Source organism: Pelecanus crispus, chromosome 5 (genome assembly GCF_030463565.1).
Source record: "Pelecanus crispus isolate bPelCri1 chromosome 5, bPelCri1.pri, whole genome shotgun sequence".
NCBI classification, from domain to species: Eukaryota; Metazoa; Chordata; class Aves; order Pelecaniformes; family Pelecanidae; genus Pelecanus; species Pelecanus crispus.
In genome coordinates, this window is record NC_134647.1 from 17,527,460 (window position 1) to 17,582,850 (window position 55,391).

Consider the following 55,391-nt stretch of genomic DNA (forward strand, 5'->3'; position numbering starts at 1 on the left):
GTGGTTAATAATTTAACATTAGTGACCTCTGATACTCCTGCTTAAAGGATTTCTCCATATCTCTAGGTCTCTCATGCACCACGAAGAGAAAGGGCAGAGAACTGTGGCTAGCTTTAACAAACAGGATCTCAAAACTTGGCTTCACATCAATACTAGGGCCATAGGATTAGCTGCTTATTCTGAGCTTGAAAACCAGGCCAGTAATTTAATATTAATCCCAGAACAGAACTGGGAATGCAACTTTGGTTCGTTTAGCCTGGTTTCCTAAGGAAATAAAGCTTATGCAGTTAAATTTTGTGTGTGCACACAAGCCTTTCCTTCTAGCTTCGCACCCTTCTGCCACTTCAACTGTGTTTCACCAAGATAAAGTTCTGTTCAGCATCTGGACAAAAAACCCCAGTTGTGTAGAGCAGAGGGATGTGCTCTGCCCTGATCTTAAGCATATTATAAGATATTAGAGAGTCCACATCGCTACTGCCCTCACCCCAGCTAGACTGCAGCTCACGTGTTAAATGCTGGCAACACAGAAGCTTTGGAAACACTGTTTGCATCTCATTGTAGGATGTGGGGGTTTTTTCCTCTTTTAAATCTTTGTTCTGGGTGCCAATGAACTGCCCCCCACACCTGGGCTGCATTGCATAAATGATCAAGAGTTGGCTCAGCTTTGCAGCAGCCATGTGAGTGTGGCAGTGGCCTGGCAGCCAAGTGGAGGCCATGTGCTGTGCAGACCATTGCTCTGGACTGGAGCTGTGGAGAGGAATCCAGCCAAGAAGGACAGAAGGCAGAAAAGAGACCCTGCAATCTGTTAGAGGGGTTGTACTATAAACAAGAGCAGGAAGGCTTCAGCGTGCCAGGGAAGAAAAAGCTGTGTAGATAAAAGAGGCTGCTTCAAGAGTGTAGGGTGACCAATTTTCCTTGCACTGGGCAGCCAAAAAGCGGGGAAAAGAAGTGGTCTTCACTGAGCTGGCAGTCAGAGGAGGGGAGCAACCTTCTCATGCTAGAAAAGTTCACAGAAAAGCCTCTGCAGGTCTTCTTTCATCAGAGTTTCAAAGGCAGCTGGATTCAGCAAACTCCAAATTTTGTCTTTGGTGCTACAAAGATGCTCAGGGAAAGAGCCTGATTCAGAGTCAACTCGTGGCAGTAGCTGGGCTGTCAAACAGGCCAGAAGCCACAGTCCTTGATATGCCTTGATGGCAGAGGGAAAGTAGAGGGGATTAACAGCTGTCTAAGGAAAGAAATCCAGGGAGAACTGGTACAGGGGGGATGCAGGGTCAGCATCCCCCCAAACCCAAGCACCCCCTGGCCCTCCAAGGCCAGGGCTCTGGTTCCCCATTAGGAAGCTTAGACCCCACTGAGGGCCCCCAACCAGAGCAGAGGAAGCACAACCCCGCAGCCTACAGAGGACACGTGCTGTAAAAAGTATTCAGGTCAGACCCTAGCAGGCCACAAGAAAGGGTTTCTCCAACCAGAAGAAGCTCTGCTAGTCCAGGGGCCTTCCTCTGACTCTCCTGCCCCAAGACCTTCTCTGAAGAGCTGACCTGCATGTCCCCAGTCCAGCCACTTGACTGGTTTTAGCTGGGAAGGAACTGATAAGGCTCACGAGTATGGGATTAATTTATTTTAGAAGGTGCAACTGCAAGTTCTCCCCAGCTGGTCAAAGACTGGCACATTTGGGCACTGGTCATGGTGTCTCTGAACGCAGTGTGCACTACCAAAACCCTCCAAGAAGCTGTGGCATCTGAAGGCCGTTAGCCTGGGCTGATTTCCATTTGTCTGTTGGATGGTCTTGCTACACACAGCAGCTCTGCACGCAATTCGGCCCCTGCAGAGAGTGCAGGCTGGCCACACATCCAGGATGAAGGCAGCCAGCTTGGTCCATGTAAGGAACCACCAAGGTGTGTTGGCAAGGCAGTGGAGTGGAGCGAATACATTCAAAATGACAGCAGTAGGTCCTCCTAAGAGCAGCTCAAAACCCCTCAGAGGACAATCCATGAGATTCTAGAATAGCTCTGGTGTCTTGGGTCACTGGTATTTTGGGTATTAGCTGCTGCTTATACAAGATGTACAACGCAGGCAGTTCTGTCCTCATTTGGGAGCCAGCAGTCAGGATCAGCCAGCCCAGCCCATGAGAGGATGATGAGAGGATGTTTAGAGCATGATCCAAGTGATGGAAAGATCCTGGTAAGAACAGCACCAAGAACCCCATTTCCTTATGTTTTTTCACCGATGGGAGCATTTCTTTGGAAGTGGGTGAACCATTTCCTCCGCAGCAGAGCTGGGGTGTGCTAACCCTCCCAGTCCTCCCAGGATTTTTGTACTGCATCTCTGCTCCCCAAACCAGTATGTGGCGGGTGAGTCCAAGCCACTGCTGGAAGCATGTTCTGACTGAAAGGACACCTGGAGTGCTACCAGCAAACTGCTCGCAAACGGCCTCTCATTTTGTAGGTCTGTTCTCTGCATGGCTGGGCTGTTCCTTGTGTCTCGCTGAAGTTGTGCCATATGGAGCAAATGCTTCAACGTCTGTCTGTGTGTCTGCCTGACCGTGCAACCCAAGAGCTCTCTGCAAATGATGCTCCGCTCTCGTCATTTTCACGAGTTGGGGACAGTGCCCAACAGGGGCTTTTCTCCACTTTTCCCAAGTTTTTTTTTTTTCCCCAGATCTCCCAAAGCACGAGGAGCCATCACCAGAAACCTGGAACTGGATAGCTGCTGGGAGGGAGAAGGTGGCTGGAAACAGTTGCAGGGTTATGCTCGGCATGGTCTCTCTCTCCCCCCCCATATGTGACACTTGGATCTGGTTTAGCTTTGGGCAGTTAAAAGCGTGACAAGAAGGAGAAGAAAAAGGTCTCTCATCCGTTCCTTTCTCTCTCTGCTGCATAGCCAGCTGGAGTCTACTGGCTTGCAGGGGAAGAAAGAGCAACGGCAGAGGATCTGAACGGAGACCATGGTGCTGAGCATCCTTTCCTAGCAAACATGCTCTGCAGTGAGGGGGCCTGGAATCTGGAAAAAGGTTCAACTTTTATGCTTTTTCTTAAGAGAAGCTGGGACAAAACCCTGGACCTGGACCTCTCCTCAGCCCTGTGGTTTTCTTTAAGAGTGGCGTGTCTGCAAGTGCCTGCGTGCACGTGGCGTGCTCACATCTCTGTGTGTGCGATTCCCAGGTGAGTAACAGCACTCCCAGGGTTGTGCTATGTGTCGAGTCGCACCTCATTCTTGCTGCCTGCCTTGTTTTTCTTGGGCTGATGAGCTCCTGACTAATGGCAGTCACTGCTGCTTAATCAGGAAGCAATTTAAGGATAACCTTTTCTAATTAACCAGCAGAGAGAAGAATGAAAAAAACTGTGAAACAGAGAGCTGGCTTCGGTGTCCCCAGCCAAAGGGTCTGTCAGGTGGGAGAAAATGGCATCTGGGGACAGGGATGGCAGCTCCAGACCTGCCACTGGGCAGGGTAGTGGAAGTCAGAGATGGGAGGGGGTTATGGTGCTCCTTGGGGCCTTTTCTCTGCTTTCTCCCCAGGTATCGCTCTGCATGGACATGTGGATCACGACTGTCCAGAAAGGGCGGCTTGATGTGTATAATCAAGCCCCATGTATAATTAAAACCCTGGGAGACCCTTTTATTTAGAACTTCGATGCAAATATGAGTAACTACCTTATTATGAAGGTGTTCACAGACTCATAGAACAGCCCAGGTTGGAAGGTACCTCAAAAGATGATCTGGTCCAACCTTTTGTGGGAAAGGGAGCCGAGATGAGACTATCTAGCACCCTGTACAATCTCATCTTGAAAACCTTTAGTGATGGGGACCCAACCATATATGTGGGGAGGTTGTTCCAGTGGTTGATTGTTGTCAATGTAAAAAATTTCTTTCTTTGAAGATGAAACCTCTTCCAGTGCAACTTGTTGAACAGCATGGGGCCCAGTATCGATCCCTGAGGGACCCCACTTGTGACAGGCTGCCAGCCTGAGTAAAACCTATTGATCACTGCCTTCTGTGAGTGCCTGGGAGCCAATTTCCTACCCATCTCACAAACCACCCCTCCAGTCTGTACCTGGCTAGTTCATCCATGAGGTAGCTGTGGGAAACAGGGCTGAACGCTTTGCTGAATTCCAGGTAAACAACATCCACTGCTCTCCCCATGTAGACAGAAAATGTTATTCTGTTCTAGAATGTGATCAGGTTAGTGTGGCATGATTTGCCTTTGGTAAATCTGTGCTGGCTTTTCCCAATCACCTGCTTGATTTGCTTTGTGGTAATTTCTAGGATGACTTGCTCTACCACCTTCCCAGGGACTGGAGTAAGACTAATGGACCTGTAGTTTCCTGAGTCCTCTTTTGGGCCCTTCTTGTAGTTAGCTCTGACATATGCCCTCTTCCAGTCTCCAGGGTCACCCTCTCATCTGCACTACTTTTCAAAGATTACAGACAGCAGCCTTGCACCAATGTCAGCCACTGCTCTTAACACACTGGGGCGGATTCCCTCTTCACTGCTGACAACAGTGTTTTCACCCTTTCTCATGCATTACCTCCGTTTTTTATTACCTGCTCACACTCCCTCCTTTAAAAGCCACACACCTTGGCGCGACACTCCCCACACACCAGAGGCAGCCAGTGAGGTGGCCCCGACCCAGCCTGCAGCCACTGGCTGCTGTCTGGGGCAAAGCCTCAGCCCGTGGCCGGCAGCAGGAGCCCGGAGCCGGCACCCCGCATGTGGGCCTGACCCAAACACCTGCGAGAGGATGGCGGGGGCGGCCTCCAGCCCCGCAACTCCTACAGCGAGACCGCACAGCTCCCAACGCCCCTAAGATGGCGCCGTGAGGGGAAGACTACATTTCCCAGCGTGCCGAGCGCCGCACCCGCCGAGGGTTAGCTCCCGGCATGCTGCGCGCTGCCGGCTGTTTGGTGCTGCCGGGCGCAGAGCGGGGTCTGCTGGGAGTTGTAGTCTGCGCGGCTGCGCGCCCGGTGGCGGCGTACCAGGCCTCAGCCAGCCGGTGGGTGTGCGGGCCTGCGGCGGGGGGAAGGCGGCTGGGCCGGGGCTGAGCCCAGGGCGGGCTGTAGTAGAGCCCCCAGGGAGCGGGGAGGGACCGCGGCCTGCGGCGTGGGCCCTGGGCCCCGGTGGCGTAGCGGGTGGTCCTTGGACGGTGGGGGACCCCAGCCTGCGGGGTGGGGGCCACGACCGCAGGGGAGTTTGGGACAGGGGAGGCTGGTGCCTGGGAGAGGAGCGGGGCAAGGAGTGAGCCTCACTTCTTACAGGGTGGTGAGAAAAGTAGGTCTCTCAGTGCTGGATGAGGCAGGCAGCCCCCAGGGCATGAGGCAGGGAGTAGAATCATAGAATCGTTTAGGTTGGAAAAGACCTTTAAGATCATCGAGTCCAACCATTAGCCTAACACTACCAAGTCCACCGCTAAACCAATTAAGGCTAGAGTAATAATTAATGTCATGTTTCCTGGCTTGGTGGCTGGATTATTTTTTAATGAAAGTAAAACTAGGAATCTTTCCAGCTAAGGTTGGAAAGGACCTCAGATCATCAGCCCAACCGTCAACCCAACACCAGCATGCCTACTAAACCATGGCCCAAAGTGCCACACCTACATGTTTTTTTAACACCTCCAGGGATGGTGAATCCACCACCTCTCTGGGCAGCCTGTTCGAATGCTTGAGTAGATGGAGTGAGGCCAGCTCCTGGGAGCTTTTATCAGAAGGTTCTTGACCTGCGAGTGGACCTTTCTCAAGGCAGGAGCTGGCTCTGCCCTTTGGGGTTGAGTGTGTATCTGCTACATGCTGTGAGATGCCCAAGAACTGGAAGGTAATCAGGAAAGATGGGATGTCATCCCATCTTTGCTGTTAGGTACCAGAAAAATGAAGCGCTTCCACACAAGACTGTGCAGAAATGTATTTCTTTGCCTGCGTTTGCCTTTGCAGGGCTGGCTCTGCAGCGCAGGGTGCCCTGTGCTTGGCTGTTTTATCCGTTCTGGTGGGATTTGCAGAGAAGAGTGCTCAGAACTGTAGTGGAATAGGGGTTTTTCCTCCTTTTTGCGTATGTTTTATGTATGTGGGACTGGCATGAAAAGCCCCAGCAGTAGCTGTCAGTGTCTGTTTGCTGATAATGGCTCAGCATTGGTCTGACAGTTCTGCTGTATTACTAGGTTTTTGTGTAGGACCAGTTACAGTAAAATTCAGTCACTAATAATACTGAGTTATCAGTACAATAAGCATTTTGGGGGGAACAGAGTTGAAACTTACTGTCTCTGCTGTTTTTTGTTTGGGGTTTTGTTTGTTTGTTTGTTTTGTAGACTGGCCTCCATTTCTGTAAAGAAGCAGGTGTCTCTGTGATTAATTCTCGATGCGGTTTTGATTCAGATTTATGGTTTGAATTGTTGAAGATGTCATCAGGCCTCACAGAGGAACAAAAGAGAAGAATTGAAGAGAACCGCCAGAAGGCTTTGGCTAGGAGAGCAGAGAGACTAGCAGCCCAGAGAGGTGGGCAGGTGGGGATCACTGGACCTCAGGTGAAAGAACAGAGTCCAGTCCCTTCCAAAAAGGAGGAGAACAATCATGTCAGGTTCGTTAGCCAGCACCAACAGAATCCAAACAGTCCTGTGGAGCAAAAGAGCTATCTTCAGAAAGATCATAATCATTACACTGCAAACCAACAGGTAGCTGGTTCACATGGAGAGCAACAAAAGAATTTTTCAGAGGACTCGGAACAAGCAAGTGGCATTAAGCAGTTCCCTACAACAATCCCAAACTCTCCGAGTTATTCCCATAAACATGACTTTGATGCTGGTGGTCAGGCACATGGACAACAAGCTTTAATTAATCTTGGTACATTCCAGCAGCCCAAATGCTACCCAGCTTTCAAAAACCCTACAGAACCATCTCATCCTAGATTAATTGATAGTGGGCACCCTGACAGTAGTAAAGATTTACAAAATCAGAACAAATCTGCCATAAAATATGTTTTACCACCAAGCAGCACCACCCCAAGTGATTCAGAAATGCTGATAAACACAAGGCAACCAACGGAAAGAGAATGGGGAGGTGGTGCCTCTCAGGCCAGTGGTAGGATGCAGAAGCTGACCAGCTCTGCTAGTGCAGGCTCTACCTTTGAAGCTGCCTCTTGCAAGAAACCAAACAGTGTTACAAAAGGAAAATGTGTGAAATATGGAGAAGACCGATTCCAGGTTGAAATAGGGTATAATGCTGAACTCATTGCTGTGTTTAAGAAGATACCAAGCAAAAGCTATGGTAAGAACTGGTTGCTGTTATCTCTGTTTTATGTTGGATTGAAGTTTCAGTGTCTGCTGGAACTGTGGTTGCTATATGCTCTTAGCAGCGCAGCTATTGCTGGGGTGGAATATGTGGTATTAATGGGGGATTGGAAAAGTAAAGACAGCTGAAATTGGAAGGAAATTCTGGGCATAAATAGCTTAAGCTTGGATTTAGCCAAGGAATCAGAAGCCCCGCTTTATGAACAGCGCTTTAAGAAGTTTAGTGACGGCAGCTGGTCAGAGCCTTTTGAGAGTGAAGGAAGACAAGTTATTCATAAATTGGTAAGGGAAAATGGGTCACTTCATCTGTAGTTCAGAGTTGATGAGCTGATTCTGTTAACTGGGTTACTGAGAGCAGTGGAATCCCCACCTTTTGGCTTGCTTCTGATCTTTTCTCCCTGCCTTTATTTGTTATATGTTACTATTGTTCCTCCCTCAACCCCTGTGTGTTGCTGCTCCCTGTGAACGGCTGCTGCGTTCTTCTTGTCTTAGTACTGATGTGCACTATGGCTTTTTTGGTGTCATGTAGATGTAAACTTGGGCATACTGTTCTTCAGATGTGTGTTGAAAAGTTCGCATCAGTAGACTGAATCCTCTCTTACATCGCATGAACATTTCACAACAGCACTTTTTTCTACCCCAAATGATTCATATTCTGCCCTATTTTAGATCCTGCTGTGAAAAAATGGAATTTCAGCCTGGAAGATTACAGCAGTTTCAGTAAGTAAATGGGTTGTTGAATGATAAAAAAGAATCTAACTCCTGACCCCCTTTTCCTGCCTTCCATAATTATTGTTTAGCTTTGTTATTGACTGGAGTAATAAAACTAGAGCTACTCAAACATAATGCCCATCTTTTAGGCATCTAGTTCATAATGTTTTTCTGACACTTTGTAGTTGATTAGAAATCACATAATTTTTCATGTAATCTAAATGCCAGGCATAGGTTTAACTTTTTCTGCTGTTGCTGAATTTTTCAGCAACCAACAAGCCTGATCATAGGAAAAATATCTGCTGTGAAGGTACCTCATACGAGTCTGTATTGACAACCAAGTGTGTTCCACTCACTGGCTAATGCTTAATTTCTAGGTCTGTTCATGTAGGTTCTTTTTAAACAGCTCTTCTTTTTTTTTTTTTTTTACATTTTTTCCTGTTAATTTTGGGTGTCAGAAATGGAAAAAGGGTAATTCTCTAGGGCTTTGAGTGAGACTGAAAATGGATTTGCCTTTTTTGGCATAACAAGGATGGCTTTATCTTCTTTTCTCTCCTGTCATTTTGCTCTGGAAAGATTGAGAGATGATAAAGGCAAACACTTCAGCTAAGCTTTTCAAAAGCACATTGTATTGAAGCAAGTGATAAATCACTATTGATTTCAGTGGGAACAGAATTAGGCCTGTGTTGAGCACTTTGAAAAACCCACAGTTGAGTGCTGGTATTTTAGTTTCCCATGTGGGTTGCCACACATTTATAATTTAAATGCTGCTGGTTTGCTTGAAGTGTATCAAGTACAGATGAGAGCAGAGTCTCTGCACCAAGGAGCTTGCAAATGAAGAGGATGGTTTTTAGAAATCAGGCTTTTTTTCCTTAAAGCTATCCAATATATGAGTTCTCTGTGGAAAATTCCTGTTGACAAGAGAAGACAATATGTGATCAACATTGGACAATGATAGCAGGGAAAAAAATACCCTGAGAAAAGGGAACTGACTTGAAAGGGCCTTGGTTTGAAGTCTTGTAAGTATAAAAACAATTATTTTAAAACTTCCCACTGTTAATTTTGTTCTTCTGAATAAAGTTGTCCTGTACTACATTTCTTTCTTTGTAGTATAAATAAAACATCCAGTCAAGCCTAGAAACAGGTATTGAAATAAAAGAGTAAAGTATGGTGATTTTTTTTCAGTTTCTCTCAGTATTAGTTGTAGAGATGAGCTCTAACTATGCAATGCTAAAACAGTAGCATCTAAACTCTTTTGCTTGGTGCATTGGGAGGAGAGAGTCTAAACTGGTGGTTTCCTAGACCTCTACTTTTAAAAATTAGTTTCACTTGGTGGTCTTAAACTTTTTCTTTTAAGTGGAAATCTCAAATGCTTGGGTTTATTCTGGAAGTCACTTATTTTAAAGTAAAGGTGGATGAGATCCAAATGGCTTACTAACTGGTTAGGAAGAAAGTGTCTGAATTTGTTTCTTTTTTCCTTTTTTTCCCTTTTTAAATCTTAACCACTGAACTTAAATTTAAGTTGTAGTTGCATATCAGTGAGCTGGACTACTTAAAAAGAAGCGGGGTGGATCATGATGTGCAGTTCAACCCTCAAAGGACTGGATTCACCTGGGCTTACTCTAAGCAGCTAATGGATAGGGGAGGTTGCCTCTTTTTACATATACATGGAGGCAGAATGTGCTTAGTGGTCCCCTCCTCTTGAGTCTAATGGACTCTGGAGATGCTAGTGAATCCTTGTGTACTTATGAGTTGGAGTCTTGGGGACAAAATTTATTGTTTTGGTGCTGTAAAAATACAAGAAAAAATGGTTCTTGTTCCTTAACCGTCACAGTTCAGCTTTAATAATAAACAACATGTGGGTATAGATTGGCAAAGAGACACAGGGGAAAATGGAACGTTTATTAGTGTGGATAGCCGTGGTCTCAGGCTAACAGCTGTAAAATGCTGTGTCCTTTCTTTCCCCATGCCCTGGCATCATGACAGAGGTGGTTACTAGTGATTAGTAAGATGGGAGTGCAGATGGCTGGGGGGAAGCACAAGCCTAACTAAGACACAGTAGAATAAAGGGTGATGGACTTAAATTGTAACAAAGGAGATTTTAGGGGTTTGGACTAGATTCCTTCACGATTTCCTTCCTACAGTATTGTGAATATACAGCATTCCTCCTAGATGAGATTGCATATCAGACATTGACATGAGGCAGGAGGCAGATATTTTTAGATCTTTCTTCTTTGCTGTTTGCAGAAGTACCTTTCCATCTTTTCAGGCACATAGTATTGATTTCCATGCCCCTGTCCATGCAACTTTGTAAGTGAAAACACTGTATGACTGTGCAATTTACAGCTGAATGTGGTTCCGCAGAGTGCCTCCCCTGACCTAGTGAGCCACATTTTGGGACTGCTGACAGAGAGGGCAGAGTGGACAATGCTGGACAGGCCCTTGTGTACCTACTGTCACATGTTCCCTCTCTGCCTGCTGTATTCGCTGTGGAAAATCTCACCAACTGGCTCCCCCAGGCCATCACTCTCTCTCTTCTTTGTCCCTGTGAGTGAAAGCAGGGAATCATCATTCCTTTTAAACTTGAAGATGCTGGTTTGTTTGTCATCCTCTTGTCCCTCCTCTTCCCAAAGCATCCTGTGCATCTTTAGTTTATCTGTGTTCTTTGTTACTAGTTCTTTTCTCTGTATCTCATACTTTTCTCCCTAGTGGAAGCAGCAAATCAACTTCCATCAGTAATTCTGGCACCACTGGAAGGAGAAAATGCAGTTGGCTTGGCATCAGGCTCTCATTTTGTTGGCAGTGGGGTTGATGTGAAATCCCTCTTGAAGATGTGTAAGAACTGGAAGAAACCCTCAGCCCTTGTCAAAGGGAAGTGCATGCTGATCTCTCGCTTGCGGTTTGAGGTTGATATTGGGTATTCTGCAGAACTGATTGGAGTGTTCAAACAGATGGATTCCAGAAATTATGGTGAGTCTCTGGTTATTTCTGCTTTATTCTAATGACATTGTTGGGGCTGCTCTTGGAGTGCTGTGAATGCTTCAGAGGAGAGAAATTGTGAGAGTACCTCCCTCTGAAATAGCATGAGAGGATGTACTTTGGTGAAGATTTTGAGAACTCCTGTAGCTCTGGTGTAGTGCTGTATCCGTGTCCTGCTCTTTACTCTGTGCCAGAACATGTCCTCTTCTGGGCCTGTTAGCCAAGGTGATATTTCAGGACTCAGCATGATTACATTTACTGTTGAGGTGTGATGCACTGATAACTTGCCAGCAGTACGGAGGCCATGCATAAGTTCTTGTCTTTATTATCAAATGCAGTTGGACATTCTCGTATTTCTCCTGCTTTACTGTGGTGTGTAATAGCTGCAACTGCCTGAGCAGATTGAGTTTACCAGCAGCTTTACTGATGTTTTTGAGGCAAGTGGAACTGTAGAGCACTTTTTATGTTGGCATTCAGATTTCAATGGTAAATACCAGTTTTTCCCACTTGTAATGTGGGAAATGAGGCACAGAGTGATGAGATGACCTGTGCATTGTCACAGCAGGTCAGTGACAGCATGAGGAACAAATCCTGGAGCTCTTGTTCTTTGGGCAGGGCCCCACCTGGCTCATTGTGTCTTCAGCTGACTCTGAATTCACTCTAACCTTCCCTGGAAGTTGTAGGCAGGTGCTCCCCAGGGGTAAACCTGCCGGACAGGTCTGACATTCATGTTACATTTTGGGTATTGATGAATTGGGGAATTTCCTCTGTACCATCCCGAGCACATCATCTGTAGGGCACGGAGGTACAATTGAAAGTGATTGTGTTACTGACTGAAGTCAGAGTTTACTGGTTAATAAATAGGAGCCTTCACACACATTCTTCATCCCTTCTTGCAGCGAAGCGAAAGTGGGTGCTGAAATCCTTGAGCAGGTGGGTTCATTACAATGGTTCATTGGCTTGGTCTGGTGATACCACCATTTCTAGATGTGTGGTCATACTTTTAAGTCTTCTTCAAACTGTTTGCTTCATGTGAAAGCAAACAGAGGAGAATTGATTGCTGGACAAGGTAAGAGTTCTTTTAAAGCAGTTCCGAAATGCAGAGGATATGGATGGATAGCCGTGTTCTTACGGACAGAGCATTCAGTCTTTTAAAAAAGAGGCTTATGACAGTGTTTGTTGTAACTATTGCAGATGTGAACACCAGAAAGTGGAATTTCCTGCTGGAGGACTATCCCAAACTGAGTGAGTAGCTGCATTTTCCTGGTTTTTCTGGGGAGGCAAATGAATTCTAAGTTCATTTCTTGGGCTAAGCCTTTTCACTCTGGGGAGATAAGTTGCTAACGAACCGTGAAGCAGGTGTCTTCCTGTTTTGTCAGACATTTACACTGTTTGCCCAGACTCAAAATTTTATAAAGGTGTGTTATTCATGGCAATCCTTTAGGGGCCCATTGGGAGGGTGGCTCTGTTTTGTCATATTCTGCACTGGATTTCTGGACCATTTCTTAGAGCACATGGATGTATTTACTATCACAAAGTTATTTTTATTGCTTATAATGTACAGCAGCTCTACTTGAACTAAGGAGTTGCAGGAGAATGGATTCCTCTGTTCCCACTTGCCAAATTTGAAGAGGTCAGCATGGTAGCTGCCAGGCTTTCCTGTCCTTATAGAAATTCTGTCTTACTGACTCTTTTTAGCTGTGCTCCCCTTGTCCTCAGTGCCAGCCTGCCTTACTCCCTTTTGCATGTATATCAATTTGTAAACTGGCACAGCCACCCCTTGCTTCGAAAACAAGCGTGTATCAGGCTGTTTTACTTCCAGTTCTCTAAGCAGTGTGCACGGTGTTGCACATTTTGTTTCACACCCAGCAAATTTTGTTTTTCAGGACAGAATGCTGGGTTTTCAAGTCAACTGATGATTTCTGTAACAACCAGTTCATCCACAGTTACAGTCTGGGTGGTGACTGTCTAGCTGATTTTGTTCAGCCTCATATGTTACTGCTAGTAATAATGGCTTTGCAGGCAGCACACAACTGTTTAGTCTTTAATTGATGTATGAGGCAGGTTAGAATTCAGGTTGCTTCTGTAGCTGAGTTGATTGTGAGGCAAACAAGAACTGCTTGTTTCTCTGGCAGAAGTGTGCAGATCTGCTTGAAGCAGAAGCATTTTTCTTGAAGCAGAATTTCATACTCTACTAAAATGCTTTGGGCTAGTTGATGGGTGCTTAAAAGAAAGCTTAGTAAAAAAATATTTTTGAGAGCATTGTATTTTCCCTTGCAAGTGGAATCTAAGCACATAGTGTCCCCACAGTGTTCATTTCTTGGTAGAAGTTGACCAGTAGACTCCTGCCTTTATGCATCTGTGTAAAGCTGGTGAAACTGTGACTCACTGAACTGAAATGTAGAGCTGTGGTTTGTTGCATTTTCGTTTTTTTTAAAAAATGGTGACACTTTGCAGAATAATCCAGTCTCAGCAGCATGCTCCTAGCACATCTGCTTCTTGGGGGTTTTTTATGTTTAGTTAAGTTTATAGAGTGCTTTGAGATGAATAGCATTATGCAAGTCCTAAGTATTATTATTTATCATCCCAGTTGGCCTGCTGTGTTTGCCTTGGTACTCGTGTGAGGGTATGTGGCTGTGGGATTTGACTGGGGTAAGTTTCAGAAAGATAATAAGCAAGGTGCTCTACACGCATCCTTATAAAGCGTGACTGAATGTTTCAGAGCTGAAATGCTGTTGCTCAGAGTAGTTTTTCTCTAGCATGGGCTCCTGCTTCCATGGGATACTCAATTATTAAACGTGCTTCAGTATCTGTATGCTTCTATGATGCATGTCTTAATAACATTAGTAACGGTTGTAGGGCTGAAAGCCATGTTGTGGGGCCTTGTAGGAATGCCAAATCATGAAAACGAGTGTGTCTTGGGAGAGACTATTATGAAACTCCAGGATTGGGATGTTGACAGGCCCTGATTTCAATGAGAGCTGATGATCTCTCTGAATTTGCTAAAAGGGCCGTCTGTACGTGCAAAGGGCCTGATCCTGTAGCATGTGCTAGGTGGGCTGAGCAAGCACATCATCTCCCAGTCTGTCACTCTCCCTGCCATGCTGGCTGGCGGTTGTATGCATCACATGAAGTATTCAGAATCCCACAGATTTAAGGAAACAACAACAAAAAAAAATTCTCCGTAAATGTTCTTGCAAGGTGTAATTTGTGAGGGCATTTGAGGCTTCTAGCACGTGCCTTTTTGAGGAAAAGCATTTGCTTTGTGCCTGTTCATTTACCTATGTCAAAATAAAAAAAAAAAAGAATTTTAAAAGGCTGGTTGCCATTTCCAGCAGAGATATCTGTTAGCTGGGAACTGTTTGTAGAGGTTAATGTCTCTTTGCCTAGTTGCTCAGTCATCTTTATATAAAGGTCACTTCAGTAAAAAATGTCTGTTGGATGAATCATGCTGGTGGCAGATATATCTTAATCACTCTCCCAGCTCATGTACAGAACAATAGCAACAGAATTATCAGTGAGCAAATTGTAGCAATTATGCTAACACATAGCTCAGTCTGTGAGTGTAATAACAAGCTTGTGCTGTACTTCGGGTGGAGAGTTCCTGCTATTGAAGAAGTATAAATTAAACTGGAGAGCTTAAAAAGTTTGGTCATTGACCAACCACAAATGGAAATCTTTTCATATGTATATTTCTTGGAATTGCTTTCCCCCTTCATATGGCAGGGGTCCATTCTGCTGCTTTCCTCTTGGAGATAACTGAAATGAAAATACCTAACTGAATTCTAGAGGTGCATTTACTGCTGTTATAGTGAGTTCTTATTTCAGTTTGCATAGCTCTGGTTATTTTTGCAGAGTTGTTTTACGTCTTCCTGACTTCATATACAAACCAACCACTAAATAAAAAAAAGACGCTTCCTGCAATAAAGGATCTGTGCACATGTATTGTGTTCCTAGTGTAGAGGTGTGTCTTGTTTCTCAGTCAGCGATCAAAGATTGATTACTAAACATGTTCTCCTGGTCCCAGCTCACTGCATGTTTTAAACTGGTATTTGTTTTCATAGAAACTTACTTTTGGACTAAAAAGAAATACTTTTATCTTTTTGGGATGGGATAGAGAGGCTGCTGGAGGGGACTGAAATAAAGTTGTCTAGGAGGAGAATTGCCCTGATGCTTTGCTTGTTGTGATGCATGGATCAAAAAGATGAAGGCCCCAATGTCTTTGCATAATGGAGGCTGGAGATCCCTTTAGTTCGACTGGGAAGGTTTTAAGCTGCAGGTAATGTTGAGAGGGTTCATCGGTGAAACAACAGTGGTGCTGAGGGACTCAGGTGGCTGCCTGTGGCCTGATTCTGGCCCGCAAGGTACTTCTGTCCAGGAGAACAGCAGTGGACACCAGCTGAGCAGGGAGTTGCTGTTGGTACCATGTCCTTCAAGGATGTCTGTCGGAGCACTGCTGATGGTGGTGGTGCAAGAGCAGTTTCTCTGAGTCTTGAGGTGCTTCTTGTTTTCTTATCCAGACATGGTAAATGAGGGGTGATAAAGTGGAGACAGCCGAACCTGTGTGAATTTGGGGAACAGGAGAAGAGTTTTCAAAGCTGAAGATGTATGATCTTCTTTAGGTAACTGTGTTTCAGGTCACTCCACTCGGGGATGGTGGAGACCTCAGAGGTGTTTAATGCAGAATGCCAAGGTCAAGATAAAGATGTCCCTGCCTTCTAGGCTCCAGGAGCTCTTTTATTTCCGAGTAGAGTGTACCCTAAGCTGCCCTCACTGTGAATAATCCATCTCCAGCTGTATTAGTAGCAATCATCTCTGAGTGATAGCATCAGACTTTCAGTTTTTTATAACCAAGTCTAAATACAAGGGGAGGAGATGTGATTCATCATATGGTCCTGAAATAGACTTCAGGGAAGAGGCCAGGCCAACACCTGTGTATGATGCAGTCCTTTCTTGAGCTGTTTCAGGATAGGAAATAATATTGTTGATGAGGTAAAGGGTTGTGCCCTGACATCCATAATGTAAGTTGTGTATATGTTGCCTCTTCTGATAATAAACTGCTCTGTTCTTTGCAGTGGAAGTGTTACAGAGCCTTGTGTCAGTAGAAGTGGAGCCACTGCCTGAGGCAGTAATACAAACATTTGCTGCTCAAATACAGAGATCTACATCACAGACAGACATTCCTGATGCTGACCTTTCAGTAGTGGACTCCAAAATTGTGACGAGCCTCATGCCCTTTCAGCGGGAAGGTGTGAAGTATGTCCTTTTTGCATGCTGTTACGAGCTAGTGCTTGCCTAGAATTGTGTACTTTATATTGGTGCCCAGGCTGCATTCTCTTCCATGGAGGGCTCCATGTTTCTCCAGAGTCTTGGGCTGTTACACTCTGGCATTCTGGGCTCTTGGTTGTTTGGTATGGTGTGGTTTGTTTTTTTGGGGGTTAGTTCTGTGGAATTTTTTTTTTTTTTGAGTGACACATCTATTCTGTTTCAGGCTAGAATCAACATGAGTCAGGAGGAAAGTAGCATTTTGCTAGTCTCACAAAATTGTTCGAATGATACATCTCTGATCTCCCTCTTGTGATTCAGTATGTGTCTAATTGTCATATGATTTTTTTTTATTTTGTAAGGTCATCTTCTCCCCCCTCCCCCCACCCCAAGTGCATCTCTTGTTGTTGTTTTTTAAATATTAACTGCACATGGGAAAGTGCCAGGAAAGGGCATCCAGGCCCTGAAAGATTTAAAATGACTAATTGTATGTAGAGAAAAGCCTTTAAATGTCCCTGTCACCATCATATATCGTCATCAGCTGTTGACTTCAAGATGCAATCCAGGAAAGTCTGTACTTACTGGTGTTAAAGTGGCATTGTTATTAATAATATTTTCTTAGCTCAGTCAGTATGAACTTTGGGACAGAATGTGAGTAATATCATGGAAAGAATGTGCTTTAAATAATTGTAAGGTGTTGAGACTACTCCTCATATGACATCAAAGTCTCTAAGGACTGGGCTGAACCACTCTGTTCAGGAGCTTCCAAGCTTTGAGAGATTTGTGAGAGTTGCTCACTTGTGTTAAGACTAAGGGAGAAGATCCAGGTTTACTGAAGAACCCAGATCACTTCCAGGTGATCCACATTATAGGCTTGGTGATGAGTTGTGCTCATCTTGGCTACCATGACAGATAGTAACCTGTTTCTTATTTCCCCTCTCTATTTTCCCCAGTTTTGCAATTTTAAGAAATGGACGTTTACTTCTTGCGGATGACATGGGCTTGGGCAAGACCATCCAGGCGATCTGCATTGCTGCCTATTACCGAAAGGAATGGCCCTTGCTTGTGGTGACTCCATCTTCTGTGAGGTTTACATGGGCAGAGGTACTGTGAGCTTGAGCATGTGCAGGTGGCCAGTAGAGGGCATGTGTGATGGTTATGCTGTGTTGCACTTTGTACAGGTTAAAATTTTAAAAAGATGTATATTAAGGGGAAGAAACTGAATTTGTACTCATTTAGAAACTTGAGGGGGGGAAATTGCTTGGCACTGACTGTATGATATACACCTATTTTCTTTTATTGGGCAGTTTTGTTTTTGTGGTCCAGCTGATCTGTTGGAAAGAGGGAGTTCTAGGGAAAATATCTCCTCTGACCCTCTGTTAACTTTGTTCCTGCAAGTCAGCTGGCTCCAAGGGGGCGTTTTACTCTTCAGTGTCAAAGACAATAGTTGTATTTGAACAATTGTCTGTTGTACTCAAGCCCTTCATAGCAGTATTTGCCAGTCCCTTGGCTGGAATAGAAGCCCAGATGCTGGGATTCTTAGCTCTGTTCAAGAGGCCCCACTATCATCATTAAGTGTCTGTCACAATATGTCTTCTGGCCTGTCCACTGTATGCTGCCGACTCCTCTGAGTCCTTTATTAATGTTGATCAGAAGCCCAAGAAAGCTTGTATGGTTGGGAAGTGTATCTTGAAATAAATCACTGTCGTGGCTTGTACACTGAGGCTGTTGGGTTGCTATAGGCTAATAAAATGTTCACTGTGGGAGAAAAAGGTGAGCTGGAGGTTTTAGGTCAGTAATTTCATGCCTGAGCAGGAGAGAGTGGCAGTTTAGCTTTCCCTGGAATGTTGCATTGATTAGAAGCGTATTGGTTGGGATTTGCTGGTTTTGTGCTGTAACCGGGTTGTTGGAGCATCTTGGCTTGTGTTTTCATACCTGGTTGTGCAACAAAATGTTGGGCGACTAGAAAAGAAAATTGTTTACTGGACAAGGGAGTGATGCTCATCATGTTTGATATTTCAAAGGCCTGTAGACCTCTGGGCCAACACCTAACCTGAATCCGTGGCTTCTGTGGGATACCTACTGGCAACAATGTGGGGCATGGTTTCCTGAAGTACTGGGCACCTGAAGCTGAACTCCTACATCCTGCTTCAAGAGATTTAAGCAATATGAGTTGTGTTTGAGTACTTGTTTTCCTCTTCCTTCCCCTACTTCCAACTCCCCAGGAGGCTATTGTGGGAGATGTTTTGTTAGGACATTTGCTTTAGAATGATCTGTGTTGCTTTGTGGGTATATGAAGGATGCAGGTCTAAGAAAAATGTGTCACAGGAAGTGGAAGAAGGTGGAGTTTATTACAGTCTGTAATCTACTCAGTTCATTCTTGCACAGATGTGTTTTACTGTAATGGTAGAAGCTTTTGTGGTGTCTCTAGAGCTGTATTGCCAGAAATTGTCTTCATCTCACAGTTGTCAGCATTTTATTTTGGCTTTCTGGGCTCAGGCCACTGAATGCCTTTTTATATTCAAGGTGCCATAGGAAGCTAGCGGGAAGATGTGAGGTACTCTTGGGTGAGAAGTACTGCAGCCATGTGCCTTTGGAGCTCAGCATTGAAACTGAAATAATTAGCAGTCCGGACAGTTTCAAAGCACTTTTTGTGGACAAAGGTCACGGTCAAGTGAGAAACATAGGATTACTTTTACAGTGTGAATTAGTCATGTGCCCTTTATAAAAGGAGAGGGCAGTCCAGCTAGGAGCTTCCAGATACTTTCCCGCTGCTGCCACCCTTGTCTAAGTTTTGGCTTAGTGTCAGCCACATATTAGTTGAGATCTAACCTTGCCTGCATGTTGGCCCATTTTGGTTGTGGTGCTTACCATAAGTGGTGAAGGATAGTTAATTGTTAGTTTCTCACATACTGAGAGATGTGAGAAGCTCCCATTTAACTCCTCTGGCTGCTGCATGTGGTTGCTGAACAGAGAGGAATGAGGCTTGGGTAATTTCCACAAGTGAAGGGCCTAGAAGCAGAGATGCCATTTCCTATCACCACTCCTTGGATTACATATTTGTAGGGACCAGATCCTGATTGCTAAAGCCACAGCCAGTTCTCTGCAGAGCAATATCAGCAGAACTCAAATGTTGTGGAGAGTTTGGTGTCATCGGGGACACAATTACAAGGGAAATGGTGAGTGCTCAGTAGCTAACAGATGGGTTTGGGGGAGGATATCTTGCTCTGGTGTGTGGAGCATTTCAAGAGGTTGATTTGAATAACTATCACCACATGTATTTCAGCTGCTGTCATAGAGCAGCTGGTGTGTTGTCAACTTGATCTTTTCATTTTGTTTGTTTGTTTGGGTGTTTTTTGTAGACTTTTTAAGAAGGAGAGGTAGTGAAAGTGTTTTTGTTAATCTGGATGAGTTGTACTTTATCCTCACTGTGGAGTAAACATTGCTATAGTGAGACATGTTTACTGCTTACAAGTCTCTGTTTCACAGCCTGAGGATTCCTGTTGAGTGGGGAAAACTAAATTTCCCTGTAGTGGTCACTGCATTCTCTGGCTCTGAGCATAGCAGGTAATATTGTCAGGAGGTTATGCACATTTCTACCACAGATCAGATTCTTTTTTTTCGGTAAGAAGCAAGAATAGGGCACGTTTGAGCCTTCCTAGCTGTGGAAGGTAGAATTGGCCTTATAGCCTGACTTCTGTTCTTGATCTTCTCGTTACTAGGGTTGTTGCCTTGGGAAGGCTGCTTACCCTTACTGTGCTCCCAGCCAATGTCTAATGGTGGGTGGGGTGGCTACATTTTCTAAGCATTCATGAGGATGCTCTGTGAAGTGCTTTGGGATCCTGACAGATGACATAAGCACCAGAATGCAATTAATTGCTTTTCTCTTCCTCCAGGCATTTCACAGGTGGCTTCCATCCTTGAGTCCAGGTAGCACCAATGTCATAGTGACTGGCAAAGACAACCTAACAGGAAGCTTGATCAACATCGTCAGCTTTGACCTCCTCAGTAAGATGGACAAGCAACTTAAGAGCACTTTCCAAGTAGTTATTATTGTAAGTGGTACGCTAAAATTTTGAAGTTGTGTGATGCAAATGGGGTAACCTTTGCGTTGTACAGCAGTGTGAAGTGGGCCTTATTTAGGACTGAAACTGTCTTGTAATTGTGGCTGTGATCACAGCTCTCTTCATGAGTAGAAGCAGGAGGTTTCTCTGAAACCTTTTGAGGTAACTACTAGAGTTTAATTCCTTTTTTATTCCTGAGGCTGTGTTTTCTCTTTTACTGGTTATGGTGCCTCTCATTTCATTGTGGTTGGGTGTGTCTTCTGCTGGAGAGCAAGGTGTTTGATATGGTGTGTCAATACAATAGTCTTGAAATTGTATCTTTTTAAGGAGATTGGACTTCAGGGTGGTGTTAGTGTTTATCCAGTAAACCAGATAACCTCTCAACATCAAGTATGTGGGTAAAGCATCAAAAAATCTCTTTGCTTGTGTTCCACTGACAATCTGCATTAAGCCTTCTTTGATCACTTGTATCATTTCTTTTGTAAATTACTTTGAAATCCATTTTTTTAACCTTTTACAGAGCAGTGGTAAAAAGCATTTTTCTAGATTTTAGTTACTAAAAATTCAAAACATGCAGTGTTTCAAATCCAGCTTGGATCAATAGAGACCAAAAGTGTGTATAGAATCATAGAATCATAGAATCATCTAGGTTGGAAAAGACCTTTAAGATCATCCAGTCCAACCATTAACCTACACTACCAAGCCCACTCTAGACTAATCAAGGGTAGGCCAGACTAAACCATATCCCGAAGTGCCACATCTACCCGTTTTTTAAACGCCTCCAGGGATGGTGACTCCACCACCTCTCTGGGCAGCCTGTTCCAATGCCTGACCACCCTTTCCGTAAAGAAATTTTTCCTAATTTCCAGTCTAAACCTCCCCTGGCGCAGCTTAAGCCCATTTCCTCTTGTCCTATTGCTAGCTACTTGGGAGAAGAGACCAACACCCACCTCACTACAACCTCCTTTCAGGTAGTTGTAGAGAGCGATAAGGTCTCCCCTCAGCCTCCTCTTTTCCAGGCTAAACAACCCCAGTTCCCTCAGCCGCTCCTCATAAGACTTGTTCTCCAGACCCTTCACCAGCTTCGTTGCCCGCCTCTGAACACGCTCCAGCACCTCAATGTCTTTCTTGTAGTGAGGGGCCCAAAACTGGACACAGTATTCCAGGTGCGGCCTCACCAGCGCCGAGTACAGGGGGACAATCACCTCCCTGCTCCTGCTGGCCACAGCATTCCTGATACAAGCCAGGATGCTGTTGGCCTTCTTGGCCACCTGGGCACACTGTATGTAGCTTACTAGGAGTGTTCAATGTTCTCAGTCTAGTTTTCAGCACACATATGCACCTGTCCCTGAGATCGTGACAATTGGAACATAATAATCCTTTTATTTCTCAGCATCAGATGGGAATGTGGGAATAGATGGAGTTCTTTGGAGACCAAACTACTCATGGGGGAATTTTGCATATTTTTTTTTTTTTTCTTTTTCTTTTTTCCCTTGCTCCCTCTCTGACAGGACATTCTGTCAGGGTGGAAATGCAGATTGTTACTTCTGTATGCTGGTGCTTGGGGTAAAGGGACTTGGGCACTAGGGCTACTGCCCTGGAACCTTATACCAGCCCTGAGCTGTCAGATGTTCTTTCTGTGTGTTTCTATGTTCAAATTTGGATCCTGTATATGTTTTTACAGATAAGAGTAGTCCTACTGAGCGCTGAGCTTCCCTGCTTTTTCTTCCAATCTTCTTTTGATGGCTGGGAACACTCATGTAGCTTAGTTGTTAATCAGGAGGGAGAAGGCTTGCCTGAGAGGCTAAGCAGTTGTATTGTCTTTGCATGCATGGTTGCTTGCTCATCCACACGTGGAAAGATGAGAATGTACCCTTGGAGGGCGCTGATTACTTTTTGTGTCTTAGTTCTGCCTTGCTACAGCAGTAGAACTGAAGTCTGTTTGGGGGTGATGTCTCAAGTAGGAGGCTATTATCCGCCTGGTGAGCCCTATCAGCAGAGCAGTTGGATCCTAATTAGATTTCTTTTTTTCCTTATTGTTTTCATTAACCCCTTATTTAGGGAAGTGGCACTGTATAGGCCTCCTATGTTTGCTGCATTTAAAGGACACGTAGGGGCAAACAAGTATTGGTGTTGGAAATTATGTTCCTCTTTCTCCTTCCCTCTCTAGCCCCCTCTGCTCACTTGGTTGCAGTCATTTGAGATTCATGGCTTGATTTCTGTTCCATTTGCTTACAGCTGCAGGTTTGAGTGTAGGAAGCCTGTTACTGTCCATGTTGTCTTTTCATTTAGAATTTGATGTGACTATCCCAGTGCTTGAAATACCCTCTGGGATGATAGGCTTGTAATATTAGATAGCTGAGAATACTGGGAATCTGTTCTGTAGCCTGCAATTGGACTATGGATCAGAACTGTCTTCACTTTCATGCTTGTTTTGTTTCAGGATGAATCTCATTTCCTAAAGAACATAAAAACTGCACGATGTCGAGCTGCCATGCCTCTACTCAAGGTGCGTATGCTGGGTGCCAAACCTCCAGCAGCTAAGGTCAGGCTCCCAGAGCAGTGTTGCTCCATTTACCAGGTTTAGGAGCCAGCAGCTGAATTCTGTTGTTGTGCAAGTAGAAATACCCAAGTAACATTGTAGATCCAAGAGCAAAATTTCTCTCTGGGGCTTAGCCACTTGTTTTCATGCAAATGTTAGATGATAAGACCTAACAAAAGAACTTCAGAAGCTCCCTTGATCTAATTGTGGTACTGCCACTGATGAGTTTTATGGTGATGGGAAAAGGGGAATGTGAAAACTTACTGAATGTATTCAGAGAGAGGAGAAAGAATATGGTAGTGTCAACGTAGATTGTTTAATAGAAATAATCAATATCAGTTACCTCTTGGCACACAAATCACTGCTGTTTTATCAAAATGACATTACCTAGGTCCCTTCCTTGGCTTTGGTTTTGGGCTCTACTCCATTACTGCAAGCTTCCAATGTATTTGTGTGGCTGGGGTTCAGGAGCGCTCCTGCTGGTTTAAATGTACAGAACTAGTAGGAAATGGCAGAATGTGAGGTTAGCAAGACAAGTGGCCCACAGAACGGAGGCAATATTCAAGTTTGCAATAGCAGGAGAAATGTAAACTTTAGTGTCTGCCTGGGATCAAAGAATCAAACTCTCCCTGGTAGCCTCTAGCAGATTAAAGTTATGAGTATTTTCTAGACACTGCAGAGTCTGTACATTAGAACAAGGTAAATGCAGTTCCTCTTCAGCAATTATCAGCAAGTGTGTATAAAGAGAAGATTTGATCTGTGATGGCTTTATAGCAACCAACTTTTATATGCAAGATTCTTAATGGCAAGCTGAAGATGGTTGTCCTTAATAACGTCATTGTTCTCTTTAAAGGCCTGACTCGTCTTCTCTTGCCTTTCAGATCACTTCAGGCTTTTAATGTTGGGAAGCTAAGTAGGAGGTCCAATTTTATGAGCAGTTTTAAGTACAATAATTAGGGTGTATCTCTGAAAATGGTGGAAAATAACAAATTTACCTCATTGCAAAATGCTCGAAAGGCAGTCTCATCCTTTCCTACTTGTAGCTTTGTAAGGATAGCTTGTCAAAATTATTTGCAGGCTACAAGATATGAGAGTGAAAGTTGTAGCTGTTAAGTGGAGGTTAATTGCCTGTATGAACTTATTGAGAATTTACAGTTTTATACTGTCACATCACTGGTCTTAGAGAATTGAGAACTGGTGCTTCTGAAACTGAATTTCAGTCTTCTGAAAGCATTAAGAGTTTTGTGTTCATGTCACGCATTATCTCACCTGCAAACAGCATACAGTACCAGATGTTTTGTGTCAGATGTTCAGGTAAATTTTATTTTCCTGCTTGCTATCTATAACTTCTGAAGCGATTACTTGCTCTAATAGCCACTCTTCTGCCCTCCTTGCTTTCCAACACAGGTGTTTTGCTCTAAAACTAGTGCCTTTGGCAGCTTTGTCTTCAACTACTAGTGAGCGATGCTGTGTTCACTACTGGCACAGCTCATCCCAGCAATCCTTTCATATTTGAAAGAACTGCCAAAATACGAGGAGTTTTCATCACTTGAATACTGGATTTAACAACTATACTGTGTCATCTTTACAGTAAATAGTCAATGGGGTAAAAATGAGAGTATCTCCAGTATTTTAGATGATACTTTGAGATTATTGAATAAGAGGCATTGATAAACATGCTGCTGAGGATAATACTCTTGCTTTTGCCACCTTTATGTTAAAAGGATTAGAGCAGTGCTGGGGCTCTTAGAAGAGACCAAAAAAAGCTGTATCCATAGGCAAGCCCTTGATAGGCACCCTGCTTCTAGCACCTCAGTCCCTACTTTAAGTGTGAAGCATGCCTGTGCTGTAACCAGAGCCCCTGGGGCCAGCTTGTGCCTCATCTACCTCCTAAGCATTGCCACTTCTAATTGTTGTTAGCATTATGCTACTTTAAACTTTCTGAAATTGCCATAGTTGCTTACATTTCCTACGAGGTTCCCAACATACTAAAGCATGAAAGCTTAGCCTTGAACTGACTTTTGGGGACAGAAAAGGAAAAAAAAAAAAAAAACCACCTAAGAAATGTGATCCTTGGTCCTTACATTCTACAAAGATTTATGAGTCCATAATGACACTGGACAGATCTAAGTTAAAATGTTTCTGAGCCTGAAACGTTTCTGTCACTTCCATCTGTACTTAATGGATTCTTTTTATCTTGATAGAATCTGCTCCTGTGACTTCTCCATTTGAATAATAAGTAAAATATAAAAAATGGTGCAAGTGTTTAGACAGAACTGCACAATAATCAGATTAAATCAATACATTCTTAATAAAGATGACTTACCTTGGATATTAATTTCAAATCTGCCTTGTTAGACAGCCAAGCTGAATCTCCACCTCTGAAATATTTAACCCATGGTTACAGCATTTAAAGCCTCATTTTAGTTTAGATATGTGACATTGACTTGAGGTTTTCAAAATGAAGTGGTATTTTTAGCCACTTAGTAATTCATCTTTTCCTGGTTTCTTGTATATATTGCGGAGCAAGGGTGGTATGGAATTGTCAAGCAGAACCATGTGTTAAACGTGTGGCCTAAGTTTGTCAGTTGGGAACTCCTAGACTTTTTTTTTAATATTAAGAAAACCACAAACTGTGTGTGTGTGCAGTATTCAGTGTGTATAGTATTCAGTGTCTTTTGTGACATACTTAGCTGCTACCCTGACAGAGATTTAGGAAAGTTTTCCTTGGGACAGTGGGAAGTGTGACCAGAAAGACTTTTTAGTGCACGTATTATAATGGCTAGATGTATGGAATGATCATGCTTGCCCCAGGTTCTTATTTAATATATATTTTATATATATATAATTATATAATATTATATAATATATTAATATATACCAGTTTAGAGTAAGTATATAGACATGTTGTGCCCAATTGTTGCTATTGGACAAAACTTTGAGAGGAACTTGTAATTACACAAACAGTAGGATAACGTGAGCTGAAATAGCAGCAGCAAAATGTTTGGGCCAGATTTCTTATTCCCTTCGCATTCCCAGTGGATGTGTAAACTTGTGGGTGTGCAGACTTCTGCCTGGGGGAGAATGCTTCATCTGCCTACATGAAACCAGGTGGCAGAGTTTGTAGACAGTCTGTGTGCATCCCTGCAAAATTATGGAGGCGGATGGGTTGAAAGCCATAGTAGAAAATAGTCCTTTGATGTTTTGGCATGTGGCAAAAATCCTGCTTTCAAGCTCAGCCAGCTTTCGCGCTGGCCAGTCTGTGCCAGCAGCTGCATGAGATCTGTCCCCACCTTCAGCATCTCTTATGGTACTCAAGAGGGTTAGAAGTTCCTGTGTTCAAAGGGGTCCTTTTGTCTTGTTCCATGCATGTCAAAGTGAGAGTAGTCTCATAGTGTTGGGTGTTGGTTGAGTCACCTTTGTCAGGTCTGGCTTGTCTCTGCCCCTAATCCAGAACTGTGGCAATCAGTAATAGGACCTGCTTGTCACCTTGCTGTTTTCTTTAGTCTCATGACTAAGGGACTAAGTTCTTCTGGGCATACTGACAATACTGGTTGTTCCCTTTGCCTCTGCTCTGCATCTGCCTTCCTCGGAGGCAGAAAGTATCATGGTGTTATGCCTTTCGTAAGCATTTTGGGTTTTCTGTCCAAGATTAGACTGGGCCAGAGACATGAACATAGGAGAGGGAGTATACATGCTACCAATATCCATAAAACAGCAAAGCCCCAGGGGTGTACATGAAGATGAAACAACAGAATGGAAGTTTTTCACTGATCTGTGGTGGGATCTCTTGGGAACTGGAGTGAAAAGGATTCTACATCCTTCGACCAGCCGAAGTGCTGCATGGTCTTTGTTCTTCTGTAATTGCAAGGCAGTGGAAACTGGGCAAGGTCCCAATGGAACATGGATGAGTTTTTTGGAAGCACGACAGTAAGTTTTTTAGTGAAGAACTAGGTTAGAAACTGAGAAATAAAAAGTAGTATCTAATCAAAGATTCCAGTGGCATAAAATGGTCTTATTCCTCTTGTGCTCCCTATGAGCTTTGTTCCACAACATTTGGGTAATATTACTAATGTGATTGTTCCTATTGAGCTGCTGTTCAGGTTAATAGCATGATGCACATCCTGATGTTTGCAGGGTTAAAGGTCTTTATTTCTATTACGGAAGTCCAAATACATTGTGTGGCTGGAATCTAATACTCTTTCTGCTTGTTTTAATAAAGAGATGCTTAAAAATAATAGAGGGAAATAGGTCAATGCTGAAGGTAGAAGGTGAGGAGGAAACACAAAAATCTCCCTTTCCAGTGGGAAATAAATAGCACCTGTCTTTAGGCATTACAAATCCACATGGATTGGATAAATAAGCCTTTGTTTGTTGTCACCTGCTGAGAGAAGGAACTTCATCTTGAAATTGTAGAAGCTGTGGGCCCTTAAGGCTGCATCTTCAGATCTGCTCTTACCTTCCAATTACCATTCCTTCTCGAGATAGGGAGGTGGTGTAATTTGCTTCAGTCATAGCTGATCATCGCCATTTGACACACATTCTCTGTCTAGATGTCACTTAAGAATAGGGAAAGACATTTATATTTTTGGAATAACCACTGTAGGATCATCTTATGAAATGCAGAGCCCTATCTGTCTTATCCAAGTGCAGAAAAAGACTCTTCAAAACAGCTGCAACCCTTTCCCTTTATCAAATCTTCTATTTCATCAGGTGATTGTTTTATTATGGCCACTCTCAGATTTTTCATTTCACAGGGTAAGGTATTCTTATGCTAAGCAGTTCAAAATGAGAGAGTAAGCAAAAACTGGGGACACAAGTAATTGTACAGCCAGAACCAGCCACACTTACTTAAAAAAGTATGTCAGTCTGTTAGCATATGGCAGAGCTCATGCTGTGAAATTCATTTAACACAGAGACAGTCATTGTATGTTAATGAGGCTCTTTGCATGTTCAATTATTTGTTTGTGGCATAACCCCCCCCCCCCCCACCTACTCCCCTTTGAATCAGTTGGGTGCTGCCATCGGGGGTTACCATTTCATAAACTGTTCTTTGACTTTCAAAAGTGACTTTTGTAAATGTTGTCACAGCTGTGGAATTAATTCTTGCTGGTGTATTGTGTGTGCAAGTGCAATGCTACAAAGCCACAATTGTCTTTTGTTATTTAGTAAATGAGGGCTACAGAACAGGTCTCCACTAGTCAAATCATTGTCAGAGTTTCCTTAAGCAATCTCACAAAGTAGCTGTAGGAACAGTCACAAGGACACATGAGAGAGAGGAGTGCTTCTGGGGAAGATTAAACTTCATGCCTAAATGCTAATGAGCAGCTAACGTTGGTTCTCCTGTGTGGAAATAATATCAATTGATTGCAGATCTGTTTTTGCTAGAAAGTCCTTGCTGATCACTGCAATCTTATTTTCTGTGCTGTGGTTCCATATTATTCTTATAGACCTCAGAACAAAAAGGGTAAGCTCTCACTCTTGACAGCACAGAAGGTTCATCAGGAAACAAGAATTAAACAGTGATGGGCAGAGACTTCTCTGCAGGAGCAAATCTTTATTGGCGTCTATTCAAAATGAGTGGCCACTAGAAAAAGAGATGTGAATCAAAGCCATTTCTTTCATCCAGAATTTAAGTAAGCCTTCAACACTCGGAAACTTGTCTTCCTAGGATTTTTTTTTTTCTTTTTCTTTTTTCTCTTGGGCTCCTTCTGTCATGGATTTGAAAACTGAAAGGGACCCTTGGGGTAGTGAGTTAGACCACCTATGTTCCACACAGTTTTCTGGAATTAATTTCTTCAAGTTCTTCACAGGTCTTGTGTAGCTAGTGTCTTTTGGGGTTTTTGTTGGGTTCTTTTTTTTGTCCTTTTTTACCCCTTGGTTTGTTTAAAATGGTTAATTATAGAGGATGTATCACAGCCCTTGGTAAGTGCTTGCAGTGGTTAGATACCCTATCTGTTCAAAATTAAGTTGCGCACAGCAAAGCAGCAGCTGGATAAGTTTAGAATTCAAGTAACTTGTAACTTCATCATTCTCTCTTTTGATAACCTATTTAGGGATTGGGGAAGAAGCCTGACTGACTGTTTTGACTACTGGGGAATTAGTGTTCCAACCTCATCTCATGTGGCTCCTGGAGAGCACCCTCCAAAGAGGAGAGGAGCCTTGAGAATGGTGTAAAACCTTTCCACAGAGTTGGGTTTATGTTGCATTTAATGTGTCCCTCATCTGTTTTGAGTGAACTTTTCTTGCTTTAGCTTGTTCCAGAGTTAATTGAAATGAGCTGTCTGTAATTGCATGACCTCCATGTTGTCTTTTTTCTAGCAGTGGCCTTCTGTTAGTCCAGGAGGAAAAAGTTTAATTTGGAGGTTTCTTGCACATGTGGGACTGGCTTGTCTTGTGTTTTAGCAGATTTCTCAGGGTGGTATCAGTTTATTCCTCAAAGGCTTCTGCAAGGTATCGGATATTGTCTAGGTTCTGCTCAGTTGTCCTCGACTGTTACCTTAATTCTAAAAACTGACCTAATTTCTGCTTTATCACTTTGTTTCCTTATGGGATCTGGTATCTTTGGCCTCTGTGACTCCTCCCTCTTTTGAGTAGCATAGGCACCTCCGTCTTGTGCGAACTAACTCTCACCTTCTGATGTGTCCAAAGGCTTGACCTCTCCTCTTATTTAGTTCAATAAATATCCTGCTTTTTAAAATGTTTGTGGGAATTGTCTGATCCTGGTGGCGATCACATTTCCTTCTGATCTGTTTAATAGGGATGGAGGGAGAAGGCAGGTCCCACCTTGATTACAACTTTTATATATAAATATCTGATAAGAGTCCTGAAATTAATTTCCGGTAGCTGGTCTGTGAACTCTTTTTCCACCAGATTTGGTTGACAAGTGGATGAATCAGCTGAATAGATTTGGGTGACTGGTAGATCTCAGCAAAATGATAAAAGAATTTCATTTTCTTTTTCATTTAAATGTGAATGAGCTGTTGGTACAGATGTCACTCAAGAATCTCTTTGTTATTTTAATGAACCTGCATTAAACCATGCAGGAAATTACAAGGCATTTGTAATTTAACTACTATATGTGAATTTACAGCAGTAGAAATTCATAGCTCTCATCTAATGATAGAATTAGATAATAATGGAGGTATGAGGGTAGAAATGCATCTTGGAGGCTTTTATGTCTATAGCGTAATTTTTTTCCCCACTTTTTGGGAGCACCTACTTTAGATACAGGTTTCCCATCCCCTTCCTGTCTCCCCTACAACACATGTTTTTACAATCTTCTTACATGATTCATATTTATTAACTCATGTTCTAGCATCCAGCTAGCTGTGCCTAGACTCACCATGGCTGTCAGGTGGGCATTTTCTGGTCCTACTTCAGGCAGCTTCATCTTTCTCTCCTTGCTAGTAGAATTTAAAAAGAAAAAAAATGGACAAAAAGTAAGAAAAAATCCTACTTCTCTGGATCTCTTCTGCTTTTGTGAGAAAGACAGTCTGTTTATGGCTTGCTGTGATAGGTTTATTACAAGAAAATTTATTTTGGAGGTGAGGGTATACCTGAGAGGGTGTGTCATTTTCCTGTGACATCTGATGCCAAATGAAATGTTGAGCCAGGCATAAGATATTAATGTGTCTAGTAAGTAAATGCAAATTCAGAAAGTACTGTCATAAAAATTGATGTCCCCTTCCCTTACATCATGTGGATGATGAATAAGAAACAATATGGTTTGTTTTGCTTCCTAGAAGTTTTAAGCACCGTCCTTGAGTGTCTTCAGGCAGCGAAGGCTGAAAGTATCTGTGGAAGGTGACGTACTCTTCCATTTAGGGTGCTTAGACAGTGGCTCTGGGATTTTGTTTCAGGACTGGGGATGACTTCTTAGCAGGTTCTGCTTATATTGTAAGCTGTATGATAACACTGCTCCATTTTGCTTTTCCAGGCTGCAAGGAGAGTGATCTTGCTTTCAGGAACCCCTGCCATGTCGCGGCCTGCGGAGCTCTACACGCAGATCGCAGCTGTCCAGCCAGCCTTCTTCCCGCAGTTCCACTCCTTTGGGCTACGCTACTGTGACGCCAGGAAGGTACTTCAATCGGGGAAGTGGCAGACCGGGGCTCTGCATTTTTTTCAAAATGTGGAGGCTTTTTCTTTCCTTCCTTCTGTCTGATGTTACATCTTTTTTGAGAAAGTCTCATTCCAGAGTAATGTTTTGAAAGCTCTCAACCTGAGAAGCTCTAGGTACTGCAATGGTGGGCATGAATCATAGAGTCAGTAAAGCTTCTTGTCAAAATCTGCCCTGAAAGCCACGGAAGTAAAAAGCTGAATTTAAAAAAAAAAAAAAAAAAAAAAAGGCTCCATAGCCCTATTCTGATAAGAACTTGCCCCCAGAGTGTTTTAAATGGGCAGAGTAACTGTGGAGCCTTTAAGCAGCTGCAGATTTGGGCTAATTGATTAAAACGCCCCCAAAAAACCCAGTTTCCAGTCTGTTTTAGTGACTGTTTAACAAAGTAAGGCCTCTGTTGCTTGGGATTTTGGATTTTATACCTCCAGGCAAGTGAAAAAAAAAAAGACGACTTGTAGTCCATCTTTATATTCCACCTTCTTCTAGTTCAGGAAAAGGATGTGGTCCTCAGCATATCTTAAAAATAAATTAACTTTTCTTATCTTTGCCAGCTGCTTAGCAGTGGTTTCACCAGAGTCATTGAGTCCAACCACTGCAAGATCTTGGCTTTCCAGGAAGCCAGCATTTGCGGCCATGATGGCAGATGTCTGCCTTGTTCTCAATGTATGGGCGACTCAGCTGTGCTTGGATTGCCATCTCTAGGGCTGCTGTGTGTGTTGGAAGACACACTGCTAGAAGAAGAGCTCTTGCTGCTGCCTGTTGTACAAGGAGTCTCTAGGATATTCTGTGTTGGTTGCATAGACACAAAAAGGGGAACCAAAGTTCCCCTGAGTTCTGATTTGGAACAAGAGCCCTCTAATCTGGCTTGCCCTCCAGTTCTTCCAGGGCAAGCATTTAGCAGTTAGCATGTGGCACAGAATGGCTTGGCAGTGTGAGCATGGACCTGTAGTGCATGAACTTGCTTGCTCTTCTTTGTTCTTGAGTAATCCATTTCACTTCTTGTGTCTCATTTTCTGTAAGACTGGGCAATAACTTTCATCAGAGTGGTTGGAAACACCAAATGACCATTTCAGTGCTCAGAAAGACTTACAGAAGAACTGAATGTCATCAGTGTACGACATAAAAATAGTTACAGTTATTTGTAGCACTTTTGTGTTTGTTTTCTCTTTTTGGGGTAGCTAACATATGCCACGTTTCCATCAAGCAGATTCATATTACAGTCTCAAAGTTCTCAAGTCCCTTTTTTCCTGGATCTGAATGCCCACTTTTATTTTCATAGCTAGCATAGTGCTGTTCTACGTATGTCCAAATGTGCAAGATAGATAAGTGATTCATTGGCTTTGGTACTCATATGCTGATGCCATTGATTAAGGCCATTTAGCTTGCAGAATCACAGATACAGAACTTGAGTTCTGGAAGATCACAGCAAAGGTCTTATGTTAGCAAAGCACTGCTTTCCTGGCAGAGGATAAACTTGTTTCTCCATCCATGGTAGGAATCATATGGAGGGAGAGGGCCACATCTTCTGCTGAGCTTCATTATCTTTGTTGAAAGATTCCTGACTGAGCAGTGTCCAGAATGCTTCCTACTGGGAAATGAAGAGATGCAGCTTAATCTCATTGGTTTTCTGCAGTAAAAAGGAAAGTTGAATTGCAACATGTGAGTCTAAATAGGTTTGAAGTTTCAGAAACCCTTTGAGGGTAAAGTTCTGCATGACTAGCTGTTGCTTCAATTCCGAGGCATATGGACCTCAGGTAAGATGTTGAATTGGATAAAAGAAAGAAATTGTGTTTGGCACGATCCAGGTTGTAACAGTGTATTCTGAGTAAATGAGTTTTCAACCTACAATGAAACTCAGCATGGAGGTCACAGTCTGTATTGGCTTCCCTTCAAAACCTCTGCAGGGTTTCTAGTACAATTTTGTTTCTCTGTTTGACCTGCCTCTACTAGACAGTTGAACATTACTGGTATTCTTAGCACTCACCTGGGACATTTTGCTACAGTTAATGTCAGCAAAGGGTAGGGTGAACCTAGAAAGAATTTGGTTATTTAGAGAAGTGGGGCTGCTGGAAATGAAGAGATGTAGGTAGTATTAGAGGAAAAAATGGGACTGCTGAATATTGGGTTGCCATAGATCCACTCAGCTATGAGTAAATTAAAAGGTGTTTTGATGACTATAGTTGTTCCCTTATGACTGTAGTATGTTCCTCATGTTCTTTTTTGGAGCTCTAACCTGATATTGTGTTAGGAGTTACATGTTCTCTGAAGAACTGTTACGGTACTTTTGTTGTCATTACTTAAATAGGTTCTTCTTTCTGTCCTCAAAGTGGCAGCATTATAAGTGGGGATGGAATTGCACAGAACCAGAGAGGTTTTGCAAGGCTCTTGGAGATCTGTCAGGATGAAAGGTGCTGTGTAAAAATGTTTTGATATTAATAATAAATGTTTGCATTATAAGATTAAAGAAAAATTGATAAACCTGAACCATTCAATTTAAAACTAAAACCTGACAACTTTCTGTTTGAAGATAATACATTTTATGACAGAAAATTGCAAATATCTGGCAGATGTGATTAGAAAAGATACAAAATAAAAGTTTATAATTTTGTAATTGAACCTCCCAGCATCTGTACTCTTAAAAATGCAGCAAGTGAAATGTCACCTGCTTATTTACAAAATATCTCAAGTCTGTTTCCCAAAATACATGCTGTGAATTCATTTTTCAAACTGGGTGATGTTGGCAAATATTAAATAATTTCTATCTGAGCACATGCTCTGAATTTGTAAGAGTTTGGCAGCTTCTGCTAACACTGTAATAAGTTTACTGACTCATGTAAGATGCTGTAACACTTTGGTAAGAAAATCACAGTTGGATGCATTTGTTCTGGAATGTTATAGATCAAAGCCAGACGTGTATTTTGGCAAAATAAATGTCCCTCTTTTTTCTCTCTCTTCTTTTCCACAATAGGATATACTAAACTGTATTTTAATAATTCCAAAAATAATAATCTTTTTTATCACTAGCTAGGTGCAGCACAGAATTAGCATGTTTTCTTGTTTGCAAATTGTTCCAGCAACAGTCACTGTAAAAGAAATACAGTAATCTGAACATACTGTAGGGATTCTGCCCTGTATATGCTTTTTAATGTGGCAGTAGATAGTATATTGGCTCTGTGCCTTGTTCTTTCAGTTATGATGACGTTACTCTTCTGAAATGAATTGTGCTACCTGGACACAAAACATACGTATCACTTGCCTGTTATGGAAGTGGAAAGTGGAAAAACATTGGCTGCGTGAGTAGAATGAGGTAGCCTGAGGAGAGTGTCCAGGCCCCTTAGCAGGTTTTGCTCAGCAGCCTAGTCAGTGTTGATCCCTGCTACTTAGCTACCAGCGCACTGAGCAGTGTAGGCAGAGGGCTTATGAGGCTGGGTGCAGTGCCAGGTGGGTCCTTCTTGGTTTTGTACGTCTGCTCTATTGGGTCCGCAGAGCCTGAAGAAATGCAGAAAGGGGGCACAAAGACGGGGGCTCAGCACTGTCAGCTTTCATGCAGCATGCCTAAAGCTAATAAGCCCAGCTCGACTTGAGCCAGCTTTCACAGACCTGAGGGATCTATCTGCATTGGACTCCTGGTTTCAGGGAAGCAGAGCAGTAATACCCATGTTGGCTTTCTGAGGGCTTGGCTTAGATCCAGGTGGGCTTATTACCTCTAGCTGTATACCAGCATGCTGTTGACGGAGCCAAAGTTTTAACTCTATAGGATCCAAACTGGCTTTATATCTAGGTTTTGAGTTGTTTCCTGCTTTAATGAACCAACTATAGATAATCAGATGGTACCATAATTATGTAGGAGTAGATTAAGTCAAATGAGTTTTAATGGTGGCTGTAGTTGCCAGAATCTGAAGTCATTTAATGGCTCATATCAGTAAAACATAGCAACAGAATTGCAGATTGTCCTGTTATACCTCAACTTGAAGTAGGAATGCTCACTTCCAGATATCAGAGGGGTCTTAATTGCCTATGAGCTGTTTGATCCCTCCTCTCTGTCTCATTGGCATGTTCTCATCCCTGTTCTGTCAAAGCACCATCCCTTAATACAGTCAGTAACATGACTAACCTCATGGCTGGTATTATTTGTTTTTTGTCTCATGTGCTGTACAGGAGGAGGGAGGGTGCCATGAATACTTTGAAGCTTTTTCCTGTTTTACTTCCAGTTCTGTATTGCAGCAGGTTTCTCTTGGGGAAGGAAAAGAAAAGAAATATGAATTTTTAAGGTTAAATCTATTTTAGCAATTCATGTGGCACAATGAGAGTGGAGCAGCAGATCAAATGGGTTGGTGCTGAGGCTTGTCACATCTCCGTTATGTGCAATTCAGGAGGGTGTACGTATATGTGTGTAGGGGGTTACTTTGTATTGTTGTTCCAAGACCAGAGGTTGTAGGTTTGTCTTTTTTTTGTGACACTGCTAGTGAGACTTGGAATGAGAGCTATGAGGAAGATTCCTCCCTGCCCCTTGGTTTTCAGTATTTCTGTAGCTGTATTTCATATACTTATTTGTGAAACTTCAGAAGAAAGGTATCTCTTTACCCTTTAAGTCAGCATAAAAACCTTACTGGTCTCCTGTCCAAGAGAAAGTTGTTTAAAGATGTTTCCTTTGGGGAATGTACCAATTTTAATGGCACTATGTGTCAGCTTATTTGTTCTTTCCTGGAGAACAAATGATAGACTGTGGGCTTACTAGTAGGAGAAGTCATGAGCTGAGATTAATTGAACAGGTGTACATTGTCTGCACACAGGATCTTGGAGGATAGGGCAGGTTCAGAGGCAAGTGCTTCAAGGAGGAATGAACGAAGGGTTTGTTCAGAGGAGCTTTGAAGTGATGATGCTTTGAAGAGGCAATGCTTGGAGTGATGTATTTTGGGCCACAATTTATTTATGGTTTGCTTGAGTCTGAGCCAAACATGGTAATGGCAGAAACAGAGTATGTCAGGAAGCAGATCAAGAGACAGGTCACAGTGGAAAGCAGGCAATTTTGACCTAGCATTTAGTAGGAATGTCAGACAAGTGTAACATCTCTGTGAAGGCATTTGGGTTAAGGATGTTTGTCCTCATGCTGTTAGAGAAGATTTTTGTGTGTGTGTCTGCTTAAAGCTGAGGTAAATGTGTGTGCACAGAACTGCAGTGAGTTCTGTCGGCCTGCCCAAAGCTGCAAGTGGAGAGCTGAAACACCTTGCTGTGTGAGGATGAATACCAGGGCACAGTGCTGTGGTAGGAATCCCTACTGTTGTGTAGTCCTCTTCCCTGCACCTCCCAGAGCACTGGTAGATAGGAAGAAGGGAAGTTTATAAGTAACCTTCTCATGTTGGGTGGATTAGTTTGTACACTTCTATCTTATTGCCGTTTTTGTCAAATCTCTTTTCCTACTGACCGTTAAGTTCTTGCCTTGTCCAGTTCCTTGAAAGTTTATTCTACTCTTGGATCACCTGCAGACCAGAAGAGTCAGTCTCTTGTAAGTTTGATAACTGCTTTGATCTTTCCCAGATGCCATGGGGTTGGGACTACTCTCGATCATCCAACTTAATTGAACTGAAAATTTTGCTGGAAGAGTCCATCATGATCCGACGTCTGAAATCAGATGTGCTTTCCCAGCTTCCAGCAAAGCAACGCAAAATGGTTGTGGTGGCTCCTGAAGGCATTAGTGCAAAGACCAAAGCTGTCTTGGCAGCTGAAGCAAAGAAGATGGCCAAAGGATATCAAAGTGTAAGTCAGAAACTATTTTCATAATGAGCCATTGATATTTCAGGTACCTTTATTTAAAAACATCAGTGGAAAAACAGTACCCTGAGTTCCAAGGAAGGTCAGAGCCACACCTCATGTGAAGGCACAGTGGAAGGTTGTTGAAGGCACAGTTTTAAATGAATGTACAACACAATCAAACCAGCTCAGCATTTTTTCCTTTTGATTTATGTGGTCTACTTTGTCCCTTTGTGTGAAATACCATTTTCTCTCTCTTTTCTCCTCTCCAGTTAGTCCTTTCCAATTGTCTTTCATACCTCCTGCCTCTGTATTTACTCTTCTGTCTTGCCTTGTAATTGCATTCAGCCTACAAACGCAGCCTTGTTGAAGCTGTGTTGTGAACACAGCAGTAGCCAAAAATGTAAAAAGTGTATTTTTGCTTTTTTTGTTTGTTTTTGTTGTATGGATGGCAAATGCATGTTCTAGACACCTGGGTTGCTAATACAGTTCTGTAAGAACTTAGGAGTTTTCCTTGCCATTTTAGTTGGGAAATGCTTGCTCAACCAAAACTACATTTGTGATATGCTTACCATCCAACTTGTAGGAGTTGAGTAGGAGGTAGGAAGGGAGGTATCAGAAATAGGAGTGTGTGAGTATCTGCCATATGCAGTGGCGAGTAGACTTCCCCCTCCAGCCCCCTTTTGTTGTGCATTTTTAGGCTGATTTTTTACTAGCAAGGTGTTTATTGCAGCAGACATCCCAGATCTGTAAGCAGGAAGGAGAAAAGGCATTTCTGAGACTCACATTTATTTTTCTTTCTCTCTGCAGAAACAACAGGAGAAGGAAGCTCTTCTCCTCTTCTACAACAGAACAGCAGAAGCTAAAATCCACTCAGTCGTGTAAGCTGCGTGTCATTGCTTCATTCTTGCCTAGTGAAATATGTTTTTCTGCTGAGAACAGGAAAACGGTGCCTTAGAGATAACAGTGCAGGGACATGAAGCATAGCCTCAAGCCAGCTTAGAAAAAATTGATTTTAATTACAATGCACTAAACATTTTCTTCTCTCAGAGTTCCTAGGCTGAATAAGGCTTCTGATATCATTCCAGATATGGATCTAAACTGTCATTTGAACCACCTAAAATTACTTGGTGTTTGGGACTTGGATCAAGTTCCCTGGTCTGGACCCTATTTCAATTTAAGGAGAGGGGGAGTAATGAATCTAAAAGTGTCAACAGAATTTGAGAAGAGGAGCGCTGCAGTCCTGCAGCAGGAACCCTGAACCAAAAAGCTTATGAGATGGACTGAGCTTTAGTTGTAGCATGCTCTAAGGATGTCACAGCCCCTACTGAAGTTCTTGGTTCTTCACAGAGCTCATATGGGACCTCAGTAGCAAAAGTTTTCTATCATAGGTGTGCTTTTAACTCTGTCTTCCTTAGGAATAATTTCCTTCTGTGACTTTTTCTGTGCCCTTTCATCCTTAGCCTTTCTGCTGGGACTGCAAAGGAGTTGCTTTAGGTCATATAGCATGACTTTTTAATAAGTAGAATGCTAATAACATGAAGAGAGTTTACTTTTCCACAGCCCTCGGAATGTAAGGACCATCTGATGTGCACTGTGTGATTTCACAGTCTCAGACCTTGCTGCAGAATTTGCCTGTTTGGCACGGAAATGCACTTCAGAGTCCCAGTGCTCATTTCCGTAGAAGAGTTTCTTCCTTTTATGTTAGTGAACAGTTAGAAGACTTTCTTCCTTTTATTTCAGTTGCAAGTGTGAACTGAATATAAAACCGTAAAGTGCTGTTTACTTGACTCTCTGGTAGGAACTAGTCCATATTTTTTTTCTGGAGTTTAGTAGCATTTAAAATACCACTTACTGTAAGCTCCTAAGGTACAGTACCATCTAACTAATGGTACTGTTCTATGATCATCAGCAGCTCTCATGTCTTACCCTTGATGACAAAGTCTTCCATTGAAATGACTAGCCCTTTGTTAAATGGAATATGGGAATAAGATATAAAATAATTGTGAGTGTTGGCATCTGCTTGCTACACAGAATGTTCACTTTATTTGTTTTGCTTTAAAATCCAGCAATCCCACTTCTCTCCCAAGTTTCTTTGGTAAGTGATACTGTCACATAATTGGGATCTGAACATTATAAACCCTGGGAGCTGTCTGCAAAGCACTGATACATCTTAATATAGCGCTGGAAATCCTGCTTGGTGTTTTCTGACAGTTGCCTCTGACCTAAGCTGTGCTGTATTTAGCAAAGAACTTGGTATTCCTGATCTTTGCAACTACTTTGCTATTCCAAAGAAAAGGTGACATTTCTGTCTTCTGTTCTGATGGCTATTGCTATACTTAGTTACAAATTTTAGGCTTACAGGTGTTTTTCAGGCTCCAGTTGACCTGATTGTGTCACAAGTTACTATATAGAAATGGGTTCTGTAGCTCTGCTATTAGTCCAGGCAAAAGCCAGATGTTTTCATTTAATTAACACTGTTTAACTGCATTTAAAGGGAGTCTTGTTACCTTTCATTGGTCAGGAGCCTATAATTTCTAGAAATAGCTGATGTATTTAGATTGTTAAGCTGTAGTAAGTTGTCAGTGTGAACCCTTGCAAGAAAAGCTACTTTTAGGATACTCTGATCCATGCATTTACAGACCTTTTCTTCTAAAATAAAAACAATCCTAAGTAAACATAGAAAGGATAACCATATACAGATTATCTTAGTCTATTGTGATTATGCAAAAGTTAGAAATATGGAAGGGTGATTGAGGTCGTCAAATAAGTATAGATGACTTCCAGTTGACTGGTCTGGGATGTCATGTTTCAAGTAGGATATAATAAATTGATTCTCAATGATACACAAGTATAAATGTAGGCAGCTGTCCAGCTGTGGTGAAGAAAAATGAGTGGAATTTCCTGCGATGTCTTTTTTATTCTGTAGGAGTCTTGACTTGCTACTTGCATTTTACTGCAACTTTCTTATGCTAGCCTATTTCCTAGTTTCTGTGTATAGATGAGCAGTATCTTTAAAATTTGTTGTGAGCAAAGCCTGTATTCTCTCAGCACATAATTTGTAGAGTTTTGGGTTTTTTTTTTTTCCTCTTTCATGTAGAGAATACATCCTGGAATTACTGGAAAGTGGGAATCGTAAATTTCTGGTGTTTGCTCATCACAAGATAGTGCTGGATGCAATAGTTGCAGAGCTGGAGAAGAAAGTAAGTAATTGACTGAGTTGTCTTAACGTTGCCACTATTCCAACTTCAAAGCTGTTTAAGAGCTCCCCGGAGTTATGGCTGGTCAGATAGTTTATGAGAGTTAGTGGCAGTGATAATTTCTGCTTGCTGCACTTCTGAATGCGCCCTTCAGCAAGAGAGCTGAGTTGTCAGGGTGAATGACTCACAGGATGCACGTTGTATTAGCTGAATGGCTTTTTTTGTATTTAAGGTTCTTTAATCTCCATCATCTGCTCTGGAGCTTGGGAATTCTTGGAGGAGTGTTACTGTGTGTGGCCATCTCTGCTTTGTCTTCCAGGCTTTCCTCAGAGATGGAGAATGTAACAACACAAATCCAGCTTTGGTTACATTCCTTTATCTCTGTGGGGCTCTTACATTTTTGAACTGGTATACTATAGAGAGACTTCATAGACCTGCCACTCATCTCTCTGACTTCAAAAGTGTTTGGCTAATTATTCATGAGAGACTTCCATGGATGCCCCAAAAGAGTTCTGGGTCATGCTGGGGCAATGTGATGAAGGATGGTTTAAGTTAATATTCCAAACTGTAAACCACAGTGGCGGTGGTGACTTTGCTGCCTCTGTGGTAGCATCCTCCAGTAGAGCAAGGAGGTTGGACACTGAAGAGTTATGGCCCTGCACTACCCAAGTTTGTCATGCCTCTCCTGAGCCTACCACAGGGCAACTGAGATGTGTAGGATTCCATCTCCTCCCATTACAAACAGGGGAAGACTTAGGGAGGTTGGGGATGTTGTAGCAGCTCTAACATCAGCACGCAGACAGCGTTCAGCTTCATATTAAGACAGTTGCCTTTCCACTGTACCTGAGTTGCCAGCTTGTTGCTGTTCTTCCTGTTGCTCAGGGCTTGTGGGAGAGCAATGGACATAGGAGCAAATCATGCGCTGTGAACAGAGGGAAGGTACATTTTATGCTGAGCTACAGTGCCTCTGCCTTAAAGATGAGGAAAGGTCTTAAAGATACAACTGTTGCCTTTTTACTTTCCTGGTTCTGCCATGTGGAAGGGAAACAGAATCCACAAAAACATGGAAGGAGGATATGGGAAAGGGGACACAAGGCCTCTAAAAAGTGTCTTCTGCCTTTTCACAGCATGTTGAATACATTCGCATTGATGGCTCCACACCTTCAGCTGAGCGGCAGTCTCTGTGCGAGAAGTTCCAGTTCTCGGAGAAGCAGGTTGTGGCCGTCCTGTCCCTCACTGCTGCAAACATGGGCCTGACATTATCTGCTGCAGACCTGGTGGTGTTTGCAGAGCTCTTCTGGAACCCAGGGGTATGCGTCCTGGAGGGGATGGGGTTTGGATGCTCCCTGGAGAGCAGAAACGTTGGTGCTTGGGAGGAGATGTAATGGGCAGGGGACTTTCTCTAGGGTTTTTCCTCTTTCTTTCTCTGATGGCTACTTGTCTGTGCACCCCCAGGTGCCTGGGCTTGAACTAGTGAGGCTGGTTACACAGTTTGCTGGCTGGAGAAGATGGCGTGAAAGAGAAACATGCTCCTGTTTCTTAACTTGACAGAGCTCTCAACAACATGCCCAGCCAAGACCTGAACGGGTCCATCATCAATGCTGACCCTCTACTTTTGAAAAATGCTCAGTGCCTTTTGGGAACCTGGTGCACCAGATTACTTCTGGGCTTAGTCTGTGTTTGAGGATGCAGGTGTTAACAGGATCCAGATGAGAAATATTCGCTAAACCAAGAAGGGAAATCTCCCTGTTCTCTGGTGCTTATGCTATTTCTTAGATGTTGCAGCTCTCACTTTATTTTCTTTGTCATGTTTTTACATAAAGGTTTTGATTCAAGCAGAAGATCGGGCACATCGAATTGGACAGACCAGCTCTGTTAATGTTCACTACCTGGTGGCTAAAGGCACAGCAGATGACTACTTATGGTAGGAAGAGAAAAAGACACTTTGGTTCTCCTGCCGCCTGTTTTCACTGTTTGTCACATATGTGATATAAGGTGCTTAATGTTAGTGGTGATTTCCACAGCCTGTGAGGGGAGGAGCAGTAACTGCCAATCAGGGCTGCTGTGAGCTGGTGACATGGCCTGGCCACAGTGAACATAGTTAAGTGGATGACAAGCAGGAGGAATAAAAGTAGTTATCTGACAAAGAAAGGGATGTTGAGAGAAATTCTGGGAGAGTTGATGCATCTAAAACTTTCACAGCCTCTGTATAAGGAGAAGGAATTTTCTTAGATACAGCCCAGAGCATTCATGTGCTGGGGTACTGTGAAGTGCTGAGTACTTTCAAGCAAAGTCAACGGACACTGGAGATGGTTCATCGTATTGTGGATCAGGTCTGAGGAGCAATCTGGCTGCTGAGTGCTTGGACAGGGAGCTGTGGAGGAGGACTGCACTGTTGCTTTCCTCTTGCTCTTCAGTGAGCCCTTCAGATGGATTAAAGTGCTACTGACCCACCTCTGGAGACTTGTGGTCTGAGCCTTTTTGGCTGCAACGAGAGCTATCAGTGGACCCTGGTTGTTAGGGCTGGTGAATCTGACACCCTGGAAAAGGGGAGGGTCTGAGGAATCCTTAGTACTGCAAGGGAGCTGACCTGCAAATGATGAAAAGAAATTATCCACCAGCTAGTTCATTTGAAGTCCAAAATTACATCTTTATTACCTTGTTTAAAGGAACGAATGAATTAAGTGAACTTGTGCAGTTCCCAGAATATCATGATGGTAAATAATTATAACCCTACAATACAGGGATCTGGAAACTGATGCATCACGCACGTTTCATGGAAAGTTGACAGTAATTCTGCCTTTATTTGTGAAATACTGTCCATGCAGTCATTAATGCTTAATGGGAAGGAAATATGGCTGTTGAAAGAAGGACAGTGGCATCCTTTTTAAAGGCGAGAAAAAGAACAAGAAGACAAGGCTATTTGGTAAATGCATTAATTGTGCTGTGGCCTTTGCTTCTTTCAAAGTGTCCAGTCTGCAGGTGCATTTGGGGCCTCTTGGGCCAGTGATGATTTCTTCCTCCTGCAGTGCATTGGGAGATACCCTAGAAATGCTGATGTTATCTGTTGGTGGGGATTTCTATTGCTTGCTTTGGAGACTGAACACACAGGCTATTGGGACTCCTTTTAGCTGCGTCGTCTTGTTCTGACTTCGTACCATTGCTGTTGCCTCAGTCAACTAGTTTCCCTATTGGATATGTGTGTTCTCCAGATATTTATAGCCTGAAATCCTCCTCTTGTTACTTATTTAAATTGGATTGATTGATATCCCAAGACAGCATACAGTCATCATAAACATGAGCAGGACAGGTTAAGGAACTAACAAGCTTTGGTAGAAAAGCCATCTCTATACCCCTGTTATATCTTTTTTTCATCTACACATATTAAATGACACAGTGTCCTTGCATGATATTTTCTTCCTTTCAGTAATACCTGTTTATCTCTCCTAGGCCAATGATTCAAGAGAAAATCAAAGTGCTGGGGGAAGCTGGTCTTTCAGAAACCAATTTCTCCAAAACAGCTGAATCCACTAATTACTGCCCTAAGGTAATTGACCTGAAAGAATATCAATGGTCCCTGGGAGAGGCTGAATGGGCTTTGGCCTGTGTACATCTAGATTGGCAAGTGATTGGCAGGCTGACCTTACACCTGTTCTGCCTTTAATGCCACAGCCCAGATTCTCCAGCTCCTCCCACGATCCATGCCTTGACTTGGACTCTCCACAGAGAGTTCCCAAACCTGCTGCATGCAAGGAGATATGATAGCCTCCACAGCATATATATGTCTCTGAGATCTATGTATATATATAGCATATATCATATGAGATATACACACGTGCACTGTCTCAGGGGGAGTACCCTTTGATTGTTGCTCATTGTTGCTCACTTTGTTTTTATATGACAATGTGAATGCGGATTCTGCCTGTTCTAATTTCTCAGCCAGATCCAAAGCAGAAGACCATCTATGACCTTTTCCAGAGGACCTTCTCTGAGAGCAAAGATTACACTGATGAAGCTGTGCTTTTGGAGGCAGCTGATGCTTGCTGTGAGTTTGACTCTGGCAGTGCCTTGCAAGATACAGAGGGAGAGACGTGTTCAGTGAGTCCCCCCAAAAAGCGGCGTATTGAGGATTTTTTTAAAGTGTAATGGTGACAGCAAAGAGAAGGTAGCTAAGAGATTTTTTTTTAATTAAAAAAGGAAAAAAAAGCAATCAAGTATTATTTTTTGAGTTTTCAAAAATAAAAGACTTCAAGTTTTCTGTACTCCAGTGCGTTTCATCTCAAAAGGATGAGAAGGCAATCTGACAGCGTGATAGATGAGCAGCACACACCTGGCAGCCTGCAGATTTTGCAGTCGTGGTTTTGCTGATTACTGAGTGGCCATGGGCAAGTAGCATACTGCTTTGTTTCAGCATGTCAGCTTCCACAGTTGTTTTGTTTAAAAAGCAGATAATGGTTGTCTGCCCACAAGGCAGAACTGTTGTGAAAACTAACTTCTCAGCAGCTGGGGAGTGCTTTTAACAATCGGTCTTCCTTCTCCAAGAATTTTAGTATGTTATTTATAGGAGTTGGTTCACTGGCAAAATTTGGCCCTTACTTGGGTCACTCGCAAATTGGCTCTCTGGTATTCAGTTTGGCAGTGAGGAGAAAAGATCCAGATAGATCTTGGTGTTTTGTAGAGGTGGGAGGGAGGAGGGAGAGCCCCCAATTTTTGTCAGTACCTTGAAACTAAGTAGTATAACTATCTGCCAGGAGGTGTGTATTGCCTGTTAGGCACATCTGCCTGAGCATGCTGATCTCTGGCCTCATCTGCTAAATCTTAGGACCTGCTCCATGGCCCGCGCTTCTTATCTCAGTGGAGGGTGAAGCTTGTGCTGACTGCCAGGGATTGAGCCTGGCTGCTCAGGAATCGTGTGCGTGTGTGTGTTTTCTTCAAGACTCGCAACTGATTTCCACAGATGAGTGAGGAGAGGGGGACATAAGCGGACTTTTGTTCTCTTTTTGTAAGAAACCGATTCTGGACTGAGCTGTTTAAATAAAAAGTTGTTTTAAGTTGTGGTTCCCAAGCTTTTGGTACTCTTTCCATTTTAGAATTTCATCTCCCATTTGGATCTCAAGCTTTGAGAAATAAATGATGCAGTGGAAATATTAGCGTTTTTTTAAAATGTTTACAATGGCTGAAAGAGAGGTCTTTTTGGGGACACTTCCTTTTGTGCTTTCTAAAATGCATCAACTTTCAAAATGGAAACTCCCATGATACTTTGCTTATAGATGAATCAACAACTACTTCCATAAGACATTTACACAGGTACCCTAGGACCTGTTATTTGCTCCTATTACAGCTATGTGCAGGTTACACTGAGAATGCCAAAAGCAGCACTGTTGCTTGATGCAGTGATTAAAATGCCTGTTTTTGATTTGTGATAGTCTCTATCATCCTCTCAGCCCTGTGAACTGGGAGACCTGAACTCCCATCCTCGGTGCTGCCTGAGCAAAACCACTCTTCGGTTCCTTTCAGGAGCTTGCGATGCATTCACTTTCCCTTGGGCATGGCCTGATTCCACCTCACAGTGATGATGCCACTGCAAAAACTCTAGAGGCCACTTTTGATGAGGGCTTGATCTAAGGGCAAATGGCTCTGTTTATCACAACCGATCTTTTCAGACACCTCTGGCTGTTTTTCATATTTTTGTGTATTATTGCCAATGTGGTGTAGCGTGATCCCAAATCAATGTCTTTCACACTTCTGGTCTTAGTACTAGAAGATACTTGGAAATGGGGTAGTGTTAAGCAAATGTGACCAGGGAGTACAGGAGGAGATATAATTTCACAGAGGTACCAGCTAGCTATGTTTTGCAGCCATAATCTGTGGAGAAGGATGGGGGAAAAGAAAACTCAAGGCTTACATTTAGCTTCTGGTGGCCAGTAGCTAACGTGCTACGCAGGCAGCATGCTTGGCTGCGTGCAGTTACGAGACACTGACAAAAAGCCCTCTCTTCCATGGCTGGGGATGAAAAAGTTTGTGCTAGAAGATCAACCTGATAACTGTGATATTTTTTCCTGCATCAAAAGGTTTATTTACCCCATTTTCAGCAAGTGTCGTCATGGAAATGCCCTACAGGCTGTATATGCAATTGTGCTGGATAGAGACTTGTTTTTCATTCATGACTGCAGAAGGTGCTTTGGCGTGTGTGCAAGTCAAGAGCAGTAGGACCGAGGATCATGTGACTGGCCAACAGGAGGAAATGCTTTATCTCTGGATTTGAGACAGAGCTAAACATAATTTCTCCTGCTCCAACAGCTGGCCAGGAGATAAAGACACACTTTTTGACATCTTTAAATATCTTTCTTCTTGAACACGGAGTATTTAATCTGTTTCTAGGACATGTGATCTTTCTACTTGCAGAGAGGGTTGTTCTGAGTAAGGGGTGAGAAATGTTGCTGACTGCCTACTGAAAAAAAATACGGAAGACATTATTTGTATACCCATATTGTCATCTCCTGTAGGAGTAATTCTCTTCCTCCTAGTAAAGCTACAGCTACTTCAAAATAGTATTTTTCTGAAATTTGTTGGAAGTACCCTTGGAGAATTCTGCTTCTCATAAACTCAATTTATCTCATCCGTATATTGATAAATCCCAGCCCTGTTAGAGGACTGCTAGGTGTACTCTTTCTTTGTTAGGGCCCGTAAAATCTCAGCTAGTTTGCTGCAGAGTTACAAAGGCTCTTCAAGTACACTTGAGATTCATTTTATCCTTACTAGATGAAAAAAGGGGAGAAGAATCTTGCAGGAAAGTGCTTTTAGTCATTACATCAAGGGATTTGAAAGACTGTGCAGGCCTTAGCCCAATTACACTATTAGACTGTCATTAATACGATGAGGAGGTGGTTGGGAAGCTGCCAGCAGGCTCAGACAGGATCTCCAAGGGTTGTTGATGAGAATTTGTACAAGGTAGTGTGCAGGTTGCCAGTGAGACCTGCAGGCAGGCTCAGGAACATGCAGTGCTTGTGGGGACTCTTACACCTGGCCATCGAAGATGGTGTAACTTAAGTTTTTGGCATTATCCAAAGCCTGATAGAGTAAAGGGAAGGACCCATCTTACCAGATCTTGGAGCATCTTACTGTGACTGGTTAACTGCTTGTGTGCCTGTGTTTGCTTTCACCCTGGTTAGAGAAAGACATGTTTTTGGGAAGGATGCCAAACCAGGAACAACAGATAAAAATAACCAAACATTAAAATGGAGCAGTTTGAGCTACGTCTTCAGTACGCGAAGCTGGCCAGCCTGGGGCATGTAGAAGAGTTCAAGGTGGTGGACTGTCGAGGCAAGGCTGTTGGAGCTGTGCTGGCATGCCTGCATCTATCTATCTTCTGGGTCACACGGAAATGTACGTTTATTTTGGCAGCACTGGAATGGTTGGCGTCTGAGGGGGTTGGGTTTGGTTGTTGGCAGAGCTGTCTGTAATGCTGGTAGATGAAGGGTATGACCACGCACTATACTGTCACGGTGAACTTTAACTCTGTACATACAGACTGGAGAATAGCAGCAGATCCTCCGTCCTGGATGTGTTAGCTGACAATTTTTTTTTTTTTTTTTTTAAAAACCAAAATAGTCACAAAGCAGTCAAAGAAACTTTTTGTTTTCTTTTTTTTTTTTCTTTTAATACATTGGTATCAAAGATGTATTCTGTGAGTCATCGTTATGATGAGGATCTGAAAAGGGCAAATACATTCCTAGGATATATCAAATGAGATTTTGACTCAACAGAGGGAGATATAAATACTGTTGCCTAAAGCCCTGCTGAGTCCTCATCTGGAACAGGGCTCTGGCCCACTGGCTCCCGGGAGGACACGCTCAGACAGGGAGAGAACTTGCGGGGATGATTGGGGAACAGGGAGCCTGGCATGACAGAGGGAATGAAAAATGTGAGTGTTCAAACCCTCAAAGCAAGAGCCAAGAGGGGATGCAGCATCTGTCCACGAGCATCTCTGAAAGTACGGACCCCAGCCAGGGAAAGGCTAACATAGCGGCAGGGTATGCTCCAGTCATTAATTCCCTATTAATTAAATAGACTGCAAACGAAGAGGAGGGCTGTCATGGGTTGAGGCAGTCGGGGTGGGTATGGGGCTGTCATGGGAGGAAAAGCACCTGCAAAAAGTACCTGGGGATGGCTTCTCCAGGTGGGCTGGGCAGCCCCGGCTCCCTCCTGGCAGGAGGGGATGAGCTGCAGCTGGCTCTCTGCATTAAAAAGCTCTTGGGCTAACTGGATTACATTTCTTAATGGAGGTTAATGGGTTGTTAATCCCGTTATGAGCATTGCAGCTCAGCGGCTTTGGTACACGTTTTGCTCACCCTCCCGGGTCCCAGCTGCGCACTTTGGTGCTGGTGGTGGAGGCGGCTCGGGTGCCCCAGGTGTCCGGGGGCACCGTCTGGGTGCCGGGACTCCACCTCCGCAGCGGCACGTGGAGGCCTTGTGGCTGCTTGTCTCAATGCTGGATGACCCCAAGGAAATCGGGTAGATGCCATGGTTGCACCTGGTTGGGCTATCTTGAAACCTCTGGGTTTAGGGCTGGTATGTTTTAAGATTAGAATTCATCCTCATTGATTTTTTTTTTATATATATATATATATATTTTTTTTTTACCCCTTCTGCAGCACCATGCTGTTCCTTTTTTAATTCTGACATCTACCTACTACTTATTCTCTTCAAAAATGAGGTGAGTAAATGTAACTGCTCCATCTCCTTTCCTGGTGTAGCCTCCTTGGGTGGAAATCGAGGAATCTGAGCTCTCAGCTACATCTCCCCTCCGGTGCTGCGGTGGCTGACGTACCGCTTGGGTTTCACATGGATACACGGTGTTTTCTGAGCGATGCCTCTTCCAGCATCAAGTTTCAGCTGCGTTCCTGTTTGTGTGCTTTAGGTAACCCCATTGTCTTGGGATAAACGTACGGAAGATACAGCGCTACCATAGAGCCACGCACCGCCACGGTGCAGACAGGCCCGCTCCCAGTCCCATCCGCTCCGCGCTCTGTCGCCTCGCCGCCTCACTTCCGGCGGCGACGGCTCATACTGCGCCTGCGCAGTCGGGGTTTCTCTCTCCGCGCCGGCGCCGGGCAGGAAGATGGTGAGTGGGGCTGGGGCGCCGCGGCCCATCCGCCGCCATCCGCCCCGGGGCCGCCGCGCTGAGGCCGCGGGGCACGGCGGGGGGCAGCGCGGAGCCCGCTGCGGGCGGGGCACGGGTCGGGAGGGCCTGCGGGCCGGGCCGGGGCCCTGTCTGGGCTCTGCCCCCGAGCAGGCCCCGTCCCCGCGCTGGGCTGCGAGAAGGGCTCGCTCCCGCCGGGGTGGCCTGTGGGCGATGGCCCGAGCGAGGGGGCGGTGGGGAGACGCCGAGGAGGGTGAGTGGGGGGACGCTGGAAGGCCGAGTAGGCGCCCCAGGAAGAGGCCGGGCCCGGGCTCACAGCGGGCTGCGCGGTAAGGGGGTGGCGGTGCCTGGCGGGGGGCTCCGCCGGCTGCAGCGTTCCGTGTGGGGACGGGCTGGCCCTGGGGCTTCGGTCGTGCTTGGCTGCCAGCCTGCGGGCCTCTCTCTGCCCGACGCGCCCCAGCAGAAGCTGGGAGGCTGCGGCAGCGTGAGTGTCGTTTCATAACCGATACTCTATTTACAGCGTCGGGGAGGGGCGTCCGTCGGCTGCAGCGCTGCTTTTGAGCGCTTCGCTGTCGCGTCGGGAGAGGGGGGGCTGCCGAGGAGATGGCGATCTCAGTAAAGTTGAAGCGTATTCTGGTTTGTCTCCCAACAGGCTAAGCGCACCAAGAAGGTTGGGATTGTGGGTAAATATGGTACCCGTTACGGTGCGTCCCTTAGGAAAATGGTGAAGAAGATTGAAATTAGCCAGCATGCCAAGTATACTTGCTCCTTCTGTGGCAAGGTGAGAGACCTTCCCTAAAAAACTCTTTAATTTTGTTATTGGTACTAGAAATGCAGTTTGATGCTTCGGTAGTTTTTCTACTGAAGAGATAACTTGACTAGTTTTGAGACAGCGATTGGTTTATTGTGGGCTTTAGGCTACTGTCAGAATCTCTTATAAAATGAAAAGAGTTAGTAGACATGTCATGTGCGTGTTTAGCGTAGTTAAATAAAAACAAACATAAACTATATTTCATTACACAGAATAGTGAGAAATGTTGCTGTACTATATGTTTTAGGTATCTAAAAAAAGACCTGACAGAATTAAAACAACACACTTGTTATCCTGGTAATTAAGGCATGACTTGGGCTTTTTCCTCCCCAACTTCAGTAACTTTACAGCTTATCTGGAAGAGGAAGAGAGCTTGCTTTTACCACTTAAAACTTTTGATTGCAGTTGCTTACTTATATTTGTGTGCTGTATAACTCTGGATGGGGAAGAATTTCTGATAAGTAATCTTATCTGGTCATGTAAATAAACAAAATTCATTCTTAAATCTGATTTTTGACAGTTTTGAGAGGCCCATCAGGTTGTGCTTTGCCCAGATAATTTTTATTGGTGTCTATAAAGTAGGTATCTTTAAGTGGCTGGAAACTTAAAAAGATTTCCATCTAGTTTTTTTTAATATTTAGTGTCTTTCTCACATAACATGAGAATGTTGATAACCCCTTTTGCAGAGCTCCCTAAATCCAGTATAGGTCTAGCCAAACCCATTGTCATCTTTGCAAGTGATGGAGACTTGGCCCGGGTGAAGGGAGCTCAGTACCCACCACTCACTTTTTAGATGATACTGAAAGGGGGTTTAGAGCAATCTTGGGATGTTCAGGGAGCACTAAGAACAGCAGTGTTACATTGGTCATCAGAGAAGGTGAGAATATCAGTTATTACGACCAATGTAACTCTTACTATTTTTCTCCTTCAAAAAGAGCTGAATTTTTGATGATACACTTAGAAACAACCCACTTTAAATCTGAATGAAAAAGCATTTCAGAAGGACTGCCCCTGTTCTGAAGAATCTGAATAAAAACATTCCCTGATCCTTGCCTGTCTTAACTAAGCTTATGGGTAATGCTGTGGTGTGATGCTGAAGTCCTTGCCTGAAGCTGGCTTTTTCAGCTGATGGAGAGTGGTTTGGTTTTTTTTTTTTTTTTTTTCCTTTTATTACAGACCAAAATGAAGAGGAAGGCTGTGGGTATCTGGCACTGTGGATCCTGCATGAAGACAGTTGCTGGTGGTGCCTGGACTTACAAGTAAGGAAATGAAGAAGCTCCTATCAGCATTTATTCTTACATAGCTGAGGCATGCTACAGCTTTTCTTTTTTTTTAATCTACTAACTGTTAAGTAGATCTGTCTCAAGTTAGTGGTATGTGGGGGTTTTTTTGCCTGCATTGTTAAAATTTGATTGGAATAGATCAAATTGGATTTGATTTCTATTCTTTCCAGTATCTGTTGTGCAGCTTCTGCGAATATTGCATTTTATCCATCATGCTACTGCTGCTGGTTTTGGTGGGTCCCTCCACAATTTCTTTATCTCTCTGGGCTTTATCAAAGTAGTTGTTTTATTCTTCAAAAATGCAAGCTTTGCATCTTTTCCCAAACTTCAAATAGAGAAATTGAAACATCTGCAAATGCTGAAACAAGTATTTTTACTTAAGTAGTCTCACTTGTGCCTTGGCTGTAGTAGCATTTCTTACTGGAGATGCAAACTACAGTTGTTGCTTGTACGAGGTATTACGCTTGGGCCAGTTCTGTGGTGACATTGGAAGAAAAGGAGCAGAGAGCATGACTGTTTCATCCAGCCATCTCTGGGTGGAATCAGCTGTATGGATGACACCTGACAGGTGTCCCTCCCACCTATTCTAAAAAGAGCTTCAACAGCTTCTAATAAATATGCCTCTGAGCTGGGGTTTATTTTTCCCTGTGCTTCTTTTGACTATGTAAAAATTTTAATTGTGTAAGGGAACTCTCACTTCTTATTTCAAAGCCTGAACAGCATTTTTTTGTGATTACTACCCTAGCTTTTTCAGTTCAGAGACACAGATACAATAGGCAAAATCAGGTTTACTCCAAGGAAAGTTATTTCCATGGTGGTTTTTTGTTTTAAAAGCATTGAATAGTTATAATCCTTATTGTGATGGTGCCCTCGCTTACTCCCTTTCTTTACACTCCTTCCCCCCCAATTCTGGTAGAAGACACTGTTGTCCCACGCATAACAGTCGCTAGGAATTTGAGCCCACACACTTGTGCGTGTAGTTGATGTATGACTGGATAATTTGGGTTGAGATGTAGCTTGTGAAGTTGCATGTGCTTCTGTAGGCAAAGGCCTACGCTTTGTTGTCATGAAAATCTTAAGTGGAATTAGCCCCCTGTTGACAATGCAATCAGGCGATAACTATTTGAAATGATTAGTTCTTTCTCCAAAAAATAACATTGGCGCGGGTTGTTCTACTGCCACGTGCACATGAGTCGTCTTCTTCTTCCAGTACCACCTCTGCAGTGACAGTCAAATCTGCGATCAGACGACTGAAGGAATTGAAGGACCAGTAGACGCTACATCCTGTTCGCCTTGTGAAACATCCTTTATTTTCCACTGTCAAGACCTGTCCTTTTAACAATAAAAAGGTGATAATGGAGTGGAATTGTGTTTGTCTTTCTGCCAAAAGTCCTGTCTGTCTTGCTGTGCTGTATTTACAACTATGGAGGCATTAGTAGTTTATCCAGTAGTTGAGTGGCTCTTATTACTGGTGAAACCATTAAAAACGACTTTCCCAGTTAATTGCATACTTTGTTGCTTGAATGCGCTGAGGTGAATCTGAGGAAAGCTTAAATAGCTTGCAGAAGCCTGGCACATCTTGGTACGTCCTTCACGTCTGTGCCTTGAGGAATAATGTAGAGCTCTATGAGCGAAGGAATGGACAGATGTGAGGGGGGAGGAGAGAACATGCAAAATGTCACTCTGCCTCTTCCCGTTTGCCTCTGAGGAGGGCTCAGGGGAGTAGGGCATGTGCTGCAAGGCAGAGAGAAAAAGAGCATCATGACTGGCTTGGGGGCAGAGACTGGAGTGGTAAAAGAGCAGCTATCGTTCTCTGTTGCTGCTTTATATTCCAGCGCCAGCTACAGACAATTGCTTATTACAGCCTGTAGTGTGGTGGTGTGTGCAGATCTCGACGTTAGTCTACGTGAACGTGCTCTATGGCTTCCTCTTCCCAGGTCTGATAGCAAGCTTCCGTGTCCATATGTTCAAGTTCCCTAATCTACACCAAGTTGCAACAATAAATTTTCATGTTGAGCCAACTCCTGGGACATTCAGTCTTAGAGGAAAAGCTGCTGTTTGAGTTAATGATTGCGTCTAAATCGTCTCTTTAGACTACCAAGCTTAAGATACCAGAACTTTTTTTTTATGGCCCGTTTGTCAGGTGAGTTTCAATTTGGTTTGAGGTTTGTTTTTGGACTGCAGCACCTTTCCCCTCCTTAGGTCAGAAAAGACAAGTCTTGGTAATAACCTTGATAGCTGTTGGAGGAAAAACAGTAAGTGGGTAGCATAGTGGTTGCTTGCTCTTGCCTCAACTTACGCTTTAGATGGATTTGGGTGGTGATGAGCTACGGCAATAATGTCATTAATGAGCCTGACATCTTTGAAAGATTCATAACTGGACCTACGTAGGAACCTTTTCCCAGGCTGTAAAAAGTCTGTGGCTCAGAAGTTTGGCTGCAGTGTCCCTGAACTTGTTTCCTAAACCTTTTTTCTTTTAATTCAGTGCTCTAAACTTCCCTTACTAACTTAAATTCATATATTCACATATCCAGTGTCATTCACACCAACCTGCATATCCTTCATGTGACCTCCCAACAGTGATGAGGGTCATTCCCTGGGACTCGGGCGATCTGCTTTCTGGGAGAGGGATTGCTGCACACTTCTCTGTTGACACACCTTGTTCTGCCTGTAGTGCAGGGTGAAAGAGTTGTGTGACAGGTTTGAGGTGGAGCTGGCAGTGGGTGACTCTCCTTAGAAGCAATAGCTGATTTTTGTGTATGTAGATGAACACCATCATGGCCTTCTGCACGTGTGTCTTCTGTTCCGACAAGGTCACAAAGGAAACGTGGGTTCAAGAAACTCCTGGCTCAACTCTGTCTCATTTTTGCTGCTGCTTTTCTTATATGACATGCCCACAGCAGCTTTCTCTAGGTACTTGTCAGACCTCCCAGCTTAGTCCTGGGCGCTGCTGTTGCTGCTCCTGGTCTGTGCTAACCAGCCTTCATGGGATGCCATCTCCAAGCTGCCTTGAACTTTTAAGATGTTTCTGCTCCCTTGGGTATGCCTTGCGTACTGGTGTGTGGAGAGCTGGAACAGCTCAAGGAGCCAGCTTTTCTCCTGCTGGCTGCTGCTCCCACTGAAGACAGGGTGAATGGTGCGTGAGGATGGCTTATGCTACTGTGAGGATATCTGTGCAGCCTGACAAACAGCTGCTCACCTGCCTCAGTGAGTTTATTAAGGGGCACTGCCCCCAGCTTTGGCTTACCTTCCTACGTAGGTTTATGAAGTGCTGTGGTCCAGGAGCTGCTTTGCAGGTAACTGAGCCATCCTTTAGGGAAACCTCAGTGAGAAGGAAGGGTTGGGGAGCTGGTATAGACTGGGTGTCCAGAAACAGCTCTGTGTCCTGCGTGGACCTCCGGGAAAAGGGGCGAAGCGCATGGGGGGAGCTGCTCCAGTTGCCCGCTCACATGGAGATGCGTGGGCTCAGGAGGTACTGGCCATGCATCTGTGCATCACTTTGGGGAGTGCTTTTGAGAAGGTTTCTGAGCAATGATGACACTTATTAAACTGCATCAAAATAAAGACGACTCCTATTATGCTAAGGGTGTCTTCATGTGAGCCCCTTTGCTGGGAAATTGTGATGAAACTACGTGAGCCCTGATGCCTTTGCTTGCCGCTTCATTGTGCAAAAGCCTTTGCTGGTAAAACACTCAATGTGCTTGGAGGGAGGTTCCTCTGGTGACGTGGCCGTACAGCTCTGCCTCTAGAAGGGGCTCTGAGGGGCTCGGGTTGCTCTGTGGAGGTCCCCGTTTCTGCACAGAGGCACCGTGCAGCCAGTTGAGACAGGGGAGGCCTGACAGCTTGGAAACAGCAGCCCAGCTTCCTGAGTGGTGAGCTTGAGGATGGGATGGGGAAATGCTATTTTCAGTGAAGCTGCAGAAGAGGTCCAGAACTCCAGCACCACCTGCATGAGGTGTTCCCACTGGAGCAAAACTTCACAGGGATCTGCAGTGATGCACGGGCCATCAATGTGGCTCATCTGCCGCGGGAAAGTCACTGCTATGCCTCAGTGATCGGCTGGAGAAAAGTACTGCTCAGTCCTTGGAACAGCTGCAGGTGTCCCCTGGATAAGCATGTCCTCCTCTCTTCTGGAGTTCTTGAGCCACTAAAAGAAGAGGTAAGTGTCAAGCTGGTGAGCATGCTCCTGGCAAATTCAGATTTACCTGCTGTCTCGAAGGCTTGTAGCTGGCTGTGACAGCTGCTGTGTGGAGG

At 43.7% G+C, this 55,391-nt stretch overlaps 2 protein-coding genes across 3 annotated transcripts; both read left to right on the forward strand.

Moving 5' to 3' along the window:
* Positions 1–4,960: 4,960 nt before the first annotated feature.
* On the forward strand, positions 4,961–47,204 carry SMARCAL1 (SNF2 related chromatin remodeling annealing helicase 1). 2 transcript variants are annotated; one of them, XM_075710218.1, is made up of 17 exons: positions 4,961–4,990; positions 6,293–7,247; positions 7,940–7,990; positions 10,691–10,951; positions 12,155–12,205; positions 16,036–16,216; positions 17,179–17,329; positions 20,122–20,280; positions 22,733–22,798; positions 30,771–30,911; positions 36,489–36,707; positions 37,512–37,582; positions 39,802–39,904; positions 41,029–41,211; positions 41,725–41,825; positions 43,352–43,448; positions 43,841–44,665. In XM_075710218.1, the coding sequence occupies exons 2-17, from the start codon at positions 6,383–6,385 to the stop codon at positions 44,045–44,047; spliced, it is 2,907 nt and encodes a 968-aa protein (XP_075566333.1). In that variant the 5' UTR covers positions 4,961–4,990; positions 6,293–6,382; the 3' UTR covers positions 44,048–44,665. The 2 variants fall into 2 exon arrangements, with proteins under 2 accessions (XP_075566333.1, XP_075566332.1); XM_075710217.1 differs by lacking the exon at positions 4,961–4,990 and adding an exon at positions 47,074–47,204 and having other exon boundaries at positions 6,347–7,247; positions 43,841–43,946.
* Positions 47,205–48,970: 1,766 nt separating this feature from the next.
* RPL37A (ribosomal protein L37a) lies at positions 48,971–52,497 on the forward strand. Its single transcript, XM_075711167.1, has 4 exons — positions 48,971–49,025; positions 49,696–49,824; positions 51,031–51,113; positions 52,348–52,497. The coding sequence occupies exons 1-4, from the start codon at positions 49,023–49,025 to the stop codon at positions 52,409–52,411; spliced, it is 279 nt and encodes a 92-aa protein (XP_075567282.1). The 5' UTR covers positions 48,971–49,022; the 3' UTR covers positions 52,412–52,497.
* The last annotated feature ends 2,894 nt before the right edge of the window (positions 52,498–55,391 follow it).

Excerpts from the sequence above, each read along its gene's own strand:
- RPL37A (XM_075711167.1), top strand. Across the intron at positions 49,825-51,030 it reads CTTGCTCCTTCTGTGGCAAG|ACCAAAATGAAGAGGAAGGC; the intron begins GTGAGAGACCTT and ends CTTTTATTACAG. Across the intron at positions 51,114-52,347 it reads GGTGGTGCCTGGACTTACAA|TACCACCTCTGCAGTGACAG; the intron begins GTAAGGAAATGA and ends TTCTTCTTCCAG.
- SMARCAL1 (XM_075710218.1), top strand. The coding sequence starts at position 6,383 with ATGTCATCAGGCCTCACAGAGGAACAAAAGAGAAGAATTGAAGAGAAC. Across the intron at positions 37,583-39,801 it reads GCTAAAATCCACTCAGTCGT|AGAATACATCCTGGAATTAC; the intron begins GTAAGCTGCGTG and ends TCTTTCATGTAG. Across the intron at positions 39,905-41,028 it reads TTGCAGAGCTGGAGAAGAAA|CATGTTGAATACATTCGCAT; the intron begins GTAAGTAATTGA and ends GCCTTTTCACAG.